At 38.1% G+C, this 55,512-nt stretch overlaps 1 protein-coding gene across 2 annotated transcripts; it reads right to left on the reverse strand.

Annotated features, from left to right (window-relative positions):
* Positions 1–13,683: 13,683 nt before the first annotated feature.
* On the reverse strand, positions 13,684–50,127 carry CHPT1 (choline phosphotransferase 1). Of its 2 annotated transcripts, none has more exons than XR_005026131.2 (9): positions 49,702–50,127; positions 37,571–37,718; positions 37,130–37,271; positions 24,418–24,502; positions 21,681–21,812; positions 19,221–19,379; positions 18,640–18,765; positions 16,263–16,457; positions 13,684–13,850 (listed from the first exon to the last, which is right to left on the reverse strand). XR_005026131.2 is itself a non-coding variant. In XM_036891559.2 (9 exons), exons 1-9 carry the CDS (start codon positions 49,972–49,974, stop codon positions 13,806–13,808), a joined length of 1,221 nt encoding a protein of 406 aa, XP_036747454.2. In that variant the 5' UTR covers positions 49,975–50,126; the 3' UTR covers positions 13,684–13,805. The 2 variants fall into 2 exon arrangements, 1 of the variants encoding a protein (XP_036747454.2); XM_036891559.2 differs by having other exon boundaries at positions 16,347–16,457; positions 49,702–50,126.
* Between the last annotated feature and the right edge of the window lie 5,385 nt (positions 50,128–55,512).

The raw sequence follows: 55,512 nt of genomic DNA on the forward strand, positions 1-55,512 counted from the left end.
ATTACATCCCGGTTGCTTATTTATTTTACAATTGGAAGTGTGTACTTTTTCTTGGTTGTTGTTGTTAGGGCATCTCTCATTTTTATTGATCAAATGGTTGTTAACAACAATAAAATTCTGTATAGGGGAGTCAATGCTCAATGCACAATCATTAATCCACCCCAAGCCTATTTTTCGTCAGTCTCCAATCTTCTGAAGCATAACGAACAAGTTCTTACATGGAGAACAAATTCTTACATAGTGAATAAGTTACATGGTGAACAGTACAAGGGCAGTCATCACAGAAACTTTTGGTTTTGCTCATGCATTATGAACTATAAACAGTCAGTTCAAATATGAATACACATTTGATTTTTATACTTGATTTATATGTGGATACCACATTTCTCTCTTTATTATTTTTAATAAGATGCTGAAGTGGTAGGTAGATACAACATAAAGGTAGAAAACAGTTTAGTGTTGTAAGAGAGCAAATGTAGATGATCAGGTGTGTGCCTGTAGACTATGTGTTAATCCAAGCTAGACAAGGGCAATAAAACATCCACATATGCAGAAGATTTCTCTCAGTACAGGGGGGGTGAGGTTCTAAGCCTCACCTCTGTTGATCCCCAATTTCTCACCTGATGACCCCCCAGCGACTGTGCCTGTCTTAGGTTGTTCCTCCCTTGAGGAATCTTACCCGTCTCTGGCTAACCAGTCATCTTCCGGGGCCACACAGGGAAATGTTAAGTTGGTAAGTGAGAGAGAAGCCTTATTGTTTGAAATGGTTAGCTTTTTATTTCTTTGCATATTTATGCCCTGTGGCTTCTATGATTTACAGTTAGTTTTATCCTATCAGGGAGTAATCCCCCTTTCCTTTCTTTCTTTTCATATTTTCTTTTTTTTTGTTATCATTAATCTACACTTACATGAAGAATATTATGTTTACTAGGCTCTCCCCTATACCAGGTCCCCCCTATAAACCCCTTTACAGTCACTGTCCATCAGCATAGCAAAATGTTGTAGAATCACTACTTGTCTTCTCTGTGTTGTACAGCCCTCCCCTTTCTCCCAACCCCCATGCATGGTAATCTTAATACCCCCTTTCTTCTCCCCCACCTTATCCATTCCCACCCACCCATCCTCCCCAGTCCCTTTCCCTTTGGTACCTGTTAGTCCATTCTTGGGTTCTGTGATTCTGCTGCTGTTTTCTTCCTTCAGTTTTTCCTTTGTTCTTACACTCCACAGATGAGTGAAATCATTTGGTATTTCTCTTTCTCTGATTGGCTTATTTCACTGAGCATAATACCCTCCAGCTCCATCCATGTTGATGCAAATGGTAGGATTTGCCCTCTTCTTATGGCTGAGTAGTATTCCATTGTGTATATGTACCACATCTTCTTTATCCATTCATCTAGCGATGGACATTTAGGTTGCTTCCAATTCTTGGCTATTGTAAATAGTGCTGCGATAAACATAGGGGTGCATCTGTCTTTATCAAACTTGATTGCTGCGTTCATAGGGTAAATTCCTAGGAGTGGAATTCCTGTGTCAAATGGTAAGTCTGTCTTGAGCATTTTGATGAACCTCCATACTGCTTTCCACAGTGGTTGTACTAATTTACATTCCCACCAGCAGTGTAGGAGGGTTCCCCTTTCTCCATAGCCTCGCCAACATTTGTTGTTGTTTGTCTTCCGGATGGCAGCCATCCTTACTGGTGTGAGGTGATACCTCATTGTAGTTTTAATTTGCATTTCTCTGATAATTAGCGATGTGGAGCATCTTTTCATGTGTCTGTTGGCCATCTGTATTTCTGTTTTGGAGAACTGTCTGTTCAGTTCCTCCCCCCTTTTTAAAATTGGATTATTTGTTTTTTGTTTGTTGAGGCGTGTGAGCTCTTTATATATTTTGGACGTCAAGCCTTTATCTGATCTGTCATTTACAAATATATTTTCCCATACTATAGGGTTCCTTTTTGTTCTATTGATGGTGTCTTTTGCTGTACAGAAGCTTTTCAGCTTAATATAGTCACACTTGTTCATTTTTGCTGTTGTTTTCCTTGCCCAGGGAGATATGTTCAAGAAGAGGTCACTCATGTTTATGTCTAAGAGGTTTTTGCCTATGTTTTTTTCCAAGAGTTTAATGGTTTCATGACTTACATTCAGGTCTTTGATCCATTTTGAATTTACTTTTGTATATGGGGTTAGACAATGGTCCAGTTTCATTCTCCTACATGTAGCTGTCCAGTTTTGCCAGCACCATCTGTTGAAGAGACTGTCATTTCGCCATTGTATGTCCATGGCTCCTTTATCAAATATTAATTGGCCATATATGTCTGGGTTAATGTCTGAATTCTCTAGTCTCTTCCATTGTTCTGTGGCTCTGCTCTTGTGCCAGTACCAAATTGTCTTGATTACTATGGCTTTATAGTAGAGCTTGAAGTTGGGGAGTGAGATCCCCCCTACTTTATTCTTCTTTCTCAGGATTGCTTTGTCTATTCGGGGTCTTTGGTGTTTCCATCTGAATTTTTGAATTATTTGTTCCAGTTCACTGAAGAATGTTGCTGGTAGTTTCATAGGGATTGTATCAAATCTGTATATTGCTTTGGGCAGGATGGCCATTTTGACAATATCAATTCTTCCTAGCCATGAGCATGGGATGAGTTTCCATCTGTTAGTGTCCCCTTTAATTTCTCTTAAGAGTGACTTATAGTTTTCAGAGTATAGGTCTTTCACTTCTTTGGTTAGATTTATTCCTAGGTATTTTATTCTTTTTGATGCAATTGTGAATGGAATTGTTTTCCTGATTTATCTTTCTATTGGTTCATTGTTAGTGTATAGGAAAGCTACAGATTTCTGTGTGTTAATTTTGTATCCTGCAACTTTGCTGTATTCCAATATCAGTTCTAGTAGTTTTGGGGTGGAGTCTTTAGGGTGTTTTATGTAGAATATCATGTCATCTGCAAATAGTGACAGTTTAACTTCTTCTTTACCAATCTGGATTCCTTGCATTTCTTTGCTTTGTCTGATTGCTGTGGCTAGGACCTCCAGTACTATGTTAAATAGCAGTGGGGAGAGTGGGCATCCCTGTCTAGTTCCCGATCTCAGAGGAAAAGCTTTCAGCTTCTCGCTGTTCAGTATGATGTTGGCTGTGGGTTTATGATATATGGCCTTTATTATGTTGAGGTACTTGCCCTCTATTCCCATTTTGCTAAGAGTTTTTATCATGAATGGATGTTGAATTTTGTCAAATGCTTTTTCAGCATCTATGGAGATGATCATGTGGTTTTTGTCTTTCTTTTTGTTGATGTGGTTGATGATGTTGATGGATTTTCGAATGTTGTACCATCCTTGCATCCCTGGGATGAATCCCACTTGTTCATGGTGTATGATCCTTTTGATATACTTTTGAATTCGGTTTGCTAATATTTTATTAAGTTTTTTTGCATCTACATTTATCAGGGATATTGGTCTGTAATTTTCTTTTTTGGTGAGGTCTTTTCCTGGTTTTGGTGTTAGGGTGATGTTGGCTTCATAGAATGAGTTTTGGAGTATTCCCTCCTGTTCTATTTTTTGGAAACCTTTAAGGAGAATGGGTGTTATGTCTTCTCTGTGTGTCTGATAAATTTCCGAGGTAAATCCATCCGGCCTGGGGTTTTTTTCTTGGGTAGTTTTTTGATTACTGTTTCAATTTCTTTGCTTGTAATTGGTTTGTTTAACTTTTGTGTTTCTTCCTTGGTCAGTCTTGGAAGGTTGTATTTTTCTATGAAGTTGTCCATTTCTTCTCGGTTTTCCAGCTTGTTGGCATATAGGTTTTCATAGTAGTCTTTAATAATTCTTTGTATTTCTGTGGAGTCTGTCATGATTTTTCCATTCTCATTTCTGATTCTGTTGATTTTTGTTGATTCTCTTTTTCTCTTAGTAAGTTTGGCTAGAGGCTTATCTATTTTGTTTATTTTCTCGAAGAACCAGCTCTTGATTTCATTGATTTTTGCTATTGTTTCATTTTCCTCAATTTTGTTTATTTCTTCTCTGATCTTTATTATGTCCGTCCTTCTGCTGACTTTAGGCCTCATTTGTTCTTCTTTTTCCAATTTCGATAATTGTGATGTTAGACTATTCATTTGGGATTGTTCTTCCTTCTTCAAGTGTGCCCTGATAGCTATATACGTTCCTCTTAAGACTGCTTTTGCTGCGTCCCACAGAAGTTGGGGCTTTGTGTTGTTGTTGTCATTTGTTTCTATATATTCCTTGATGTCTATTTTAATTTGTTCGTTGATCCATTGATTATTTAGCAGCATGTTGTTAAGCCTCAATGTGTTTGTGAGCCTTTTTGTTTTCTTTGTAGAATTTATTTCTAGTCTTATACCTTTGTGTTCTGAAAATTTGGTTGGTAGAATTTCAATATTTTGGATTTTACTGAGGCTCTTTTTGTGGGCTAGTATGTGGTCTATTCTGGAGAATGTTCCATGTGCACTTGAGAAGAATGTATATCCTGTTGCTTTTGGATGTAGAGTTGTATAGATGTCTATTAGGTCCATCTGCTCTACTGTGTTGTTCAGTGCTTCCGTGTCCTTACTTATTTTCTGCCCGGTGGATCTATCCTTTGGGGTGAGTGGTGTGTTGAAGTCTCCTTGAATGAATGCATTGCAGTCTATTTCCCCCTTTAGTTCTGTTGGTATTTGTCTCACATATGCTGGTGCTCCTGTGTTGGGTGCATATATATTTCGAATGGTTGTATCCTCTTGATGGACTGAGCCCTTTATCATTATGTAGTGTCCTTCTTTATCTCTTGTTACTTTCTTTGTTTTGAAGTCTATTTTGTCTGATATTAGTACTGCAACCCCTGTTTTCTTCTCGCTGTTGTTTGCCTGAAATATGTTTTTCCATCCCTTGACTTTTAGTCTGTACATGTCTTTGGGTTTGAAGTGAGTTTCTTGTAAGCAGCATATAGATGGGTCTTGCTTTTTTATCCATTCTATTACTCTGTGTCTTTTGATTGGTGCATTAAGTCCATTTATATTTAGGGTGACTATTGAAAGATATGTACTTATTGCCATTGCAGGTTTTAAATTGGTGGTTACCAAAGCTTCAAGGTTAGCCTCTTTAGTATCTTTCTGCCTAACTTAGCTCACTTATTGAGCTGTTATATACACTGTCTGGAGATTCTTTTCTTCTCTCCCTTCTTATTCCTCCTCCTCCATTCTTCATTGTTGGGTGTTTTGTTCTGTGCTCTTTTTAGGAGTGCTCCCATCTAGAGCAGTACCTGTAAGATGCCCTGTAGAGGTGGTTTGTGGGAAGCAAATTCCCTCATCTTTTGCTTGTCTGGGAATTGTTTAATCCCACCATCATATTTAAATGATAGTCGTGCTGGATACAGTATCCTTGTTTCAAGGCCCTTCTGTTTCATTGCATTTAATATATCATGCCATTCTCTTCTGGCCTGTAGGGTTTTTGTTGAGAAGTCTGATGTTAGCCTGATGGGTTTTCCTTTATAGGTGACCTTTTTCTCTCTAGTTGCCTTTAAAACTCTTTCCTTGTCCTTGTTCTTTGCCATTTTAATTATTATGTGTCTTGGTGTTGTCCTCCTTGGATCCTTTCTGTTGGGGGTTCTGTGTATTTCCGTGGTCTGTTTGATTATTTCCTCCCCCAGTTTGGGGAAGTTTTCAGCAATTATTTTTTCCAAGATACTTTCCATCCCTTTTCCTCTCTCTTCTTCTTCTGGTACCCCTATAATACGGATATTGTTCCTTTTGGATTGGTCACACAGTTCTCTTAACATTGTTTCATTCCTGGAGATCCTTTTATCTCTCTCTATGTCAGCTTCTATGCGTTCCTGTTCTCTGGTTTCAATTCCATCAATGGCCTCTTGCATCCTATCCATTCTGCTTATAAACCCTTCCAGAGTTTGTTTCATTTCTGTAATCTCCTTTCTGGCATCTGTGATCTCCCTCCGGACTTCATCCCATATCTCTTGCGTATTTCTCTGCATCTCTGTCAGCATGTTTATGATTCTTATTTTGAATTCTTTCTCAGGAAGACTGGTTAGGTCTGTCTCCTTCTCTAGTGTTGTCTCTGTGATCTTTGTCTGCCTGTAGTTTTGCCTTTTCATGGTGATCGGAATAGTTTGCAGAGCTGGGATGAGTGACGGCTGGAAGAACTTCCGTTCTTGTTGATTTGTGGCCCTCCTCTCCTGGGAGAACAGCGGCCTCTAGTGGCTTGTGCTGGGTAGCTGCACGCAGACAGGGCTTCTGCTTCCTGCCCAGCTGTTGTGGAGTTTATCTCTGCTGTTGCTGTGGGCGTGGGCTGTCTCGGGCAGCTGCTCCAAAGTGGTGGAGTCGTGTTGGAGGGGGAGCAGCCTGGAGGCTATTTATCTCCGTGAGGGGCCTCCGTGCTCCCTGCTGCCCAGCGGGTTAGAGTGCCCAGAGATCCCCGGATTCCCTACCTCTGGACTAAGTGTCCCACCCTGCCCTTTTAAGACTTCCAAAAAATACCCGCCAAAACAAAACAATGACAACAACAACAACAAAACAAAACAAAATAAAAATGGCCACTCATTTTTCTTTATTCTCTGGCGCCAGCCTCAGACACCCACTCACCGGTCTTGCTTCCCTTTTTCCCTAGTATCCAGGACCCCACGCATGCACTGTGTCTGCGATCTGGTCCGGATGGCTGGGGCTTGGTGTTCAGCAGTCCTGGGCTCCCTCTCCCTCCCGTTCCGACTCCTCTCCTCCCGCCGGGAGCTGGGGGGAGAGGCACTCGGGTACTGCCGGGCTGGGGCTTGTATCTTACCCCCTTTGTGAGGCACTGGTTTCTCGCAGGTGTGGATGTGGTCTGGATGTTGTCCTGTGTCCTCTGGTCTTTATTGTAGGAAGAGTTGTCTTTGTTATATTTTCATAAGTATATGTGGTTTTGGGAGGTGATTTCCACTGCTCCACTCATGCCACCATCTTGGCTCCACCTCTCCTGAGGCTCTTTTTGTGGCCTAGTATGTGATCTATTCTGGAAAATATTCCATGTATACCTGAGAAGAATGTGTATTCTGCTGCTTTTGGCTGTAGAGTGCTGTAGATGTCTGTTAGGTCCATGCGTTCTAGTGTGTTGTTCAGTGCCTCTGTGTCCTTACTTATTTTCTGTCTGGTTGATCTGTCCTTTAGAGTGAGTGGTGTGTTCAAGTCTCCTAAAATGAATGCATTGCATTCTATTTCCTCCTTTAATTCTGTTATTATTCGTTTCACATATGTTGTTCTCCTATGTTGGGTGCATATATATTTATAATGGTTATATTCTCTTGTTGGACTGCCCCCTTTATCATCATGTAATGTCCTTCTTTATCTCATTACTTTCTTTGTTTTGAAATCTATTTTGTCTAATAGAAGTACTGCAACACCTGCTTTTTTCTTCCTATTGTTTGCATGAAATATCTTTTTCCATCCCTTCACTTTTAGTATATGTTTGCATTTGAGGTGAGTCTCTTGTAAGCAGCATATAGATGCATCTTGCTCTTTTCTCCATTCTCTTACTCTGTGTCTTTTGATTGGTGCATTCAGTCCATTCACATTTAGGGTGATTATTGATAGGTATGTACTTATTGCCATTGCAGGCTTTGAATTCGTGATTACCAAAGGTTGAAGGGTAACTTCCTTAGTATCTAACCATCTAACTCAACTTGCTTATTAAGCTATTATAAACACAGTCTGATGATTCTTTATTTCTCTCCCTTCTTATTCTTCCTCCTCCATTCTTTATATGTTAGGTGTTTTATTCTCTACTCTTTTGTGTTTTGACTGCTTTTGTGTATAGTTGATTTTATTTTTTTCCTTTAGTTAGTATTTGTTTGGTCTTGTTTCTTTGCTGTGAGTTTATTTTCTCTGGTGACATCTATTTAGCCTTAGGAGTGCTTCCATCTATAGCAGTCCCTTTAAAATATACTGTAGAGGTCGTTTGTGGGAGGCAAATTCCCTCAACTTTTACTTGTCTTGAAATTGTTTAAACCCTCTTTCAAATTTATATGATAATCATACTGGATACAATATTCTTGGTTCAAGGCCCTTCTGTTTCATTGCATTAACTCTATCATGCCATTCTCTTCTGGCCTGTAAGGTTTCTGTTGAGAAGTCTGATGCTAGCCTGATGGGTTTTCCTTTGTAGGTGATCTTTTTTCTCTCTCTGGCTGCATTTAATACTCTGTCCTTGTCTTTGATCTTTGCCATTTTAATTATTATGTGTCTTGGTGTTGTCCTCCTTGGGTCCCTTGTGTTGGGAGATCTGTGAGCTTCCATGGTCTGAGAGACTATTTCCTTCTCCATCTTGGGTAAGTTTCAGCAATTATTTCTTTGAAGAGACTTTCTATCCCATTTTCTCTGTCTTCTTCTTCTGGCAGCCCTTTAATGGGAATATTATTCCATTTAGATTGATCACACAGTTCTCTTAATATTCTTTCATTCCTAGAGATCCTTTTCTCTCTCTGTGCCTCAACTTCTCTGTATTCTTGTTCTCTTATTTATATTCCATTAACAGTCTCTTGCACCTCGTCCAGTCTTGTCTTAAGACCTTCTATCAATTGTTTCATTTCTGTTATCTCCCTCCACACTTCATCCCTTAGTTCTTGCATATTTCTCTGCAGGTCTATCAGCATGGTTATGACTTTTACTTTGTACTGTTTCTCAGGAATATTGGTTATATTTATCTCACCAGACCCTCTGTCCAGGGTTGTCTGAGTGATTTTTGACTGGACCAGATTCTTCTGCCTTTTCATGGAGATAGAAGTGGTCTCAGGCAGGTGGTGCATGTGTCAGCTAGGAGAACAAAGTCCCTTCCTGCTTGTTGGTCACCTTGCCCTTCTCTGTTGCCTGTGCTGTCTACCCACACACCGGGAGCAGTCTCTGGGATCATCTCCTGAGCTTCAGTGGGTGGGACAACCCTCGAGATAGCCTAGCGCACTGCGGGGTTGGAAGACTTGCCAGGTGTGTTCTCCTGTGAGAACGGCCCCCCTTCATGCCTTCTGGACCTTGCTCTGGCTTCCTCTGTCTGTCCTGGTTAGCTGCGTGGTCAGAGAAGACTCTGGGTGGTTGCTGTGGGTGGGACTGCTCTCCCACTGCTCTCCAGCTTTGGTGGGTCAGACAGTTTGCTTGCAGTGCCAGCTGGGGGGAATGGATGGGAGGCTGTTTATCACAGTGAGGGCCTTTGGGGCTGCTTTACTCCCTGGGGGTTTAGGGAGTTCCTCAAGATTCTCAGCATGCTGGGCTGAGTGTGCTGGGACCATTTTGTCCAGCTGATGAGGCCCCTGTCCCTTTAAGACTTTTAAAAAGCACCTGCTTTCTTTTGTTCCAGGGGAGCCAGCTGTGGAGACCTGCTCCCTGTCTCCATCTCAGATTTTACTTTTCTGTTTCTCTAATATCCAGTACATCATGCAATGTGTGTCTGTGTTCCTGGTGCAGATTACTAGGGCTGATCATTTAGCAGTCCTGTGCTTCCACTCCCTCCCCACTCTAATTCTTTTCCTCCCGCTGGTGAGCTGGGGTGGAGGGAGTGCTCAGGTCCTGCTGGTTCATGGCTTTGTATCCTACCCTTTTCGTGAGATGCTGAGTTCTTGCAGATGTAGATGTAGCCTGGCTTTTGTACTGTATCTTCTTGTCTCTCTTTTAGGAATAGTTGTATTTGTTGTATTTTCAAAAATATATATGGTTTTGGGAGGAGATTTCTGCCGCCCTACTCATGCCGCCATCTTGAGCCTGCTCATCTTTTCAAAGGTATTGTTCTTATTCAGATATTTTAGGAGTTGGTTGATCTGCTCAGTTTTGGAAATGTTAAATTTAAGATACATATGAAACATCCAACAGGAGATGTTAGGGCATTGATGCATGAGTCTGGAGTTCTGGAAGGAGATATGGACTGAACATACAAATTTGGGAATTCTCAACATAAAGACAGCATTTAAGCTATGAGAGCACCAAGGGAGTCATTATAAATATAAAAGAGAAATCTAAGGACTGAGGGCTGGAGTAAGGACTTCATTGTTGAAACGTCAAGAAGATGAGGGAGAACCAATAATGACAGAATGAGTGACCTAATAGATAGAAAAAAAGCCACTCTGACCAAAGTGAAAGAAGCCTTTTAAGGACTTAGGATAAAGGGGGTAAATTGCTGAATTCTTGAGAATGGAAGGGAATGTGAGACAGTTGACCTTAACAGGAAGCAAGGGTAGTTCATCCTTAAAAATAAGAGACAGGGTCGAATACGTGAGCACAGGTGGATGTAGGTGAGTAGATAGATATTGTGATGGGAGTTCTCATGGGATTGCTTCTATTTCTTTAGTGAAATCATGTCATCAGATGGTGGAAGCTTGAGAGGTCAAATGAGAAGGTGTAAAATACTTCCCTGAGAGTGGGCCAGTGAGTGGAGAAGGGAAATACAATTTCCAAAGAGGATTAAGGGTCCAACTTAGGCTAATGAGCATAGTGATCGTGATTAAAGTGAGACCTGTCAGCATAGCTGTGAGGTTTTCTCCAATAGTGACCAGATTCAAGGATGCAGGCATGGTAGCTGGAGGGTTGGATTTTCCAGAGTTGGGGTTCAACCAAATAAGTGTGGCAGTAAGAGTGGAGCAAGGCATATGTACAAAGGAGTAATTATAATTACTGTTGATAGAATTTAAGCTGGGAATGAGGAAGGTGAAGATACACGAATAGGGATAGGAGGCAGTGAAAAGTAGGTATGATGAATGAATTTAACATCTTGGTAGAGCTCATTGAGCTGTGGTAGTAAATAGAGCGAGCTAAAATGCTCCTATGCTAGTGAGTGAAGAGTGGATATGGAGAAATAGCGATTAATGTTTAGATCCTGGATTCTGGAAAAATAGTGTTTGGAGTCACATTCTGGTTGGACCAAATGTTAGCTGTGAAACCATGGAAAAATGATTTATCTTTATGCCTCGTTTCCTTATCCATAAAAAGGGATATAATAATAGTAACAATCTCACAGTTGTTTTGAGGATTAAATGAGTTTCTATATTGTAAGTTTGTTTAAAAGTTCAGTAGTACCTAACACAGTTAATATGAAGTTTGCTATTATTAATACTATGTGGAGATTACATTTATTGGGTTTAAGTATATAAATGAATGGCTGAAGTGGTGGAGGAGAGAAATCATTGGTGGAAAATAGGCCAACAAATGGAAAGATCAGCATTATTGGAAAGATTATCTGTGTTTTAGTAAAAGCACCAAGATTTAGGATGTTTTGAGTATTAAGTTTTCCTACTCAATGACCGTTAGGATTATTGTCATTTTTTTTTTTGTGGTGAACACAAATTATCTAACCTTGCTCATAATAGTTGAAACAAAATGTTAAAAATACTGATTTAAAAACTGTCCCTTTTAAGCGTAATTTGAATCATTTTTTGCTAAATTTTAAATTTGACCCAACTTGTTATCACATGACTTTTCCTTTTACATTTGTAGAGCATGTTTTGGCAGCAGCAAAAGAGTTTTGAACAATCTATAACTGTTCAGATCCAGAGGGTGAAAGCAGTTACACAGTTGTATGAGCAGTTTATAAAGGTCTGTATTTTTAGTAATGTAATACATTCTTATAACACAATTTTTATATGGAAGTATACATTTTTTCTAAGTTTAAACATTGCTTATGTATTTTAAATTAATTTTGTTTTGTATTCATTTCTATTTTGATTTCAGTGCTAAATGAATTTTTACTTTAACATTGTAGTGTTTTTGTGGGGATTATTCAAAAGAGGTAATGGCAAATTGGAAATTTCACCTAAAAATGTACATATTACACATAAAATTCATATTTCATTAACACCTTAGTAATAGTTTTCTCAACTGGAAGTAAGGCCATAAATAATTTCTAGGCAATCTTTTTTACCTCTTTCTGTATCTCTGTACCCAGCTGAAATCCATGAATATTTCTTTTATTTTCAAGTGTCCTATATATGTACTTTAAAGCATATTTGCCTTTAGAATTATTATAGTGTCTAAAAAAGGCCTTATATGCCAACTTATAAGAGATGGCCCAGACATATAATAGAATGAAAGGGCCAGGTGATTAGAAATTAGTAGGTTGAGAATTATCTTCTAACATATGCTTATTATTAGGAAATTGTGGTCTGTGGCACTCATCTCTTATTCATGAAGATATGTATTTACTTTTGGGTAACTATTCATAGGAGTAAATTGGAAACCTGCATATACTTTTTTTTTTTTTAATGGAAGGTTTCTTTAAGATAGATAGTGTTGTTCAAATACATATTAAAATGTCACCCTTCTAAAGGAATTGGGATGTTCTGAGCAAATGAGTAAAACAGTTTTAAAACTAATATTTTAAAGTAACTTTAATATATATGAACACAAGTTATTTTTAAAAGTGCTTCCAATCAGCTTGTTCTAATGCTTCGTAAAAATGACCTGTTAATTGTGAAGGTTTGATAAAGTACTAGAAAAGATTTCTAAATGTTACCACTAAATGTTATCACTTTTGTGTAGTAACTTTACTTTTATATTTGACTCCTCCATTTCCCTTAAATTTCACATCCAATTATTAGTTAGGTCTTGTAATTTTCTCCTCTGCAGTGGTTAATTCCTGCTGCTGCTGCCGGAGTTCAGAACCTCATCATTGTTTGTTTATACTATTAAAACTCTTAACTTATTTCTCTCCAATCCACCTTCATAGATCCATGATATTATCTTCCTAAAACATCTCTTCCCTCCTGAAAAACTGTCAGTAGCTCCTAATACTAAATTCTTAGGTATTCAAATGCAATGCCCGCCCAGCTGCAATAATCACATCTTCTTTATGCTTCAGTTACTACATTCCTCCATTACTCCCCCGACCCTGCAACATAATTGCTTTCTCTGAACTCCTTCACTGTGCCCTTCGATGCCTTTGCTTATACTTTTGGCCCTAGAACACTATTAACTCCTTTTAATCTATTGAAATCTTACTCTTTTACCAACTAAATTAGAATTAATCCCCATTTTAATCATAGCAAATTGCATTTCTGTTCCTATTAAAAAATTTTGTGTTATTTTGTTTATATGTTTCTTCTTACTGGAATAAAGGAGTGATGAGGTATTATTTTTTAATACTGTATATCACTTGACATAGTACTTTTTACATAATAGGCATTAAGATCATTGTTGGATAAATAGTAAAGATTTATATTTCATAAATTGAAGAAATAGTTACACTATAGATCATTTTATTCCCTTCAATAAATTCATATCACATTGACTATTTACTGGTCATGATAGTACAACAGAACAGCCACCTAATGTTTAGAAAACTTATTAGAAGTTTTCAGAATTATGGTATTCTCTCATTTTTTTTTACCTTAACAGTTCATCAATCCATTGTTTTAAGCAAAGTACACTATTTTTATACCTCCTATAATAATATTTGGCTCATGTCTGACATTTTTTATTCCTTTAGTGGGTATTTTCGTTTTCATGTATTAGAATATTTTTGTTTGGAATCAACTGAACATTTTTTGAAAATAAATCTCACTTTTGGTTAATTTTTGTGTTTTGTAACTGAACTCTCCTTTTGGGTTTTGAAGTTTGGAAGACTTCGAGAAGAATCATGATCATCTCCTTACTGGTGCACAAAATGAGTCTTAGAAAGAAATGGCTTTGTTGCAAAAAAAAATTACGGAAACTGTAAGTTCTATTTAATAGTGAAAATATAAGGATTAATGTGAGCACTGAAATATTTTATTTGTTCAAATATGTATAACACTTATCTAAACAAATGTTTAATATCTCCTTTCACGCAACAGCAGCAGCAAGAGATGGCATATGTTGGAAAGTCTCTTCAGTCCATGTTATTCTGATGACTCTTTGAAGGAACAACTTGAACCTAAGTAATATGATACAATTATAACATTAGCTAAGAGGCATTGAGTCTTTAGAGTGGTTTAAAATTCTAGTTTAAAGTATTACATCTTGTTAATCATTAGCTTATGTGTAACACTCCTCATCTGTTACCCTCCAAATAAAATCTGAACAGTTATGTGAATAGCAGCAATTCCTAAATTATATGTACCATGCTCTCAGCTCTTTAATTGCAGTAAGTGAAATTTTTTTCTTTAACATTTGTCAATTAACTTTTAGCAATAAAGATTATTTAACTTCAGGTTTTGCCTTCAAAGTATTCGTATCAGTCCCAAAAGGTAGAAAGCATAAGTACAGAGGTTATATTGTTCTTATATAACGGAAAAAAGAATCTATATGTACATCCTTTTGTATATACTTACTTATACAGCCAACTCTAATGAAAATAAGATTTCAAAAGGAAGTCTATTCACTTTTAAAATTTATTAAAAGCAAGTTGTGTTCTAGAATAAATTAAACAGCTAAAAACCACTAAGACAAATGAAGAGGATATATAAATACCAGATTTAAAAAGACATGGCTTTATGAGCATGCCATTTACACAAGGACAACAAAATGCCATTAAATTGTGCTTGATCACAATTAAATGACATATGCTCTTAGTAATGTATAAGAGCATATCATTAACATACTGAATTATTTATGATTTAAGCATTGAACATCTATAAAGTTAAACATGTAGATTTTTCAGTTTTAATATTCAGTAAATCTATGAAAGTTTTATTTTACATTTACTTCCCAACTTAAGCATTTAATTCTTACCCTTTTATAATGTGTACTTTAAAACATAAAATATGAAACACTAGATTTAATAAATATTAAATTGTTTCAGCATTTGTTTGAACTAGGTCACTTAAATGTAGTATGTCTTGCTGAAATTGCTTTCACTGAATCATTCAAAATAAAAAACATGCCCATTAGGAAGAGAGGAGTGATTTTCTCCTGTGTTTCCATATTTTAAATTCTAAGTCTTGCTTCTATAGCCCACCCTTCTCTTAGTTTTAAGGTTTTCCAAATTTTTAAAACAAGCCCAGGCCAGTTCTCTCTATGATGTTACACAGGAAGAAATTAGTCCTCCATCGTTAATGAATATCTGCCATTAAGGGGACAGTTTACTTCCTAAATTTTTGCATTTTGTAAAGGATTCTCCTTTGAAGTTAAAGTATAGGTTGGAATATAAATCTTAAGTACTATTCACACTTCTAAGAAGGTCCTCATTTGAGATTACCAATAGTTACAGAGGCAAAATAAGTACTCCAGAGTGTTTTCTGTATAATTAATGGACATAAGTATTTTTTTTCCTTTTATGGAATATGAACTTTGACCATTTTTTCAGTATACCTTTTTCTTGCTTAAGATATAGTACATGCTCATTATTCCTTTTTAAAATTATTTCATATGGATTGTGGTCTACAGAACTCGTGGATAAAATGAACAATAGGGTAAGATGGGAGCTGAGGATCTGGAACACCTAGGATCCTTGTGATAGTTCTAGTCACAATGAGCAGTATACTTTCAAGTGGGAGTGAAAAGAATCAGCACAGAGTGTAAGTAGCAGTTGAATAACTGATGCTTATTTTTCCCCTTTTTTACCTCAAATGAGTTAATGTGTACTTGAAGTAACTGGCTGAGACTCTAGAGGGAAGATATTTTGGCCACGTTTTCATAAGTTACTAATTTTCTTACATGTCAAATGTGCCTTAGCTACTGTTTTTTTTTTCATAAAAGGAAATACATGTCCACTTTTGTGACAATCAAATTTTAACTCAGAATATCAAGAAACAAGTTACCTTCACTGTAAAGATTAATTTGTTTTTCTGAACTGGTAAGACATACACTCCTTTTACTAAATAGAAATTACAGCAAATTTTGGCAGCCCATTTAAATACTAATTGGTATACTAAAGCAAGTATTTCCTTTAAATGTCAGTAATTAACATGCCTCTTGAGAAATGGCTAATAAACATCTTGTAACATCATCTGACTCAATAATTAACAGTATTACAAGCCATGCAGTCTTATGAACACCTCAATTTTTGGCAATCAAAGTAAGCATCATCCTCAAGATGTATAAAGTCCTTTAAGTCCTGAATTTTTATGTAATCCTTTGGTAGTGAATACCCACCCAATTGTTTGATAAAGACTTTTGAGACAGAGATTGCTATTTATAACTATGCATTCATTTTCTTATCCTTAGAAAATTGGAATTTCTTTCTTTGGTTTTGTTTCTAATTAATTTATAGAGTGTATTTCTCCTATAATACCTGTGATCAAAAATGCTGATACACAATGAGAGCTTCACAACTGAAATAGGCATAATAGAAGCTATAGGACAATGTTTTATATTCAAATATAACCTTATTTGGTAGTATACTAGCCTCCTGTAAAGGGATTTCCTTGACTCATAGGTTCCCCTAACTGCTTCTCTTTTCCTTGGGCTATTAGTCAATATGCTTGTGAACCTGTTCAGGCGCTTCATGACATGAAGTCTTGAAGATATTTAGATGAAGGTGTCTTGAAATTTGCAGGCACAAAGTGCTAAAGTACATAATCATATCAAATGAAGAAATGACCTTTAGGAAAAAAAGAAACATAAAATGGATTATGGTCTATCTTTTCTGAAACCTTAGCCTAAAATTATTCTCCAAAAATACTACACTTAAGAGTGCTTTCATATATTTCGTATTTGGACCTCACTATAGTCTTTTGGAAACATGCAGAGTATTTCACAGTTACAGAAGCTGAGGCTCATAGTAAAAGGCCTAGACTAAAATACAAAAGCTGGAAAGCAACAACTCAAGTCTTCTGACTCCATGTTTTCGATTTTCTGCTGTGCAACAAAGTCATAAATTTTTTACTGAAAGAGGCTATCAGTCATTTTAATGAAATCATTCCATCTTATGTATTTCTTAGTCCTTTGAGATTGATTCTAAGAAAAGTAAAGCCCTGGAAAAACACCACAGTTGAGGGGGGTCATATACAAAATTGTGTTGTATACAAAAGAAGGAGGGAACACATTGAAACCTTTCCAAGAGACTAGGGGCAAACGCTTCCTTTCAGAAAAAGGGGTCTCAGCTCTCTGACGGACAGGGAACGCTCCACCACGGGGGAAAAGCTCTGTTTGAAAAGCTCCATGTGATCCTCTTCTCTCTGAAGCAAGAACCTTTTCCCTAAGGATGCCAAAAGCAACAAACACGTATTGCTTGGCCCATATAGCATTTTTTTTGTTTTTAATCATGGTCCACAGTATTTAAAAAAAAAAATTGAATTTGATTTTTTCACAATATTCTCCACCACTTTTGATTATTCCTCACCGTACTCTCCACCACTTGTGTTAACCAGGGTGACTCACACATTACAAAATAGGTGTTTGAATTTTTAACATCTGACATTTTAATTGTAATTCCATTTGGCGATACACAGTGTAAGTCCACTAATAGAAACCCCACATTGAATTTACAGATTTTGAATAATCACCCCCTAGCTCTGAAATTTAGGTTGAAATTAGAATTTGAAACCATAAAAATATTTATAGTGGATACCAAAATAAAATTATTCTGATTTTTTGGCACTGTTTAGAATATTGTCCGAAAAATTCCCAAGGATTGAGATTTGCATCTCACCATCATTTGAAGAATGGGAGACTTCTGAATGGACCAAAAATGTATATTATGTTATTAATTTACTCCAGAAAATGTACAATACTATAGAACCTAGTATAAAGGATCATCAGATGTACCCCTGTGGTCCATGCACAAAAGAGATATAATTTTTTAAATGCCTAAATCTAACAAACTGGGTGAGGTATTCATGTTATCAAAAGATTCACTGTGTTTCTTTTAGCACACTTTAAAATGTGTTTATATATCACTAACAATTTGGTGAAGGCCACTGAGCTTTAGAGGTAGTGGAAAATAAAGCAAAATTTTTAACAAGTACCAGTAATTGAAGACTAACCGTAAAGACAATGTTTAAATAAAATAAAACATTTAATACTGCTTCCTTTACCCACAGTTGTGATTAAGGTGTTACTAGCAATAATTTTCTTTTCCTCTGATGGCTGAAGCTTTTTCTTAAGCACTACAATTCTATGCTTTATAAGCATTTTGAATAGGAAGTAATACATGTGTTAAATCCACATCACTTTCTTAAGCAGGATGTAATCACTGAGAATTTAACCTTTCCCTGATGTGAATCTCCATTATTAATATGAATTATGCACCATCCTCAGGGGCCATACAGATAAAGGTTTGCTTACTTCTAGCACAAAGTAGTTCCAGAATATTCTACTTGATGGTAGTCTGTTCTGGTTCGTTTCTGCAGTATTAGCTGACCCTTCTTGATGCAGTAAGTGCCCATGCTTGCTAACACTAATCCCACCTAATTTACCTCTTACCTGCTATCACTTAGAATAATTCTAACAAGCCTGATAAAGTCAAAGTGAGACACTAATAAATATTTGTAGTCCTTTGGGCAGGCTTAAGTGATTTTCGACATCTTTGTACCTTTTTTGGGGGAAGATATTTTTAAGGTGCACAGTTGTGTTTTCAAGCATTTCAGCTGTTGGAAGCCTGATTTCCAGATAGGTGGGCCATTTCTACACACAATAAAAGCTAGAAAGAAGGAATCTAAAATATTCAGAAACATATACTGTGTGAATTGGATAGTGAGGCTGATACCTCACTGAAATGACTCTTAAACATAATGTTATCTGACATCTGTTGAAAATAAAAATGTTAGCAGAAAAGAACTTACCATTGCTATCCACAGAACAACATACTCGTCTATAAAATTATTAAAGTACTGGTCTAGAAATAAGAGACCTGGGCCAAAAAAGACAGTGTCTTGAAGATACAGTTCACTTTTGGTCATGTGAGCTATCTATAAAAAAGTAAACAAAATAATTTCACTATTAAATTTTAGATGTTTTAGCTTTTAGGTTTCAGGGCAGAATTAATTATAACTTTAATTCACTATTAAGACAAGGATACAATTAAAGAGAGCACTTAATCTCATATTTGATACAGGAAAATTGAATCTAAAACTTACCAAATTCATGACTGGGTAGTTTATTTAAGTTTCTAATATTGAAATTCCCTGATATCAAAGTTAAAATTTATAACTACAGCTAAACAAATAATTAAAAGAACTTAGTATATTATGGAGTCTGTCTCCTGAATATAACATTCTCATTCACAGTTTTACTTGAGCACAAGGAGCTAACTATTGTGATGCTAACACCACAAACACCCATCTACTCTATAAAATAGTTTCCAGCTTTGTGTTTAAGGACTGGGTACATTATTTATATCATGAATCATAAAAGAATTGCTTACCACCAATTTTTGTGAGGTTTTAGCAAAGACACATCCAAACATTAGGGTATAAAGACAAGGATGCTTTTCAAACACATTAGTTGCTGACTTTTTATAGATCATTATTGCCAGTATAATAATAATTCCTATGTGGACTCCAGGTGACAAGACACTGGTACCCTAAAGGACAAAGCAGACAACTAACATCACATTATAACATCATATTTATTCCAATAGAAACATTTTCTGAGCATCTACTTTGTGCTAGTAACTAGAGCCCTAAAGAAGAGTATGAGGTAGTGCATGGCCTAAAAGAGTACGGAGACCTTCACTGTGCTTTTCAATCTTCCACAGAACCTTAGGGTTGGTTATACGAAGGTGGTACAATGCCACAGATGTTTGATTCTAATTTTATCTACACACACATTTTCAACTAGTAACCACTAAAAAATAGCACTATGATTTATTCTATACCACTGTACTATGAAGGCCATCAACACTTGGAATTGCCAAGTTAACATATTTTTGTGTAGACACCAAAATAAAGCTTAACCTGCCAATTTTACAAAATATCTTAATCATTGATTAGGAAGAGTTTAATTTTGCCCTGTTCTCTATACCAACACCTACTCACCTATTTTGCATTTAGGTTGCAAATGCTCTTATGTAACCTCATACAATCCAACCTGTTATTTTCATCTGTGTGGGTCAGGATTCCTTTACCACTGCTTTTCCTAGACAAAATACTGAAATAAACTTCATATTAAGCCTTACTAAATCTATAACCACCAACTTAAATGTGTTAATTAAAACAGCCTTATTCATGTTTTTTAAGTTTACATGTCATAAATTAGTACTATAAATTATAATAATGATACTATAAAACCATAAACAATATACTATGAGACTACATTGGACTAATAAAATAGTGCTTTTGTTTCTATTATGGTTCTGTATGTTTTACTCAAGAAAATATACATCTAAAAAAGATGAAAAATCAGCACTTTAAGAATCTGAAATTAACCACTTCTGAACTATAGTGTTTGTTTTCATTTTTTTTTCATTTTAGATATGCAAGATAATTTTTTTCATTATAAAAATGTAATAACCCTTCATTTTTCACATATACCCCAATTAGTTGCATTGTTTGAAGACCACTTTTTAAATTGTCAAAACAATAATCTTAATTATTTTGAGGTAGTTATATTATTTCTTAGTAAAATATTCTCCAAAGTGGGTAATGATCCTCACTAAATCCTATTTTCTTTAGCAGAACTCATGTTCCTGTCAGTGCTCTATTTTACCATCCAGAGTCAATCAACAAGTAATCCTAAGCCCTCCTATGCAGAGTACTGTACTGAGGTCAGCTGAGAAAACATCTCAAAAGATTACAAATTAATTATTCCAAATATATCAGAATATATGTATCTGAGTTTTATACTTTGCTTTTGAATGATGTATATAACATGCATTCATAAAGATTGATAATAATTATGTGGATTCCTTTCAAAATGTCTTGAAAGCCAATTTAAAGTCAGTTAAGAGAATGAGACTCATTTTTTTTGCTAAAGATGTTATATTTATGTCTATCACTCTTATTTATTAGACCTGGCTCCAAATAACTATCCTTTTTTTTCAAAACCAAACCCACCCTTATGGGACTGAAATTCTGAACTATAGCATCAAGGTAATGAAAGAGAAGAAGCTATAGTTGAAAGCGATTCTAAAAAGGTATTCCAACAATGTTTTGATAGGAGATAACATCACTGGAATAAAAACTCGTGTTTTTATTCTTATGTCCAACTACCTTGAAGATGACACTATATTTTTGAAAACTACATGTCATATTTATTTAAAAACTTGGCAGGATTTGATTCTTTCCTGCATAAAAGTACTGAAGAAGTTAAAAATGAGTAAGTACAAAAGTATTATGAGAAAAGTGTAAAGATCACAAATAAAAGGTGTATGTACTAAGGTTAAGAATTAAGGTTAAACTTTTTACCTTTTAAAATATTAGAATAGTTTTAAGAAATATAGTTCAGTGAAATTTCAGTAAAATCTACATGAGTGATAAATTGCTAGGGGATTTTCACTGTAGGTGAGACCATGCGTTTGGTAGCTTTCCTGCCATCCCGTTAGGGGTTCATTCCCTAGTCCTCCTCCTCTTCCCTTCTTGCACAAGTCCTAACACACATGAAAACAAATGGCATCTCTTAACTGTGTTCAGTAATGACACAGCGGATGATTAAATGGATCGTCAGAAAAGACTAGGCAGGGAAAAGCTGTTGGAAGAGAAAAAATGCTTTTGTGAACCAGTCTAAACTGTTTTTAAAATGTTTTGGTATTATGTGCCTAGAAAGAATTCTTTAAGATATTTCATTCACTTCCCATTCTTGAACTTTGGCATATTTTTAGTATCTCTGTGGCTGACGACAAAATTTATAATAAAATTAATGCTAAATGATGAAATGAATGTCTTACTGCTATAGTGGATCCATTCTTGCCAACACCACCATGGAGGATAACATGAAAATAATTTGAACAGGCAAATATTGCTCCACCTACTACTCCAAGAACTGGAAAGATCTTCAGTTTTATTTCTAGAATGGGTATCTTTAGGGGTAGAGGAAAGAAACAAGTCATTAAGAAAATAGAATTTCTATTCCTATTAAACAGTAAAGAAATAGTATGATATGGCCCTGTACAATGAGCTATCCTTTTTCTTATAATCAAACCTTAAATTTCTGGAATGTAGCCTGAAGTGGTAACTTTTTTTAATGGTTTTATTTGTTAAATGAAAAATGAACCCACCAAATTCAGCTAAGCCTGCTTACATAATTTTGATGAAATATTTAATCTCTCAAGCCTTCATTTGACTTAAAAAAACAGGAAAAAGAATAGTACAGTTGAATTTAGTACCTCTAGAAGGCAGCATCACAAGAAAGACACCATGATCTGCATCATGAATGTGACAAGCATCGTGATGTGAGTGCATGCAAAAACTTTCTATAGTTAATATCCAGATAAATCTCTAGCAGTATATTTACCTGTTGGTCAACTGCTGTTCAAGGAAACTTCCAAAGGCAGCAAAGGATTTAAAAAACAGTGACAATGAATTGCCAAAAGTTGTAGGCTAGTGTGTTTTGAAAACAGACTTTGAAATAGTATACCAAAATTTGCGGAAAGTGAAGATTAACAATTAAATTGAGAAAATCTGCATCTAAAGTATTCTTGTTGGTGAGAAGAAGATGTGCTTTCTTCCTATGGCATTGCCAAAACATTGAATTAAATGATTTTAACATTAAATTCTTCCCCATTAAAACTAAATCGGAATTCCAAATTTGAGACAACTACATCTGACTTAAGGACCAGAGCTACCTAATCGCCTCTAGGTCCACATTCACCTCACGGGTACCAGCTGAGCAGCTACCATGAGAAATCCATCACATCCCTCTAGTACTGTGTAGAGGTCCACAGTAGCATATCCGTTATTCTTTTATTTATTCTTACATGCTGAGAAGGAATGTGACTATCTCAGGGAATATACTGCTCGTTATAAATAAGCTTGAGATCATTTACTTGAGCTACTTAACTGCTCAAGTCTATCCCTGAGCCCTAGTGATACTGAACTATAATTCGCAATTCTGAAACTAAATTTTTAAAAAATACTTAATTTTTAGAGTGATTTTAGGTTCGCAACAAAATTATACAGAAAAATACATGGAGTTTTCATATACTCTCTGCCCCTTCCTCAGAGACCCCACTGTCAACATCCCCAGTCAGCATGGCACATTTGTTATAATCCATGAACCTACACTGACACATCATTATCATCCAAAGTCCGTAGTTTACATTAGGTTTCACTCTTGGTGTACTTCCTGTGAGTTCGGACAAATGCATCACGAGGGATATCTATCATTACAGTAGCACACAGAACAGCTTCACTGCCCTGAAAATCCTTTGTGCTGTGTCTATCCCTTCTTCCCCACAACCTCTAGCAACCACTGATCTTTTTGTCTCCGTTGTTTTGCCTTTTCCAGAATGACATATAGTTGGAATCATACAATATGTAGCCTTTTCATATTGGCTTCTTTCACTAAGTAATATGAACTCAAGGTTCCTCCATGACTTTTCATGGCTTAATAGTTCTTTTTTATTAACATTCAATAATATTCCATTGACTGGATGTACCATAGTTTATCCATTCACCTACTGAAAGACATTTATTTGGTTGCTTCCAGTTTTGGCAATTATGAATAAATATCCATGTTCAGGTTTTTGTGTGAACATAAATTTTTCAGTTTATTTGGGTAAATGCTAAGGAGCAGTCACTGGATCCCAGGGTAAGAGTAGATTTAGTGTTGTATCTCTTACTATTTTTACTGGAGGTATATAACTTAGTGATTAAATACAGAGTCTGGGATCAGTCTGCTTAATTGCTATGTCCAGTACTTCCTAGCTGTGTGTCCTTGGACAAATTATGTAATCATTCTTAAACTTATTTATTAACACGAATAGTGATAGTATCTATTTCACTGGGTTGTTCTGAGGGTCAAATGAAACAGCAATAGTAAAATGTTTAGGAAAATAATAACTGTTGAAAAAATGTTAGCTGTTGTCTATTGATATTATCATTATTATTATTAACTGTATAGGAATGAGGTTGTGAATCAACCAGTGTTGTGGACTTAGGCAGCAGAGAAAGAAAAATTTACTTCTTCATCAATTTTCCTTCAGTGAAAAGCATGAATTTATGATAGTGGACTTCTGAGAGTCAACTTGTAGCAAAATACTGAGGTCACCAACCAAGCAAAAAAATAAAAGCACTCCTTAATATGGAAAACTACACCTTATAGGATTTTATAAAAATGAAAATTAGCAACTTCTCTTTTCTGATATTGAGGGACAACTTTCAAACATAAACTATTTTACTGAATTTACTTTTCTAAAGATCTGTTTTATGAGATAAAAATTGGCCTGGAAAAGGCAGTTCACCTGCTGTGTTTATTTTTGCATTTGGGATATGGGGTTGTTTTTGTTTTATGTGGTAATATATTCATGCATAGAGAAAAAGACCATAAAAAAGTATAGACAATAGTAAAATTATAAAATGAAGGAAGACGATTAAGAAATGGTCAGATGAAAATGAACAACGAATATCTTTTTATAAATATTTAAAAAGTACTTAAATATATCAGTGTTAAGTACCCAGACTTACTGTGTAGTCCCACATTGTTGCTCCTCCAAATGTAGACAGCAGGAAGACGATCACTAAAGCTATCTGAATTTCAGTTACATCCACTCTAAAGAGGAAGGACAAAGAATAGAAAAGATGTCTGGAATGAAAATTCCTGAATGTGAAGGTTAGTTAACCATATATTAAATAACAAAGATGTAAAAATATTTATAGGCTTAGTTTATTTTTACCTTAACTTCCACCACTGAATTATCAATGGATGACAGTGTTAAATGAAAAAGCCTGCACAACAGCACGCGCTCACACAGGGAAACAGCGTACGCATGTATAGTTAGTAATAGTCACTATAGTATTGTTGGTTTGAACAGATATTTTTCTTCTATCATGCTTCAATTTCTTTCAAAAAAGCCCTCTAAACCAACCAGAATCGGTCTCCAATCTGCATCCCCTGAAGCTCTTGACTCCTCTCCTTTGCTTCATAAAGAGGTCAACTGAAAAGTAGTCCACATTTGTCATTTCCTCCCTTCTTCAGATTTGCGGCTTCATTCAGCGCAGTCTTGTTTTTGGCCCTATTCTACCAAAATTGTTTAAACAGTGACTTTCATTTTGTCTAATCCACAGGATATATTTCATTTATTATCTTGCATAACTTCTGTGCAATATTTAAATAATTCCCTTTTTCTTAAAATGCTTTATGTTTTATTTATTCCATGCTCTCTCCTGATTCTCCTACCTTGCTGGAAGCTCTTCTTAGCCCCCTTCCTTGACTGCTTCTTTCCCCACATTTTAAATGCTGGTTCCCAGAATTCCATGTTTTCTCCTTTTAGATTCTCTGAACAAATTTTTTTTTTTTTTTTGTAGATAATTATTTTTTATTGAAGGGTAGTTGACACACAGTATTACATTACATTGGTTTCAGGTGTACAACACAGTGATTCAACATTTATATACATGATAATTCTAGGTACCAGCTATCACCATACCAAGTTGTTAACCATATTTTGATTATATTTCTTATGCTACACATTACATCTTGGTTACTTATTTATTTTACAATTGAAATTGTGTACTTTTTTTGTTGTTGTGAGGGCATCTCTCATATTTATTGATCAAATGGTTGTTAACAACAATAAAATTCTGTATAGGGGAGTCAGTGCTCAATCCACAATCATTCATCCACCCCAAGCCTAATTTTCATCAGTCTCCAATCTTCTGAAGCATAACAAACAAGTTCTTACATGGAGAACAAATTCTTACATAGTGAATAAGTTACATGGTGAACAGTACAAGGGCATTCATCACAGAAACTTTCGGTTTTGCTCATGCATTATGAACTATAAACAATCAGTTCAAATATGAATACTCATTTGATTTTTATACTTGATTTATATGTGGATACCACATTTCTCTCTTTATTATTATTATTTTTAATAAAATGCTGAAGTGGTAGGTAGATACAAGATAAAGGTAGAAAACATAGTTTAGTGTTGTAAGAGAGCAAATGTAGATGATCAGGTGTGTGCCTGTAGACTATGTGTTAATCCAAGCTAGACAAGGGCAATAAAACATCCACGTATGCAGAAGATTTCTCTCAGAACAGGGGGGGTGAGGTTCTAAGCCTCACCTCTGTTGATCCCCAATTTCTCACCTGATGGCCCCCCTGCGACTGTGCCTGTCTTAGGTTGTTCCTCCCTTGAGGAATCTTACCCGTCTCTGGCTAACCAGTCATCTTCCAGGGCCATACAGGGAAATGTAAAGTTGGTAAGTGAGAGAGAAGCCTTACTGTTTGAAAAGGTTAGCTTTTTACTTCTTTGCATATTTATGCCCTGTGGCTTCTATGCCCAGCATTTGTCTTGAGGTATCTTTACCACTTGGAAGAATTATGATACTCGGTAAATTTGATATGAGGTACGAATTCCATTTAAGGGTTATAATTAGGAAGGAAGAAGAAAAGCTATAGAAGTAGCAGGCGGCAGAAAGCATGGGAAGATTGATTATTTCTTTGACATATCTTCTTGTAGAGTAACTTCAGCATGTATAGGTTTTAAACTACTAATTATATTGCGCACACACATTAACATAATAGGAGTATAGTTACATAACCAAAGCAGACCTATAATTACCAGCCATCTCCAGTGAAACCAAGGAAACCAGTTAGGCACCTTAGGCATTTGTGAAAACTTATCTATGATATGGTGGATATTGTCCAACTGAACTTGAACAGTCTGAGAGAAATCAGACAAATTAAAACAACCCATTCCTGGGGAATGTTCACATCCCTTATGTTCTTTTAACAGTAAATAGTCTGTAGTTGTAAGATTTTGGAGCGCTACAATTTGCACTTCTCCTAATTCTTGGTTGAGTTCCAACAGTATAGATCCAGTCAAATTTGTTGTTTTACTGTATGCACAGGCCAGCTTAGATATCTCCTTCCTCATTCCCATGGCAAGTCCAGGAACTGGTGGGATGAGTGCATCTACAGCAGTAGCAGTGCGTGGATCTTTGTTGGGGTTTTTTGATGATCATCTTCTGGCATGAGTCTTCCAGAGGGTGCTGATGTTGGAAGTTCTTTTTCATATCGTATCTTAGTTCATTTTTGGGGTAGCCCAATTAGGCTTTGATCCTCTGTATAAACACAAACAGACCCTTTCCCTACACTTTTATATGCCCTTTATACCCTTGTGTAGAACTCATTGGAGGTCTCCACACAGGAACTGCCTTTTTTAATGGTGTCATTAATCTACACTTACATGACAAATATTATGTTTACTAGGCTCTCCCCTATACCAGGTCCCCCCTATAAACCCCTTTATAGTCACTGTCCATCAGCATAGCAAATGTTGTAGAATCACTACTTGCCTTCTCTGTGTTGTACAGCCTTCCCCTTTCTCCCACACCACCATGCATGCTAATATTAACACCCCCCTTCTTCTCCCCCCTTATCCCTCCCTACCCACCCATCCTCTGCAGTCCCTTTCCCTTTGGTACCTGTGAGGCCATTCTTGAGTTCTGTGATTCTGCTGCTGTTTTGTTCCTTCAGTTTTTCCTTTGTTCTTATATTCCACAGATGAGTGAAATCATTTGGTATTTCTCTTTCTCCGCTTGGCTTGTTTCACTGAGCATAATACCCTCCAGCTCCATCCATGTTGCTGCAAATGGTAGGATTTGCCCTTTTCTTATGGCTGAGTAGTATTCCATTGTGTATATGTACCACATCTTCTTTATCCATTCATCTATCGATGGACATTTAGGTTGCTTCCAATTCTTGGCTATTGTAAATAGTGCTGCAATAAACATAGGGGTGCATATGTCTTTTTCAAACTGGGCTGCTGCATTCATAGGGTAAATTCCTAGGAGTGGAATTCCTGGGTCAAATGGTAAGTCTGTTTTGAGCATTTTGATGAACCTCCATACTGTTTTCCACAATGGTTGAACTAATTTACATTCCCACCAGCAGTGTAGGAGGGTTCCCCTTTCTCCACAGCCTCACCAACATTTGTTGTTCTCTGTCTTTTGGATGGCAGCCATCCTTACTGGTGTGAGGTGATACCTCATTGTAGTTTTAATTTGCATTTCTCTGATAATTAGCGATGTGGAGCATCTTTTCATGTGTCTGTTGGCCATCTGTATTTCTTTTTTGGAGAACTGTCTGTTCAGTTCCTCTGCCCATTTTTTAATTGGGTTATTTGTTTTTTGTTTGTTGAGGCGTGTGATCTCCTTATATATTCTGGACGTCAAGCCTTTATCGGATGTGTCATTTTCAAATATATTCTCCCATACTGTAGTGATCCTTCTTGTTCTATTGATGGTGTCTTTTGCTGTACAGAAGCTTTTCAGCTTAATATAGTCCCACTTACTCATTTTTACTGTTGTTTTCCTTGCCCTGGGAGATATGTTCAAGAAGAGGTCAGTCATGTTTATGTCTAAGAGGTTTTTGCCTATGTTTTCTTCCAAGAGTTTAATGGTTTCATGGCTTACATTCAGGTCTTTGATCCATTTTGAGTTTACTTTTGTATATGGGGTTAGACAATGGTCCAGTTTCATTCTCCTACATGTAGCTGTCCAGTTTTGCCAGCACCACCTGTTGAAGAGACTGTCATTTCGTCATTGTATGTCCATGGCTCCTTTATCAAATATTAATTGACCATATATGTCTGGGTTAATGTCTGGATTGTCTAGTCTGTTCCATTGGTCTGTGGCTCTGTTCTTGTGCCAGTACCAAATTGTCTTGATTACTATGGCTTTATAGTAGAGCTTGAAGTTGGGGAGTGAGATCCCCCCTACTTTATTCTTCTTTCTCGGGATTGCTTTGGCTATTCGGGGTCTTTGGTGTTTCCATATGAATTTTTGAATTATTTGTTCCAGTTCATTGAAGAATGTTGCTGGTAGTTTCATAGGGATTGTATCAAATCTGTATATTGCTTTGGGCAGGATGGCCATTTTGACGATATTAATTCTTCCTAGCCACGAGCATGGGATGAGTTTCCATCTGTTAGTGTCCCCTTTAATTTCTCTTAAGAGTGACTTGTAATTTTCAGAGTGTCTTTCACTTCTTTGGTTAGGTTTATTCCTAGGTATTTTATTTTTTTTGATGCAATTGTGAACGGAGTTGTTTTCCTGATTTCTCTTTCTGTTGGTTCATTGCTAGTGTATAGGAAAGCCACAGATTTCTGTGTGTCGATTTTGTATCCTGCAACTTTGCTGTATTCCGATATCAGTTCTAGTAGTTTTGGGGTGGAGTCTTTAGGGTTTTTTATGTACAGTATCATGTCATCTGCAAATAGTGACAGTTTAACTTCTTCTTTACCAATCTGGATTCCTTGTATTTCTTTGTTTTGTCTGATTGCCGTGGCTAGGACCTCCAGTACTATGTTAAATAACAGTGGGGAGAGTGGGCATCCCTGTCTAGTTCCCGATCTCAGAGGAAATGCTTTCAGCTTCTCGCTGTTCAATATAATGTTGGCTGTGGGTTTATCATAGATGGCCTTTATTATGTCGAGGTACTTGCCCTCTATTCCCATTTTGCTGAGAGTTTTTATCATGAATGGATGTTGAACTTTGTCAAATGCTTTTTAAGCATCTATGGAGATGATCATGTGGATTTTGTCTTTCTTTTTGTTGATGTGGTGGATGATGTTGATGGACTTTCGAATGTTGTACCATCCTTGCATCCCTGGGATGAATCCCACTTGGTCATGGTGTATGATCCTTTTGATGTACTTTTGAATTCGGTTTGCTAATATTTTGTTGAGTATTTTTGCATCTACGTTCATCAGGGATATTGGTCTGTAGTTTTCTTTTTTGGTGGGGTCTTTGCCTGGTTTTGGTATTAGGGTGATGTTAGCTTCATAGAATGAGTTTGGGAGTATCCCCATCTCCTCTATTTTTTGGAAAACTTTAAGGAGAATGGGTATTATGTCTTCCCTGTATGTCTGATAAAATTCCGAGGTAAATCCATCTGGCCCGGGGGATTTGTTCTTGGGTAGTTTTTTGATTACCGCTTCAATTTCGTTGCTGGTAATTGGTCTGTTTAGATTTTCTGTTTCTTTCTGGGTCAGTCTTGGAAGGTTGTATTTTTCTAGGAAGTTTTCCATTTCTCCTAGGTTTCCCAGCTTGTTAGCATATAGGTTTTCATAGTATTCTCTAATAATTCTTTGTATTTCTGTGGGGTCCGTCATGATTTTTCCTTTCTCGTTTCTGATAGTGTTGATTTGTGTTGACTCTCTTTTCCTCTTAATAAGTCTGGCTAGAGGCTTATCTATTTTGTTTATTTTCTCGAAGAACCAGCTCTTGGTTTCATTGATTTTTGCTATTGTTTTATTCTTCTCAATTTTATTTATTTCTTCTCTGATCTTTATTATGTCCCTCCTTCTGCTGACCTTAGGCCTCATTTGTTCTTCTTTTTCCAATTTCGTAATTGTGACATTAGACCATTCATTTGGCTTGTTCTTCCTTTTTAAAATATGCTTGGATTGCTATATACTTTCCTCTTAAGACCGCTTTTGCTGTGTCCCACAGAAGTTGGGGCTTAGTGTTGTTGTTGTCGTTTGTTTCCATATATTGCTGGATCTCCATTTTGATTTGGTCATTGATCCATTGATTATTTAGGAGCGTGTTGTTTAGCCTCCATGTGTTTGTGAGCATTTTTGATTTCTTTGTACAGTTTATTTCTAGTTTTATGCCTTTGTGGTCTGAAAGGTTGGTTGGTAGGATTTCAATCTTTTGGAATTTACTGAGGCTCTTTTTGTGGCCTAGTATGTGGTCTATTCTGGAGAATGTTCCATGTGCACTTGAGAAGAATGTGTATCCTGTTGCTTTTGGATGTAGAGTTCTGTAGATGTCTATTAGGTCCATCTGCTCTATTGTGTTGTTCAGTGCTTCCGTGTCCTTACTTATTTTCTGCCCAGTGGATCTATCCTTTGGGGTGAGTGGTGTGTTGAAGTCTCCTAAAATGAATGCATTGCAGTCTATTTCCCTCTTTAGTTCTGTTAGTATTTGTTTCACATATGCTGGGGCTCCTGTGTTGGGTGCATATATATTTAACATGGTTATATCTTCTTGTTGGACTGAGCCCTTTATCATTATGTAGTGTCCTTCTTTATCTCGTTACTTTCTTTGTTTTGAAGTCTATTTTGTCTGATATTAGTACTGCAACCCCTGCTTTCTTCTCGCTGTTGTTTGCTTGAAATATGTTTTTCCATCCCTTGACTTTTAGTCTGTACATGTCTTTGGGTTTGAGGTGAGTTTCTTGTAAGCAGCATATAGATGGGTCTTGCTTTTGTATCCATTCTATTACTCTGTGTCTTTTGATTGGTGCATTCGGCCCATTAACATTTAGGATGACTATTGAAAGATATGTACTTATTGCCATTGCAGGCTTTAAATTCGTGGTTACCAAAGGTTCAAGGTTAGCCTCTTTAGTATCTTACTGCCTAACTTAGCTCGCTTATTGAGCTGTTATATACACTGTCTGGAGATTCTTTTCTTCTCTCCCTTCTTATTCCTCCTCCTCCATTCTTCATATGTTGGGTGTTTTGTTCTGTGCTCTTTCTAGGAGTGCTCCCATCTAGAGCAGTCCCTGTAAGATGTCCTGTAGAGGTGGTTTGTGGGAAGCAAATTCCCTCAGCTTTTGTTTGTCTGGGAATTGTTTAATCCCACCATCATATTTGAATGATAGTCGTGCTGGATACAGTATCCTTGTTTCAAGGCCCTTCTGTTTCATTGCATTTAATATATCATGCCATTCTCTTCTGGCCTGTAGGGTTTTTGTTGAGAAGTCTGATGTTAGCCTGATGGGTTTTCCTTTATAGGTGACCTTTTTCTCTCTAGTTGCCTTTAAAACTCTTTCCTTGTCCTTGTTCTTTGCCATTTTAATTATTATGTGTCTTGGTGTTGTCCTCCTTGGATCCTTTCTGTTGGGGGTTCTGTGTATTTCCGTGGTCTGTTTGATTATTTCCTCCCCCAGTTTGTGGAAGTTTTCAGCAATTATTTTTTCCAAGATACTTTCCATCCCTTTTCCTCTCTCTTCTTATGGTACCCCTATAATATGGATATTGTTCCTTTTGGATTGGTCACACAGTTCTCTTAACATTGTTTCATTCCTGTAGATCCTTTTATCTCTCTCTATGTCAGCTTCTATGTGTTCCTGTTCTCTGGTTTCAATTTCATCAGTGGCCTCTTGCATCCTATCCATTCTGCTTATAAACCCTTCCAGAGTTTGTTTCATTTCTGTAATCTCCTTTCTGGCATCTGTGATCTCCCTCCAGACTTCATCCCATTTCTCTTGCGTATTTCTCTGCATCTCTGTCAGCATGTTTATGATTCTTATTTTGAATTCTTTTTCAGGAAGACTGGTTAGGTCTGTCTCCTTCTCTGGTGTTGTCTCTGTGATCTTTGTCTGCCTGTAGCTTTGCCTTTTCATGGTGATAGGAATAGTTTGCAGAGCTGGGACGAGTGACGGCTGGAAGGACTTCCCTTCTTGTTGGTTTGTGGCCCTCCTCTCCTGGGAGAACAGCGACCTCTAGTGGCTTGTGCTGGGTAGCTGCACACAGACAGGGCTTCTGCTTCCTGCCCGGCTGCTATGGAGTTTATCTCCGCTGTTGCTGTGGGCATGGCCTGGTTTGGGCAGCTGCTCCAAAGTGGTGGAGTCGCGTTGGAGGGGGGGAGGCCTGGAGGCTATTTATCTCCGTAAGGGGCCTCCCTGCTCCCTGCAGCCCAGGGGTTAGGGTGCCCAGAGATCCCCGGATTCCCTACCTGTGGATTAAGTGTCCCGCCAAAACAAAACAACGACCAAAAAAAATTTGTAATATTAAAAAAATTAAAATATAAAATAAAAAATGGCCTCTCGTTTTTCTTTATTCTCCGGCGCCAGCCTCAAGCATCTGCTCACTGGTCTTGCTGCCCTGTTTCCCTAGCATCCAGGGCCCCCTGGGCACGTACTGTGTCTGCACTCTGGCCCGGATGGCTGGGGCTGGGTGTTCGGCAGTCCTGGGCTCCGTCTCCCTCCCGCTCTGCCTGCTCTTCTCCCGCCGGGAGCTGGGGGGAGGGGCGCTCGGCTCCCGCGGGGCCGGGGCTTGTATCTTACCCCCTTTACAAGGCACTGGGTTCTCGCAGGTGTGGATGTGGTCTGGATGGTGTCCTGTGTCTTCTGGTCTTTATTCTAGGAAGAGTTGTCTTTGTTATATTTTCATAGATATATGTGGTTTTGGGAGATTTTCGCTGCTCTACTCACACCGCCATCTTGGCTCCCCAGGATCTCTCTGAACAATTTTATCTGTACTCATCTAAATGCTTATGACCTCTAAATCCATATTTCCAAATCTGTATCTTTTTCCTGAGCTCCAGATTTTTGCGTCTCTCTCTATACCTCCTTTCCATCTCCACTTGGATACCACAGTCTTTTTTTTTTTCCTCACAGTAGTGATTTTATTGAATTAGTTGCTTTATAAAATGTTGCAGATGTCATAATTGTTAACATAACAATTTAACAAACTGTACTTAACTAGTGCTGTTTGCTGAGCATGTTTTATAAAGGGAAGGAAATGCCAAAACCCCATTAAAGTTGTTCCCTTGCAGCCAGGAGAACAATGCCCTGGAGTCTTTAGATGCTAGGGGAATACTTACTATTGCTCTGAGAATGTAAGAAATGTAAGCATTAATGATAAAATTAAGCCAGATATGGAAGAAAAGACTCCTTGACTGAGTCATTTTGGAGGCAGTTAGGAGGAAAATGTGAACTGAATGTTAATCCACAAATAAAAGGAAAATGTGAGTAATGATATCCAGTATTTATAAGATCAGCAGCAGGCAAACCAAGGCCTTCAGGATGCAAGGAGAAACAGCTTAGATGAAAAAGGTAAATATAAAAGTATGATGTATGATACTTTATGGAGAAAAAGGGGGAAAGGGACTAACATTTACTGAGCATCTATTATGAGTCTTGTGAGCTATAATTATTCCTGTTTTTTAGAGGGGGAAATTGAAGTGACCTTCCCATGCCTGTAGGGGAACAGCTGCATAGTGCTATAGGAAAATGACTTCAGAGCCAACATTCTTCCACTACACTTACATCTCATCATCAGAGTTTTATACTCTTGAATTACATTATGTTATTGATAATTTTCCCAGGGTCTGACTAGTGATGAGAAGTAACCAGGAAAGCCGATAGGGAGTACAGAACAAACTTTCAGTGAACTAAGTGATACATATGGGGATTGGAACATTGATACATATGGGGGCTAGGAACCCTTGGTTTCACATATGCATCATTATACCACTGATTTTAAATTAAACTTGAGGGTTTTTTCTCCCTCTCTACCTCTTAATGATAAATAAATGACAATTATTGTATCTGGGAAAAAGAAAGCTGAAAGTATATGATAAAAAAGGGTGAAATCCTTCAATATTCAAACTATGAAGAGACAGGTGAAACTTGAAATGTATATTAGACAAACACAGGAATATTTTGTATAACATTTTACAGACTTAGAGAGCTTATTAATGGGTCCAAGTTTAAAAAAAAATGGATCTAAAAAAGACTTTAAAAATGTAAGAAAGATGGATACTGGGGATATGGTGCACATATATCTTTACTTCCCAAACTGTTATTGTGAAGGACAATTACAACAGTGTTATTCAAAGTGTGGTCTAGGGTTTGCGACCAACCTGCACTGAGATAAGTATAGAAGTTAGGATTTAAGCATTTAAAAATTTCTATAATAATTTGACAGAGTAGTTTTCTTTCTGTTGAGTCAAATGAAATATTGGGGACTGTGTTTTGTAAGTCTGCTTTTTTTAAATTGATTAAATTGCATATTATTAATCCATGATGAATGGTGGGGAAGTAAAAAGTAGTCCTATACCACAAATATTCTGAGAAGTGGAACTAACACCATATGGAAATTCCCATGCATTTGAAACGAAAGAAAATTAACACAGAGTCTGAATATTCACATGTAAACAACAAAATGCCACCTAATCTAAGTTAACACTGGATTTGGTTTCAGTTTTAAGATTAAGCCTGAAGCATTGTTTGCTCCATTGAATAGTACAAAACCCCTGCTACATAGGAGCAAATGTGCTATAAATAGGATATACCTTGTCTCACATGGCAAGCGTTAATACAGGGACAGATTTTAACTATAATCCAATAAATTATTCCACTAACTTTGCTAAGGAAAATACTAATGTGTCACTGATTAACTAAAAAAAACCTTAATAGTTGAAAATTCTAGTTAAAAAGTTATTAATTTTTGTGGTTTCAATGATCTAAATCAAGGTGACAAATTCATGTTTGTATTGAAATCTACTATTTTCAAGACATAAAACATGTAACAAAATAGTCACAAGTAAAACAGTGTGTCTATTTCTGTTCTATGAAACAGTATAGGACAGTATTTTTTTATATTCATAATAAAAGTAGAGTGGTATTTAAACAGTCACTCTCTTCCTTCCCCTCTTCACAGAAGTAGGAGAGTCACTCAGCCATGGGCCCTGAGCCCCACTGTGCATTCTTGCTGGGTGTGCCAAGAATGCAAGATCCTGAGCACACTTTACCAGGCCAGTTCTTAGGCCTGTGGATGCAGTGAGCACCCTTGAAGGATGAGGTTTGGACCCCCCCCAGAGAGCAGGCTTGCTCCTATTCACTGGAAAAGCAACGGATTCCTCAGTGCTCCTGTCCCGTGACACAGGCAGGCACCTGGTCCCACCGGCGTGGCCCCACAGGACTCGGGGGTGGGGGCATGGGAACCTGGCAGCAATGGGAACCTCGGGCCCCTGCTCTTGCCCTGAGTAATAAAGTTGTCTTCTGCCTCTAACACACGTGTTTTGTGTCTTCTGCCAGCATCCCTGAAACATGAACAGGCTTGTTTCGTAGCTTGTAAATAGGGTAAAACCCCAGATTCTTTACAGTTTCTTTATATAGGCATTTATTGCTGTCTAGTGAACTATATGTGGTATTTCCTTGTTTAGCTCAATTTATCATCTGCCTCCCATATTAGGATGTAAACCCCAAGGGGGACAGGGGTTTTTGTCTGTTTCATTTACTCTTAATACCTTAGCATCTAGAATAGGGCCTAGTATATATCTTGGATGCTCAGTAAAAACATATATAAATATTGTAAAAATATGTATTGAAATTGTTTAAATATTATATCAGGATTCAAAAAATCATTCAAATTATGTTGACCTTCCATTCTCAAATTGATTTTAACTAAATTTCTTTTGTGTGCTTATTTCCTTATTAAATCTGATAAATACTTAAGACATCTTATTTTCTTTTAGTAAGAGTTACTTTTAATGTCACTCATGAGAAAGTAAATATACAAAAGAAACTGAATTAAAAGAAAAAGAGCATGGTCTAGTAGTGTTAAATTTATTACTGACTACTTCTGTCTACCAAATTCTATACTAAGTCCTTTAGATAAATTGTCATTTAATCTTGACAATAACCCATTAACACAATTACAGCCATTTTGCAGATGAAGAAACTGAGGGAAATGAGGTTAAATAATTTATTTCTGGTCAGATAATGTGTATGTTAGGGCCAAAATTGGATTCTACCCAGTCTGGTTCCCCAGCAGGTGCTTTTAAACTAGCATACTTAAAGCAGAATCAATATTGTCCAATAAATAATTTAAAGGGCTTTGAAAATTAGAAAAAAACTAAGTATCAAAAAGTAGTAATATTTAGTAAACAACCTTACACACTTTTCCCCCCAATGAAACAAAGTCTCATTTGGCGTGTTTTTTATTCAGTCTTTTAAAAGGAGGAAAACCACATAAAACAGCGTTAAATGAAACCAAGAATCTCACGATTACCTGTTGTTAGTGACTAATGTAAGGGGTTCCCCTTTTGAGGCACATAAATTTTTACCAAAAAGGACATTTAGATTCCATAGCTCATTATTTTATGAATGTGGTTTACTTAAGAACTGAATGTTCTTTTCCTTTATTTTTCAGGTTTCCTATTTTTCTCTTAATCTTGTCTAATGTAAGCTTGGGTTAGTAAATTAGTAAGGTGGAGAATGCGAGAAAAAAAAATATGCTCAAATAGGTAACCATGACATAGAGAATACCTAAAAGACTTAAGGTGTGGCACTTATGCATGCTTTAATAAGTCAAAAGATAATTTAAATTCCTGACTGAAGCTTTGTCTCCCTTACTGTGGATAAATGAAGTATAACAGGATTGCGAAAATTAATTATACTTAAAAACGTACAACTTGAAACACATACTTTCCAAACCTCAACACGCCTGACACGTAGGTCTGCCAATGAGCACAGTAAAATATGAACATTCCGACAAAGGAGCAGAAAAACAGCCAGTCAGGATGAGTTCCTAGGCGGATCGCAATGGAAGCCCCAGTGGCCATAAATACTGAAAGAAACAAATTTAAGAACCATTAGGAATTAAAAGTAATGAAATAAGTGCCATGTACTGTTTAGAAAGAAGTTTTATATATAGAAATACATAATCTTGGCATCAAAATAGGGTTCACTACACAAAATTAATTCTTGAACATACTTTTAAAATACGCTGTGCAAACCTGCTCCCAAATGCGCACCCATACAAAAAACTGACCATCCAAACAGCTCAGTTCACTTTGATTTCTAAGCCATCATTAAAAAAACAACAACAAACAACTCAACTGTAGGACAAAACCTCCACTAATTTACCTGTGGAAAGAGAGTCACAACCATGGTCAAAAAGCTCCCCTAAAGGAGAACAAGAATTTGTTCTTCTGGCTTGTTTCCCATCAATAGCATCCAGTGACTGATAGATAAAGAGTCCCAGGGCACAGAAAAGGTATGTCCAGTACGGTGCCTAAAAATAAATGTAAACAATAAATATTATTAAGTGACAATAAGCTTCCTTGTTTGAAAATAGTTCAATCGATGCCAATTGACACATTTTCTTGTGTTCTCACTTTCTGTCACCTCAGAGTGTTGTAAAGACCATTTTTAACCCTCCTTCTACAGATGAGAATTAAATTGAGAACTGAAGTGAATTGCTCTAAGTCCTCTGGATAGAGGGTCCCAGAAGTTCACACTGTGAGAAGCACAAAAGTTAATTGAGCAAGGATGAAAAGCCGGGCTTTGATACCTAGTACACAGTTCTTTTAATAATACTATTTTAAAAATATAACATAACTTTTTAATGTAAATTTAATATAATACTATTTATATATGGCACTTATTTGAAATTATTCAGTAAGTCTTTGATATGAAAAAAGATCTTCAACACCAACCACAGATCCCTGCTCCCATTCATGATGGGGTGCCCTGGGACTGAATTTACTCTCTCACCTTATATAACTAGAAAAGTAATAAAGTAAATGAAATGGCAGTTTTTAGACACTGCAGGCAGTTCTGCACTGTGATCTCTGACACCAGGGAAGCAAACGAGGCGAGCCTATGACTGCTCTACTCAATGCCTGTAGGCAGTTTGCAGACGCCAGTACAGGAGTACTGGGGAACCTGAGCAAGGCCCAGCAATCTTGCTGTGCTGCAGAGAAATGAGTAGTTCAGGAAAGCCAAGGCACCTGGAACTTGTGGAGCAAAGCACCAATGAAGAAAGGGGAACACACTGTGGAGAGCTACAGAAGGGTACCTTGAGTCTTTGGCTGAGAAGTGACCTGTTCTGAATGAGACAAAACCACCAACCAACGCCAAGGAAAGAACTGCCCCAAGAACAAGGCACACGATTCTTGAAGCCCATAGAGAGCTGGGAACTGTTCACATTCTTACCAGGCAGAGCAGAAAGACCTTGTAATCCTTAGGCCATCAGGTACAGGTCTCAGAAGTGTATTGCCTTAGCAGTGTGGGTCAATTAGCCACAGACAGACAGCTGCCCTGGACAGCCCTAAGGGATGTAAAATCCAGCCTCAAAAGGATCTGATTGATTCCAGGTAACTTAACTATAGCCAAAACAAAGTACAACATCTTAAAGGAATACAAAAAGAAAAAAAAATTAGCACTCAAAAATATAACACTCACAATGTTTGGCATCCAATTAAAAATTACCAGTCATACAAAAAGCAGGAGAACATGATTCCCCAGCTAGGAGTAAAATCAATCAGTGGAATCAGATTCAGGAATGACAGACACTGGACTTAGCAGATGAGGATATTGAAAGTATAAACAAGCCTTCCATGTTCAAGAAAGTGGCAGAAAACATGAGAGACTCAGAAATGAAAACCTCCAGAAATGAAAAATACAGGACTTGAAATGTAAATATACTCTATGAAATTAACAGAATATCAGACAGTGCAGACAGAGGTCAATGAAATTGTAGACTATTAATGGACTCTATCCAAAATGATGTGCAGAAAGAAAAAAGACTAAAAATGATTGAGTTGGGTATCCATGACCTGTGGGACAACAGAAGCAGTCAGATAAGTAATAAGTCAGATACATATAAGTAATTGGAAACTAATGTAAAGTATAAGAAGAAACAATGACTGAAGATTTCCCAATTCGATGAAATCTATAAATGCACACATCCAAGAATCTCAACAAAGCCCAAGCAGAATAAATATTTTTAAAAATGCACCAGGGCACATCATATCAAATTGCTTCTGTTCCAGTGATACACAGAAAATCCTAAGAGAAGCAAAAGGGAAAAAGACACATTACATACATAATGTCTTCTACTTAGAAGAAAAGGAGTATAAATTAGAAATAATTTAAGAATAGAGGCAACCTGAGTTATGAACATGCATATTAAAGTGTCACATTCAGTTCTGATTTGCATACTTTTAAAGGTTTATCTGGAAACTGTGAAACAATTTAAGAGAGGGCTAAAAAACAAAGAAGTGAGACATCATTATGACAGTACAACAGTGAAAACAACAAAATTAAACATCTAGAATCTTTTGAAAGAATCCCAAAGTGCTTTGCAGATAACAACTCTGGTAATTAGCTATTTTCAAACCAGCAAATTCTTACCCATTTTCCTGGAATGGAAAGTTATATTGTTCAATTTTAATAACCAAAGGAGAGCAAAGTTACATTTCAAATGTATGTAAAAATTGGAAATTGAAGTTATTAAATTTTTGGAATGACATTAAAAAATCACTGTTCTTCTTATCGTCTAGTTTCCATCAATACTTTTCCCCTAAGTGACAGACTTCTGAATGTCAGTCATCTACCACACAGGAATTTCATTTGTCCCTTCTACGCACAGAATTTTCTTATACTGAAAATTTGGAGCTTTTCAAGAAGCATCCCAAAGGTCCACATTAAAAGCTTAATTCTGACCTCTGATCTGGGAGACTGGCTATGGTAAAGGTCAAGGCATTCATGGAAATCCAAACTGAAATAAATTCAGTTACTCCTGGATACCACAGTTGGGGACGAACTCTGCCCTTCACTTGGAAAAAGAAAATGAAGGCTGATTCATTAGTTTAAAACTACTGCATTAGGATACTAGAGAAGGTAAAGACTTAGAGCTTTAAAAGGTAAAGAGAGGAAGGGGGAATTAAAACAGAGAAGGAGAGAAGACATCTAGGCAGAAACAAAGGTAGAGACCAGAAAATGAAAGGTTTAGTACAAGTCAGTGACTAGATGTTGCTGGAACAGAAGATCCATAGGTACAACGATAAGATTGGAAAGGAAATAACATTATCTTAAAAGCACAGCAAAGGGCATTTTTTTTGTTTAATGCAGCAGTCCACAGGGACAGGGCAGTTACTATAATGTTCTTTTTATTAGAGATGAAAAGTGAAATTTAGGGAGGGATCACAAAATCCCATCCAGAGAAGCAGCCAGACTGGATCCAGGAATCAAACCTGGCTCTGCTGACCTGCCCTGAGATAGGGCATCTCTTAGGCCCCAGGCTGCACAGACCAGATGGAGTGTCTCAGCTGGATTCTTGTTTCATAGACTACGCATTCCTTCAAACTTGCGGAGAAGCACTTTTTTGTCCGGTGCAGGAGATGGCTGTGAGCCATGTGAGCTTTCATTGAGCCATGTGAGCTTCCTATCTTTGAAATGTTGACAGTCACACTGGCCCTCCAGCACCTTTCACACCTTTTCCAATCTTCCCAAGGCCATAGGTGCCTGAACTGTCTTCTCGTTACCCTGCTGTCATCACCTGCATTCTGGCCTGAAAGCTATTAAATAGTCTGCAAGTTTTCAATTTCTTTTCTAATCTGTTGTCTCTGCAAAACAGGCTCCGTGTTGGAGATCCATTTGCCAGGAACAGCAGGACCCTTCCTTCCTGCAGGGAGTCTTCTCAAAACGGTGTAATTACAGAAGAGACTGCAGGTTGCAGCAGAATCTACAGAGCCACCCCAACTTAATTCTAGCTTTCATGTAAACTTATTTTCAAAAATTTTAAATGTAAGCATGGAAAAATCAGGCTTGGAGTAGGAACTTCAAAGTTATAACAATATATTAGGACACTTCTATAGAAGGAAGCTTTTCCAAAAAGTAGATCTTCTCCAGGTAATATAAGCTCCCTAACATTTAAAGTTTTTAATTATATAATTTTCATAGTATCTATTATATCCTTTAAAATCAGAATTTAAAAAATATTACCATACAAATACTTCCAGGTGAAACATGAAGATCTACATCATTCTTTTAAATGAAGAATATAGTATTCAACTCTGTGGCTATTATCACAATTTAAGCAATAACTTTACTAATGATGAATCGTATAGGAGTTCATGAAAGATTATGTTTTCCTAGAAAGCAAAATAATCACTAACAATCAATCATAACCCCTAGTCATTAAAAAAATCATTAATAAATTTAATTACTTTTCAGTTACATCACTGAAAAGGAGCTGTATAAAAGTATTTGGTAAATTTTATTTTTCCTACTTAATTACAGGATGCTATTATTCGTTATAGAATTAGAGTAATTAGAGATCTGAACCAAACTAAATGGCAACTGTTCTTGTTAAAAACAACCGATCAGAGAGAACCCTCACATGTGGACCAGCTATTTATCCTGGGTATCATACCTCTTTTCGTACATGTGTTTGAATGAGTACACCATCAGGAGAAGGAAAAAGATACTTAGAAAGGGATCAATGAGCACATCTCTGCTCACCAGACAAACTGTTCTTACAGCTCGGATTTTAAAATACAGGATTTGCTCTAACAGGTTCTTAGGTTTCTGTAGATGAAAATGCTGGAAGAGATGGTCTCCAAGGCTCTATATTTTGTATTAGAATAAAATCCTCTCAAAGGTATGAATCATGTTGTCTGTTGTTAAATTCCACTGTATACACCATAGGAGCTAAATAACTAGATTAAAACCAACCGATGACCTAAGTGTTTCCTACCAGGTAATAGAATATCTGGTAACCTATCTGTTAAAATGATTTCCAAGGGGAAGAACACATGCTCTGTCTGGGCTTTTCTTGGAGAAAGGTTAAGAATGTGGACCCTTGCTTTGCATTAACAGCCAAGTGAACTGGATGCATTACTTAACCGATTGGCACTTCAGTCTCCCTCTTCGAAAAATGATAATAATTACTATGCCTGTAACATTCTGAGAACTAAGTGAATTATTACATATAAAGTGCTTAGAAAAGTACCTGGCATACGGAAGGAGCTCAGTAAATTTTAATTATTATTACTGATGCAACAGAAGATAATTTTCTGTGATTCATGGGTAGACTTTTCATTGTAATATTTGTCTTTATTTTAATATATTTTGGAAAAAGTTAATAAAAACATAGCTAGCAAGCTATCAAATCTATCATGTTATAGCTACTAAGGCTTAGAATGAGTATGTCTTTAGAAAGGAGCCCATTTAAAGTTGATGTGAAGAAAAATAGTAAATAAAAAATAGTATAGGTAATACACATAAGCAAAAAATCTTAGTAAATAAAAAATAGTATAGGTAATACACATAAGCAAAAAAACTTTAGGAAATACTGGAACTATACAATGTCTACTTCAATGAATATTTATACTTAAAAAATACCTCTTTGCTTTAAACTGCTTTGGTACATTGACGCAGATACAAAAGGTATTACATAACCAGTAACAATTACATCAGCTGGTCACAAGGAGATCTCAATTAAGCAACAACTGACTTCTCTCTCCATTAAAATAGAAGCTGCATTTATAAGAGGTAAGAAGAAAGAAAATTAGAAGACAGATCATACCTATGTGACAAAAATGTAATGCTGTGACTGGATCTATATTGTCAGAACTCAACCAAGAATCAGGAGAAGTGCAAGTTGCAGCGCTCCAAAATCGTGTGACTATAGACTATCTACTGTTAAAAGAACATATGGGATGTGAACAGTTCCCAGGAATGTGTTGTTTTGTCTGATTTTTCTCAAACTATTCAAATTTAGTTAGACAATATCCATCATATTATTGATAAGTTTTCACAAATGCCTAGGGTACATAACTGGTTTTCTTGGTTTCACTGGATATGGCTGGTAATTGTAGGTCTGCTTTTGTTATGTGTCTGTATTCCTATTCTGTTAATGTGTGTAAGCAATTTAATTAGTTGTTAAAACCTATACATGCTTAAGTTACTCTACAAGAATATATGTCAAAGAAATAATCAATCTTCCCATGTTTTCTTCCGTCTGCTACTCCTATAGCTTTTCTTCTTCCTTCCTAATTACAGCCCTTTAGTAGAATTCATGCCTCATATCGAAAATTACTGAGTATTATAATTCTTCCAAGTGGTAAAGATACCTCAAGACCAATGCTGGTCATAGAAGCCACAGGGCATAAATCTGCAAAGAAGTAAAAAGCTAACCTTTTCAAAGAATATTGCGTCTCTCTCACTTACCAACTTTACATTTCCCTGTATGGCCCTGGAATATGGCTGGTTAGCCAGAGACGGGTAAGATTCCTCAAGGGAGGAACAACCTAAGACAGGCACAGTCGCAGGGGGGCCATCAGGTGAGAAATTGGGGATCAAAAGAGGTGAGGCTTAGAACCTCACCCCCCTGTTTTGAGAGAAATCTTCTGCATCGTGGATGTTTTGTTGCCCTTGTCTAGCTTGGATTAATACTTAGTCTATAGGCACACACCTGATCATCTACATTTGCCCTCTTACAGCACTAAACTATGTTTTCTACCTTTATCTTGCATCTACCTACCACTTCAGCATTTTATTAAACATAATAATAATAATAAGGGAGAAATGTGGGATTCACATATAAATCAAGTATAAAAATCAAACGAATATTCATATCTGACTTGATTGTTTATAGTTCATGATGCATGATCAAAACCAAAAGTTTCTGTGATATGACTGCCCTTGCACTGTTCACCATGTAAGAACTTATTCACTATGTAAGAACTTGTTCACCATGTAAGAACTTGTTCGTTATGCTTCAGAAGATTGGAGACTGTTGAGAATTAGGCTTGGGGTTGATTAATGATTGTGCACTGAGTCCCCTATACAGAATTTTATTGTTGTTAACAACCATTTGATCAATAAATATGAGAGATGCCCTCTCAAAAAAAAAAAAAAATTCCAACAGTATGGGGTTGGGGGGAATCCCAAGTGGGAGAACACATCCACATACCAGGAGGGTGGTGCACCCCAATTCTACTGGGACAGAAACTCCTGCCCTTGAACCCTCCCAGAGCTTGGCCTATATATCTCTTCATCTGGCTATTCATCTGTATCCTTTATCATATTCTTTAATAAACTGGTGAACATAAGTAAAAAAAAAAAATGTAATGCTGGTGTAGTGTTGAAAGGTGGACTTGGTGATTCTCATGATTTTTAAAAGAACTTCCATGGAGTTTCTAATAGACTTCTCTGACACTTGTTCTAACCTGTACTGCGCACCTGCTGTGAGGCTAACAGCACTTATTTACAGAGGGAGGGCTCCCATCTGAGGCCTGGAAGGCTCCATAAGTGGTTGGTGGTCAGGAAGAGTAAGATCTTTCCCAGTCAGGCCAATCAGGAAGGGCCCTAGGGGCTAACTGGTTTTAACTGGGACCTTTGGCCTTGGCTCTGCTTAGGAGGACAAGCATTAGAGACGAGCACACCCATTTCAGGATGAGCAAGTAACAAGCTGGCGGAAGGACCCAAGGCAGGGCCCACAGTTGCAGATCAGCCAGCACTGCAGGGCCGGAGAGGCTTTCTCAGGACATTAGAAATCTGTCCTTTGAATGGTAGCTTTCTTACTTTTCATATTTTGTGTGAATCGTCCTTTTTTTTTTAACCTGCTTTGGTACTCACTAGAGCTCTCACTGAGAAGGCCAGTGTCCCACCAGGTGAAGGGGAACGGGAAAGGAGCGGTGTGCAGACAGACCGGGGCCAGGGTTCCTGTCCACACCAGCTGTGCTGGATGCTCTAACATCTGCTCTGTTCTTTAATTTCACAAAATCCAAGTGGTCGCAGCCTTTATGCCTGGGTCAAACACTCCAGGACTGGGATTTAAAGCTCTTTCTCTGCACCTCAGTGCCATGTTTTATCCACATTTGAACCAGAAGGCTAAGAGAAGGACAGCTCGTTCCTTGGGAACCAAGGGCAGGCAAGCCACGACTCATAGGGCCAAGTCCCAGAGCAAAGCTACTGCCACAGGACCTGCAGAGGCTCCTTCTGAACAGGGCTGGGACTAGGGGGGAGTGGCCGTGGCTCAGACCAAAGGAGGCATTTACTCTCAGGGTCCTGCATGTGCCCCCTTTAACTCTGAGGCCTGAGTGCCTGCTTGCCTCACTTTAGTCCCTGCTCTGCTTCTAGAACTTTCACTCCCTTAAAGTTTGGAGTTTATATTCCCCCTTTGGAGTTTATATTCTGACTTCCTCACAGAAACCTGATTTTTGGTTCAACATTCTAAACAAAAGCAATGTATCATTCAGTGCCCTTTGACCTGGCCCTCTGCTAGGCACCTGTCTGCTATAAACATACTCTTAACAGAGACACTGACATGGATTCATATACCAAGGTCAAGAGTCCTGACTTAAGACTTGAGTTACTGAGAGGGTTTAAAAAGAAAAGAGGGAGATAGGTGATAAAAAAAGAAATATTCTGGATTTGAAAGAAACCAAGCCTATAAACAAAATCTGAGTAGGAATCTAAAGATTGCCTTTTATTATTTCCCCAACAAATAATTCTTTATAGTGCAAAGGCAACTATAATCTGAATTATTTAGACAGGGAATACACCATTTCCTAGACAGGGAATAAACCATTTCTGACTTCCTCACAGAAACCTGATTTTTGGTTCAACATTCTAAACAAAAGCAATGTATCATTTGATGCCCTTTGACCTGGCCCTCTGCTAGGCACCTATCTGCTATAACCATACTCCTAACAGAGACACTGACATGGATTTATATACCAAGGTCAAGAGGGCAGAGCAAAAACATTTACTCAAATAACCTAAACGAGAACACAGCCACAGTTTACACCAGTCAAAAGCAAGAGTGTGAGTGTTTTGTGGTAGAGAACGCTACTGGGCTGGTACCTAAAGAACAGGATTCAAATCACTGAGTTGTCTCACAAACACATGTAGGCATTGCATTAAATAAGCCCTAAAGTCCCTCAGACCACAGGGGTTTGTGATTCTATTTTAGGATTAGGCAGCCAAGGAATGAGGGCCAAGAACTGCAAAGAGATTAACATTCAGAGAACTGCTTCATCAAGGTGAGGAGAGGGCAGTTCAGTTCATGCTTTGTCTGTTGGCCCTAACTCTTGGTTACTCTTAGTAAACTTACCCAGGCCAAACACTGCTAAGTATTTACTCTACGATCAGCTAAGACCGAGTAAGGTGGAAAAACATCATCTCCCAAGATTTCATTTAATTTCATTACTGCAGTCAACAATTTAGCAAATATTGCTAAGCATCTGCTTTGTGCAAGGAGCTGTGCTGTGGCGAATGTGTAAGTGGGCAATCACTGTTTTGAACTTAAAATCTGGTGGGTTGTTCTGCTCAATAAGGATGCACATAACCAAAACAAGATGGAGAAGTTCCACAGGACAGCTACAAAGTCTTGCAGAGGCCACATAGCTTTCCCTTCAGTTTCCTCATCTGTAAAACGGAGATAACAACAGTTCCTTTCTGCTAAGTTGTTGAGAGAATTAAATGAGATAATAGACAAAAGCAGCTTAAAATAATGCCTGGTGCCTAGTGAACACCCATTAATGTTAGTTATTTTTGTTATTATTATTGGAGTTAAGGGGATTCAGTGGTTGATTTGACTCTGGAGAAAGAAGAAAAATTTCTTTCCTAAGAAGGTAGTGTTAGAACTGGGCATTGAAAGATGGAAGTGGGACAGGATAAAAGAAGTTGGAGAAAAGAGAAGGACAAGGAGAGAATTCCTTGCTATGGTAAGTAGTTTGATTTGGCTGGAGTGGAAATTTCCCTAACAGAAATGGTGGTATGAAATGCAGTTTAGAGCACCATTGGAAGAGCTTAATATAAATCATCTAATTTTTCTATTAATATTCCTTCATCCCCAGTCATGCCCTAGAAATTAAGACAGTAGTTAAAAATAGATCAAATGTTATTGTTAGTATAGATACGTAGTCAGCATTACATATAGGTAATCTTACATGGGTAGGATTACATCCTACATGGGTAGATAAACTCAAGCATCTAAATCCAAAAACCTTGTTTCTTTTCTTGACCCTTTCTGGAAGCTATCTGTGAAGTCTGAAAAAGCACTATGGGTTCTTAAGTCTAAGTATCAGGAAACAAGTTCCAAGCCAGGTTAAAGTCACTTAACCCTCCAGGCCTCAATTTCCTTTTAATAAAAATATATACTACTATTGCTTCAGGATGGGTGGGTAGAAGAAATACTGAAATGGTGGAAAAGGCCAGTCTAGGAAGGGAAAAAACTTGCCATCCTCCTTGGGCTGATGTAAGACACAAATGCAGGAATGGATGCAAAAGCACTTTACATACCTGATAAAAATTACATAAAACACAAGGTGTTTTTCCTATATATCCCACAGAGAAACGCAGACACACCAGATGAGAAGGTGGTAGTACATGGTAAAAAACAATGAGTTTTGGAGTCAGACTGATATAAATCTGAATCCTGCCTGGTCCTGTTATTTACTAGCTCTGTGACCTGAAAGTAAAATAGCCTGAACTGCTTTTGCTTCTTTATACTATTGCTTGGATTTTATCAAACAGGCAGTGTGAATCCTGTAATGGCATTTCCCCTGACTGCTTCTGTGACTTAGAGGCATGTGCAGAATCTAATGACAAAACATTTCAGAAATTTCTCAGTTTTCATCTTATTATTTTAACCCTTACTCCCCTATTTTGGACCATTCTGATTTTTTCATTTTTTTTTGAAAAGTGTCTCAGATTCCACCCCCTCCTTTTTAAAATGAGGCTGAGCTTACAAATTAATTAATCACAATTTATGTCTTTCATTGGGCCCCCCTTGGCATTTTTAATGTGATATTTTAATGTGTTGAGTAACTTTTTAATTTTACTCAACAAATTACAATTTTCTACATTTATCTGCATGAAATATATCATTTAATCCTCACTGCATCCTTGTGAAATTGTTCTGGCAGGTGTTCATCCTTGTGAAATTTTCTGTTTTATAGGTAGGAAGCACACTGCCAGGTCTCTCCATGGTGTGGCGGAGCTGTTTTATAACCCAAGCCTTCCACTTCTAAATCCAGGGCTTCTTTCATGCCAGCCCACTGCCTCTGGGAAATTCTGCAAACAGCCTGCAGAAGCCCCAAACTAAAGCAATTTACTTTTTTCAAACAATATGGACATGAATAACAATGGGAACATCCGCCAAGAACTTATATATGATAAACATAACCATCAATTGGCAAGATGTGTTTCCAATGCAGGCTCCATGAAATGTTTTTTTAAAATAGATGCATATATGGAGGGTATGAAATATTTCCACTGTATTCCTGGCTTTCCAACCTCAAGTCGTTTTAGTTCTCCATAGACCTACACTCAAATATGATTATAAAGGAGGGCAGACACAAGAAAGCATCATCACAGAGTGTGCAACGTTAAGACTGAGCTCATGTCCTCTAAGAAATTGTAGATGGGAGGGAACCTCCTATGCCTCCTATTCGGTCCACGCTCAGCCCAAGAGCTGCTTCTGATTAACAGTCGTCCGACAACGTCCACATTATTTACGCTTACTTCCGGCACAGGTCAAATACTCATTACTAGTAAAACCTGTTGGCTTTTATGATCCCTGGGTGGAGATAATGATTACCACCTTGCTAACACTTTAGTTTGTTTTTTATGAAAAAGTCAAACAAGGAGGAAGTCACCTCTTAGAAGGGACTTATCTTTGACAAGAACTACCAGTAATTTCAGGATCACTAGCACAACCTTTGAGAAACAGACGATTATAAATAAAGTGTCCGAAGGGCACCTGGGGCTTGGCTAACCTGACCACAAAAGCCCTGGTGCCAGGCAGGAGATGGGGGTGTTCAGTCCCCAGTGTGCTAAGTAACCGTTGGCTGAGCCGTCCCGCAGCTTGGCGCCGGATGGGGTGGGGGGTCTCGGGCTCGAAGTGGCCCAGACAGCCCCTCCGCCGCCCGGGGGGTGGCCGGGGTGGACATGAGACTCGGGCAGTGACCTTGACAGCCCCTCCGCCGTCCGGGGATGGCCCAAGATGGACACGGGACAGGGGTAGAGGCGCGACAGACTCTAGGCGGCCCCAGGGGGGGTCTCAGGGGCAGTGGCCGTATTCGGCCCCTCCTGGCCTGGGACGTCAGCCTCGCGGGGGTCCCCGGTTCTCCGGGCGCCCCCCGCCGCGGGAGCGCGGCGCACCGGGCGCAGAGCCCGGGCGGGATACGCGGGCTCCCGGGACAGCAGTTGGGAGTCTCTCCGCCGCCAACGAGGCGCGGGCCGTGGGCGCACCCTACCTCCTCGGTGGCCGTGGGGCAGTAGGAGATGAGCACGAGCGTGGTGAGCAGGTTGACGGCGAGGCCCAGGAGGGTGATGGAGTTGGGGGCCATCCACAGCGGGACCCACTGGAGCAGCCAGGTCCAGCAGAGCTGCAGCGGCGGCTCGAGCAGCGAGACGCCCGCGGCGCTGTAGCGATGCTGCTCCAGCCGCCGCAGCTGCGCCGCACTCAGCGGCTCCGCCAGCGCCTTCAGCCAGCGCGGCGTCGGCCTGGCCCCGGCGCCCGCAGCCATGGCCGCCTGCGGGCCCCGCGGCGGCGAGGGAGCGCCTCCCGCGCCGGGCGCCAGGGCGCGGAGAGGCGGATGGAGGGGCTCGCGGGCCCGGGCCTGCGCCGGCCGGGGGGAAACTCGCCGGGCCGGCCCGCTGGGAATGAGGTGGAGGGCAGGCCGGTCGCCCCGTGTTCCGGGCCTCCGCCCCCAGAGCGGCGGGGCAGCGGGTGCGGCCGCGGGGGAGGGGGCGGGGCCGCTGGGAGGGGGAGGGGGCGGGGTTAGGGCGAGCCGGCGAGGTGCCTGGGAGGGCTGGGCCTGTCCTCAGGGGCGGCGTGGTCACCGTTAGGGCCCCGAGAGTAACTTTCTAATTGGTGTGCAAACGCCCTGACTTCCCCAAGGGCCTGATGCTTCTGCCTCTAAGGTCCCATTTTTCTCCTGGGACGTCTGGTAACGCTCCCCTGAAGGAAGTCTTCTCACTGGCTGGTTAGGACGCTGGTTCCTCTAATCTGTGGTCTTGGGCACAGCTCCATTCTCCTAGTGTGCGCATGCTCTGGCCTTTGGCTAGCCTCTGCAGGACCAGCTGCCTGCAGAACCTGGGGAAGGTTTGTGTGAGAACCTGATTTTGGGTCTTGGGTCACCGGCCTGATGGCCCCATCTGTCTGCCTGAAGAGAGGTCCTGATTGATAACACATAGCACAATACTTCCAACCCTGAGGGCAGGGGCCCTACCATGTATTTGCTCTAGAGTACCCTCACTGCGGGTTCGAGGTTCAGAGACCAAGGTGTTGGAATTAAAAATCAGGACTTGGAAAGACTGTCTAACCAGCGACTGAATGGTTAAAGCCCAAATGCCCAATTTCCAAAGCATTTCATACCAATAACACTGGATATTTTTACCTACAACCTTGTCTGAGAATAGAGAACAGGGATCCAGGCAGTGTCTTACCGCTGCGGTGTGTATATAGTAAGCTCTCTTATCACACAATGGTACTTTACCAGCCCCTTACCTCACAATGCATTCATTATACAAGGGACATCCTGTCATAAGCATGTGATACTGCCCAACCTGAGATAAGTCTCCCACTTACTCTTTTCTTCATTTCATGGTTCTGATCTTTATGCAATTTTCTAAGGTGTAGAACAAGCTCAGAAACTGCTTTTAAGATAGTTGTGTTAGGCAATGTCTTTCACCAGATGTAGCTTATCCCACAGGATTCACAGCACCTTGGAGAGGAGTTAGCAAACTACTGCCCAGCCCACCACCTGTTTTGGCACAGTCCATGAGCTTAGTATGGTATTTACATTTTTAAATGATTGAAAAAAAAATAAGAATTTTTTGGTGATGCTAAGTCTTGTGAAATTCAAACTTCAGTGATATGAATCAAGCTATGTAAGCCTTACATATTGTTTATGACTGCTATCTCTAAGAGCAGGATTCAATGGTTGTAACACAGTACGACCTGCAAGCCTAGAATATTTGCTGTCTGGCCTTTTATAGGAAAAGTTTAGCAGCCCCTGTCTTAGAGCAATATGAGGGGTCTACAGACAAAAACATTCATTAAGTATACATCTCCTAGTCTTCAAAGTGAAAGGTGAGGCTGTCAAATGCAGGAAAGGAATCAGATTGATAGAAATCCACTTTTAACTATGCTGGTTTTATATACAATAAACTTGGAGTTACCTATTTTTAAATTTATCAATGCCATGAATAATCCAAGAAAAGTCCTTTTCAGGATTAATAAATATAACTGAAATGTAGATAATTTCTAATGTACATCAAAAGACATTATAAAGAGAATGAAAAGACAAGCCACGAACTGGGAAAAGGTATTTCCTTCAAATAAAATTCACATTGAATAGTACCTCGGTTATATAAAGAACCAAAAATCAGTGAGAAAGGAAAACTATCAACTGGGAGTATGTGCAGATACCTATACCAATCTCCTGCAAAACACGGTGACATAAACAAAACAGAAGTTTCATTTCTCATAAAAGAAGTCTTACACATAACAAAGTCTAGAGTTGGCAGCCAGTTCTGTATGGTGGTTCCACGGTCATCAGGAGCTCCGACTTTCTGCTTTCTGCTCCAACATCCTTTCTCTGACTTGTGCCTATAAGGTCATTTCTTGGTTCTTTGTGGCTGCTAGAGCTCCAGCTATCTTATTTGCATTTTAAGCAGTAGGAGAAAGAGAGTTAAAAAAAAAAAAAAAAAAGAAGGGAAAAAAAAGGTGGGTACAACCCAGCTGAGCCAGCAGCGTTTCCAGAAAAGAGCCAGGTGCTTTTCCAGTAGTTCCAAATGACACTTCTACATACATCTCATTGGCCAGAACTTCATCATGTGACCTACATAAGTACAAGTGTTAGCAAGGGAGACAAGATGGGGACAACCATTTTGAAAACAACCTGGCATTATCTGGTAATGGTGAAGGTACACATACTCTCTAACACCACAATTCTGATCCAGGAATGTAGCTTAGAGAAATTCTTGCATATGTGTCCAAGGAGTTGGGTGTAAGAATTTCACAACATCTCTGTACAATCATCAAAAACTATAAATAACCTAAATTTCCACCAATACTGAATGGATAAACTGTGCTATTTTCACATAATGTACCCCATTATATAGCAAGTTTAATACAGCAGGGGAAATTAACAAGCCATAGCTGTACTTATTAACATAGTGAACTGCACAAGCATAATACTGAGTAGAAAAAAGAAGCAGGTCACAGAAAAAGTGCACACAGTATGAGTTCATTTATTTTAAGTTTGAACACATTCAAGACTCTGCATTTAGGACTATGTACATATGTGGCAAAGCTAGGAAGAAGAGGCAAAATGGTCAGTACAGTTCCAGCAATGAGACTGTAGAGGAGCACATGGATGGCTTCAAAAGCAGAACTATTTAGAAAATGGTTGAAGGAAGGCGGAAGAGGAGTCCTTCTGGTGGTGAAGATGATGATAAAGATGAGAATACTGAGGTGGTATATTCAAAGACTGCCAGTGTACAGGAAGTTGAAGAGGTAAAGTCTGGAACAAGGACGAGGGCATGGATATTGATGTCATTTAAAGGCATGCATGCAGCACAGCTGAACAGTGTCATGATGCAAGTCTTTCTGCACCACCAGCTAGAAGGGCAACACAGAGATGTAAAAGCTAAAATGGCTTAACATCGTGCTACATATTCTGTAGCAAATGTGTTGCTGTGAGCTGTCCGTAATTAAGCTCAACAAGACATCCAGGGAGTCCAGACACTTATCAGTGAGCAGATGGAGTTCACTTATTTGTAGAATGTTTCTTTTTTGAAAAATTAGTGGTGGACACATTAGGATCACATTTTACACAGTCATGAAAAGTAAAGATCTGATTTTGGTTATTTGCAGATTTTCAGCTCTGAATGACTGAAGCAAATAATTGGCTCCTTTTAAAAATATTGCACCATCATTTAACTAACAGGATTCTTGGAGACAGATATTGTTAGGTGCTGAGACTGTAAAGAGGTCTTCAGCAGAATGTAAACATTAACTCACTTGTAATTACCGTATTCAGCCATTAAGAAATATACTATTTTAAGTCTTTAGTCCCTCAAATTGGCATCTGGTAATGTACATTGTTCCCATGACAGGTTGGACTGATAATCAAATGACAGTGCCACACCTTTATTTTACTAAGAACTAAGTAACCTGAGTGTCCCATAAATAGTTTTAAGAGCAGGTTTTGAAACTTGAATGGTGTTTTTTTCAGTTCATACATACTTGCCCCAAATTGTAGTCTTTGAAGTTGTGTGCATTGCACGTTGGATGAACCAGGGGAACTATTACATTAACATACAAGCATTTTATGTGTATGTAGCCATTGCTTTGTACTAAGACAGGAAACTCTGAAACTCTGGGGTATGATTAAATAATAAGCTCTACAATTTTATTTGGAGAAAGCAGGGAAAGGAGTACTTAATCTCTAGTAAAACCAGAGCATAATTTTTCAGCTTTTATTCTTCAGGTTGAAATTACAATTTCAAAATGGTTGGACATACCATATTCTTTAGTTCAGTGTGGATTCTATGGTGGTTTAATACTTTTACGATTGGACGTAGAGCTTAATGCTCCTTAGATTTTAGTTGCTATCTTGCAAAATAAGTGTTAATATGTTTCAAACTTGATTTCCACCCCCAAATGTCTTATTTTAAATGTTAGAATTATATTTTAATATAATTAAAAGTCTCCACTTTAATATTAACCTTAACCTAGTTTTCATTTTATAAGATTGCAACAGTGAAATCTGCCCCGCTTTGTAGCTCCTGATATCAAAGCATACTTAAAAGTCTGTGTGTTTAGTTGTAAGACCTGGGCTGTATAAGCAGACACCAAGAATCTGATAGCCACTATATGCAAGTGAGCCTGACTGGGTCCATTCTGGGCTTAAGATTTGGAAATGATCATTTCCTTGTCCAATTAGCTGATCTAAACACACTTGATATGGATTACAACTATATCTGAGAAATCTTCAAGGTAAAAATGTGTTGCATTCATTATACTTAACAGCCAGAAGCTGAAAGCTTTTCCTTTAAGATCGGAAACAAGACAAGGATGCCCACTCTCCCCACTTCTATTCAACATAGTACTGGAGGTCCTAGCCACAGCAATCAGACAACACAAAGAAATACAAGGCATCCAGATTGGCAAGGAAGAAGTTAAACTGTCCCTGCTTGCCGATGACATGATATTGTACATAAAAACCCTAAAGAATCCACTCCAAAACTCCTAGATCTGATATCTGAATTCAGCAAAGTTGCAGGGTACAAAATCAATACACAGAAATCTGTGGCATTCCTATACACTAACAATGAACTAGCAGAGAGAGAAATCAGGAAAACAATTCCATTCACAATTGCATCAAAAAGAACAAAATACCTAGGAATAAACCTAACCAAGAAAGTGAAAGACCTATACTTTGAAAACTAAGAGACACTCATCAGAGAAATTAAAGAAGATACCAATAAATGGAAACACATCCCATGCTCATGGATAGGAAGAATTAATATTGTCAAAATGGCCATCCTGCTTAAAGCAATCTATAGATTCAATGCAATTCCTATCAAAATTCCTACAGCATTCTTCAATGAACTAGAGAAAATCATCCTAAAATTCATATGGAACCACAAAAGACCTCAAATCACCAAAGCAATCCTCAGAAGGAAGAATAAAGCAGGGGGAATTAGGCTCCCCAACTTCAAGCTCTACTACAAAGCCATAGTAATCAAGACAATTTGGTACTAGCACATGAACAGATCCACAGACCAATGGAACAGACTAGAGAGCCCTGATACAAACCCAACCATATATGGTCAATTAATATATGATAAAGGACCCATGGACATACAGTGGGGAAATGACAGCCTCTTCAACAGCTGGTGTGGGCAAAACTGGACAGGTACATGCAAGAGAATAAAACTGGATTATTGTTTAACCCCATAAACAAAAGTAACCTCGAAATAGATTAAAGACTTGAATGTACATCATGAGGCCATAAAACTATTAGAAGACAACATAGGCAAACATCTCCTGA

The sequence above is a fragment of the Manis pentadactyla genome, chromosome 10, assembly GCF_030020395.1.
Source record: "Manis pentadactyla isolate mManPen7 chromosome 10, mManPen7.hap1, whole genome shotgun sequence".
Classification (NCBI taxonomy): Eukaryota; Metazoa; Chordata; class Mammalia; order Pholidota; family Manidae; genus Manis; species Manis pentadactyla.

Excerpts from the sequence above, each read along its gene's own strand:
- CHPT1 (XM_036891559.2), bottom strand. The coding sequence starts at position 49,974 with ATGGCTGCGGGCGCCGGGGCCAGGCCGACGCCGCGCTGGCTGAAGGCG. Across the intron at positions 24,503-37,129 it reads GGCGTGTTGAGGTTTGGAAA|AGTGGATGTAACTGAAATTC; the intron begins GTATGTGTTTCA and ends CTTCCTCTTTAG. Across the intron at positions 18,766-19,220 it reads AAACCTCACAAAAATTGGTG|ATAGCTCACATGACCAAAAG; the intron begins GTAAGCAATTCT and ends ACTTTTTTATAG.